The sequence below is a fragment of the Cololabis saira genome, chromosome 24 (genome assembly GCF_033807715.1).
Source record: "Cololabis saira isolate AMF1-May2022 chromosome 24, fColSai1.1, whole genome shotgun sequence".
Classification (NCBI taxonomy): domain Eukaryota; kingdom Metazoa; phylum Chordata; class Actinopteri; order Beloniformes; family Belonidae; genus Cololabis; species Cololabis saira.
In genome coordinates, this window is record NC_084610.1 from 8,409,458 (window position 1) to 8,480,214 (window position 70,757).

The 70,757-nt window shown below is 39.9% G+C and overlaps 5 protein-coding genes and 2 long non-coding RNA genes across 7 annotated transcripts in view; 5 read left to right on the forward strand and 2 right to left on the reverse strand.

The window, feature by feature from the left end:
- Positions 1-904: 904 nt before the first annotated feature.
- Positions 905-4,023, forward strand: LOC133425023 (C-X-C chemokine receptor type 1-like). Its single transcript, XM_061715673.1, has 2 exons — positions 905-939; positions 2,653-4,023. The coding sequence occupies exon 2, from the start codon at positions 2,655-2,657 to the stop codon at positions 3,714-3,716; it is 1,062 nt and encodes a 353-aa protein (XP_061571657.1). The 5' UTR covers positions 905-939; positions 2,653-2,654; the 3' UTR covers positions 3,717-4,023.
- A 2,164-nt stretch (positions 4,024-6,187) lies between these two features.
- On the forward strand, positions 6,188-21,134 carry slc19a1 (solute carrier family 19 member 1). Its single transcript, XM_061715674.1, is given in 8 exon segments — positions 6,188-6,254; positions 8,509-9,163; positions 13,037-13,132; positions 13,134-13,380; positions 13,383-13,802; positions 15,639-15,831; positions 16,834-16,975; positions 19,970-21,134. Coding segments are annotated over 7 exon segments (1,584 nt in total). The 5' UTR covers positions 6,188-6,254; positions 8,509-8,860; the 3' UTR covers positions 20,153-21,134.
- A 2,239-nt stretch (positions 21,135-23,373) lies between these two features.
- Positions 23,374-33,682, reverse strand: LOC133424875 (CD48 antigen-like). Its single transcript, XM_061715440.1, has 11 exons — positions 33,412-33,682; positions 29,768-29,923; positions 29,557-29,682; positions 29,278-29,441; positions 26,964-27,054; positions 25,957-26,067; positions 25,820-25,840; positions 25,578-25,598; positions 25,467-25,493; positions 25,312-25,380; positions 23,374-25,200 (listed from the first exon to the last, which is right to left on the reverse strand). The coding sequence occupies exons 1-11, from the start codon at positions 33,464-33,466 to the stop codon at positions 25,166-25,168; spliced, it is 876 nt and encodes a 291-aa protein (XP_061571424.1). The 5' UTR covers positions 33,467-33,682; the 3' UTR covers positions 23,374-25,165.
- A 1,623-nt stretch (positions 33,683-35,305) lies between these two features.
- LOC133424955 (cytochrome P450 4F3) lies at positions 35,306-43,970 on the reverse strand. Its single transcript, XM_061715558.1, has 13 exons — positions 43,740-43,970; positions 42,407-42,551; positions 42,223-42,276; positions 41,445-41,572; positions 40,199-40,320; positions 39,970-40,116; positions 37,826-37,955; positions 37,627-37,693; positions 36,515-36,644; positions 36,276-36,409; positions 35,940-36,004; positions 35,770-35,852; positions 35,306-35,688 (listed from the first exon to the last, which is right to left on the reverse strand). The coding sequence occupies exons 1-13, from the start codon at positions 43,941-43,943 to the stop codon at positions 35,478-35,480; spliced, it is 1,620 nt and encodes a 539-aa protein (XP_061571542.1). The 5' UTR covers positions 43,944-43,970; the 3' UTR covers positions 35,306-35,477.
- Positions 43,971-44,856: 886 nt separating this feature from the next.
- Positions 44,857-51,565, forward strand: LOC133425210 (insulin receptor substrate 2-A-like). Its single transcript, XM_061715924.1, has 6 exons — positions 44,857-44,958; positions 47,120-47,597; positions 48,570-48,816; positions 49,365-49,614; positions 49,688-50,231; positions 50,868-51,565. Exons 2-6 carry the CDS (start codon positions 47,143-47,145, stop codon positions 51,229-51,231), a joined length of 1,860 nt encoding a protein of 619 aa, XP_061571908.1. The 5' UTR covers positions 44,857-44,958; positions 47,120-47,142; the 3' UTR covers positions 51,232-51,565.
- Positions 51,566-55,233: 3,668 nt separating this feature from the next.
- On the forward strand, positions 55,234-57,057 carry LOC133425066 (uncharacterized). Its single transcript, XR_009770933.1, has 3 exons — positions 55,234-55,305; positions 55,384-55,474; positions 56,353-57,057. It is a non-coding gene; the product is annotated as an uncharacterized LOC133425066 (long non-coding RNA).
- Positions 57,058-67,377: 10,320 nt separating this feature from the next.
- LOC133425047 (uncharacterized) overlaps positions 67,378-70,757 on the forward strand; it is a 3,578-nt gene continuing 198 nt past the window's right edge. The window contains exons 1-3 of the long non-coding RNA XR_009770930.1: positions 67,378-67,448; positions 67,527-67,617; positions 69,599-70,757. The exon at positions 69,599-70,757 is cut by the window's right edge and continues 198 nt beyond it. This is a non-coding gene — a long non-coding RNA (uncharacterized LOC133425047). The remainder of the gene's footprint in view (positions 67,449-67,526; positions 67,618-69,598) is intronic.

A 70,757-nucleotide genomic window follows, 5' to 3' on the forward strand; every position in this document is an offset into this window, starting at 1 on the left:
TGTACTTCATGTCATATATTTTGAGCCACTATCAATCAGACACAAGTGGCACCACCACAAAACCTGCACACAAACCCATTTAGGTCACATGGGGCCCACATATAAACACGGTCTGAGCTATGTCTATGAGCTCTATTTTGAAAGCAAGCTGATTTTTTTCCCTGCTTTATTTGAACATATACTGTTTATAGTCAGTATAAATGAAATGATCCGTTCACTTTCAAAATAATTTACAGGTGTCTCATGTATACAGTTGGACCAAAACACAAAAAGATCCACCCAAAGAATCCAGTGCACAAACAATATTTACAGGAAATGTTGTCAAATTTAATGAACGTCTGAAAAAACTGCAGTTAAGAAGACCAGAACGTGACTGTTCATTTCAAAATAAAAGCCTCTCTTTGTTGGAGCTGTTGTTTTGTTACATTTGCCTAATAATTTTAATGTGCTTTGCTTTCTTAACTTATATTGTTGCATCATAGTTTTGGGAAATTCAATTTAATTTGTTGTATAATTAACAAACATAAATAAATTGCAAATGCGGGTAATCACATCTTTATGTTTCTTGAAGATGGGTGTCTTCTGGGATTACTTTTTTTTTGTTGGAAATGAAATGATCTGGTTGCCATTATTTAACACGTCTTCCATTAAAATAAAAAATAAATAAAAAAAACGTTTTGACCTTTTGAACTGTAAAAAACTGAGGCATTTAGAAACCTATAGATATTCATTTAAAGCGTTGTCTCTAAGAGAGAGATTTCAGCAAGGACCCTGTGATGACACCGCCGTGCGTATAATGGGTACAGAAACAGGACATTGGGTCAACTATCCAGGAAGAAAAATGAAATCAAATTGTGTCATTTGTAGAGACGCTCACGGAAACAGCCTCATTTGGTTGTGTCGTCGTTTCTGAAGGTTTCGGTCGAGCCAGTGCAGAAGGTGAGTTAATCTGGTGTGATTTCTTTTCTGTCACTTTTTATTACAAGATTACATTACAAATTATTGATGATGATCTTGTCAACACTTCACTGCTATATGTATCATATTTGATACATGAATTTCGGAGACCTTTGTGGCACCTGCTTAATCAAAAAAGGGAAAAAGATATTTTCATACAAACTGAAAAATTCGAGAAAAAATAAAATGACTTGATAAAAAATAATTCAATTTACTTGATATTCATAATGATAATAAAAATAATTATTTTGAAATTATTTCAATACAAAATTTGAAGTGTTTTTGATTAGAATATATAATTACTTCAAATATAAAAGAAATCAGGGATTTTTTTACGTTATATCTATAAATGTCTCAGTTGCCAATGGTGGCTAAGGTAGGATGATGTTAGTAAATAAACAATTATGTGTAAATAAAGTCTCTATAAGAGCTAATTTGTAAGAAAGTAAAAAAAAGTCTGTTTCAAGAAAAGTAGAGTTTAGTTTAGACCAATTTGCTGGTTTTAAGAATTCTAGTCGAAAAAAATGTTCTTACCCCATTGGCGAAGATGTTTTTGCTTAAAATAAGACATTTTTGATGAGATTTATAAGGCTTATTTCTGTTTTTGCAGTGATTTACGGGCTTTTCCCTCCTTGTGGAGTTTCACTGCAGGTTAACAGACATCTATATTTGTTGTATGTCAATTTGGCTCATTTATAGCATCTTGATTGTATTTCGGAGGTCTATTAGAATAGTTTTACATAGATTTTGTGTTCAGCGGACACATTGTTTCCACTTTTTGGCCTAATTGCAGCAGTTCTTGTCACCTTTTGTCTGAAATACAGTTTGAATTGCCAAAAACCCGTCTGCTGTGATTGGTCAGCAGCTCATTTTAGGAACCTTACATAATGCTGTCATGCAGGCACATCTGGTTTTCAGCTCAACCAGATTGTATATCTGGATGGAGTTTTCAACAGTTTGAACAGGAAAAACTGCATTAAATTTGATTTTTCAAAACTGGATTCAACTGTGCTGCAAGCGTTGCAAAGCCGGTTCATCAGCCTCCAATTTAGTTTGTTTACATCCATTCTTTGTGTGTACATTACCATAACAACCATGTGGATTAGAGAACACCAGCAAGGACGCAGAGCTCAGATCTGATACTTGTAATATGCAATGTTTGATTTTATTGGATATGCTGAAAACCAGATTTAGGCAGCCAGAGAGAACGTAGCGACAGTGTACTCCATCTGTACTGGGAAGTTGGAAATTTCAACTAGAATGCCCTCTGAAGTCGGAGAAATCCTCAACATTAACATGACCTCTAGTTGCATCAACAAAATAAACACTCAGATATTTTTTTTGTTACATTTCCAACTTACTTTATTTACATTAAGTCAAACATGCACATAATGCTGTTTGCTTTTATCCGTTTGTACACACAATTAAAATGTATTTTGTGTGTATTTTTTTTCTCCCTAGAACACAGAAAGCTTGTGAGATCACAAGGAAACTAAATCCATGCTCAATCCAATTTTTGGGTCCAACCTTTATTAAGAGACTCTAATTTTAGCTCCAACGAGCTCTTTTATTATCATTTAAATTGTGCCTATTACATTTTTCATTTTCAGATCCTTTTTTCCCTTTTATTTGGTGTATATTTTTTTATTTATTGCTGTGTTATTGTACTAATAACAGCCTGTTTTGTGTCCATAGCCATGTCTTACACCTACATCTTTGACGACCTCTTTGAGAATGACACATCCTCTCCATACGTTGTTGATCCAAAGCTGCAACCATGTCCGCAAGAACCGCTGGTTCATACAAGAGGTCTGATCCTGTGTGTCATCCTCATAGCCATCTTTCTACTGGCAGTCCCAGGAAATGTGCTGGTGGGATGGGTCATCAGCACCAGCAAACAGGCTTTGACTCCCTCTGACATCTACTTGTTTCACCTGACAGTGGCGGATGGACTGCTGGCTCTTACACTCCCCTTCTTTGCAGTAGCAATGGTCAAGGGATGGATCTTTGGAGACTTCATGTGTAAATTCCTCAGCGTCGTCATGGAAGCAAACTTCTACACAAGCATTGTCTTTTTGGCCTGTATTAGCATCGATCGTTATCTTGTGATTGTGCATTCCAAAGAGGCTCTCAGGAATCGCCATAGGATGTGCAGCAGGGTCCTTTGTGCAGCAGTGTGGGTCATTGGTTGGGCCCTGGCTCTGCCTGCACTTTTCAATGATGCCATGGAGCTCAGTCCTGGGTCAGGACTTTTCATTTGCCATGAGAAGTTTGACATTGGCAGCGCCACGGGTTGGAGGCTCGCCACTCGTGTATTTCGCCACATTTTTGGCTTTGTGGTGCCTTTAATTTTCATGATGACCTGCTACAGCATCATCATCGTGAGGCTCCTGCACACCCGTGGTTTCCAGAAGCACCGCGCCATGCGGGTGATCATAGCTGTGGTGGTTGCCTTTCTGCTGTGCTGGACACCGTATCATATAACCATGGTTGTTGACACGTTGCTGAGGGCTGATCTGATACTATTTGACTGCGCTGTGAGGAAATCAGTGGACGCAGCTCTGCTTGCAACCAACAGCCTGGGTCTGGTCCACAGCTGCATCAACCCCTTTCTCTACGCTTTTGTGGGACAGAAGTTCAGGATGAAAATGTTGCTTCTTTTTCAGAGGAAACTCAGACAGGAGAGATTGTCGGGGTCAAAGTTCAGCAGGTCAACATCTCACACTTCAGAAGGCTCTGGAAGCGGAACTGTTCTCTAAAGGGATGATGGACTTATTTTCAGCGAGTGGGAAAGCATTATTTCCTGTGTTTTTTTTACTGTGTATACTCGATATATACCTGTAAATGGTCTAGTTTTTAATTGAAGGCCACTGCTGCCATCTTTTGGTCTCACTCCTACTGTAACCTCAGTTTTCCTGTTTCTGATTACCTTAAGTCAATGTTCATTACTCCTTTTTCACTGAAGTGAACACTGCTGGAGTCTTGCTTTTGCTTTAAGCAGATTACCTTGTACATTTGTATGCCCTAAAGTTTGCCTACAGTTGTATTTTTATTGAAATGCCAAAATGTCCAAAAGTTTTACAAGTCATCGTTTGCTCAATAAACAGTACATTTCCCCAACTCTGTCACATCTGACTGTTTCTGTCCAAACTTTGTTAGTATACACAGGATCCACCCAATTAGTAAAGTAATCAATATCTCATCCTTTGCGTCTTTGATCATCACATTCAGTGATAATCAAATACAAAGAGGCAATTATAAATAAATTATTAATGAAAAAATAAAAGCACCTATCAGATGTCATTTATGACAACCTAATAGGTAACACAGATATCCAATAGAATATACTCAGTATTTTGAATTTGTTATATCTGGTTAGTCTTACGAAATCATAGTGGCATGAACATCTTCAGTACTACTGCAGATGTCTCTCTTTTATTTATTTTTATATATAACCTCATAGGTAATCTTTACTACATACATTGTATACGGCTTTGTAAAAGATATGAATTGATACCCAGACATGTTATTACAGGATTATTTGTAGTAGTTGTTGTAGGGGTAGAATATGTCCAGCAGATGGCGATCATTAACCACAATACCTGACATTTGTTAAAGACATAATGACAAAATGAATATAAAAACTAGAGTTAAGTTTTTATCTTTTTTGGTAAGGGTATTTCACTTTAGAGTTTTAAAATATAATTCCGTCCCTATCATGGTGTAAACACCATGATAGGGACTCAAGCTCGTACCTATAAAGTTTATTTAGAATGCCCAAGTGACCTCACAGGTAGGTTTTTTTTTGTCTGTGAGGGGAAAAACAAAACACTCTTAATCCCACGAAAGCACAGAGAGAACATTAAACGCCAAAAAGAAAGGCGCCGTTGAGAATTTCAACTTGAATTTTGACTAAGACAGAGTTTTATTGTCATTCAGTATGTATACAGAACAACATTTCATTTGCATAGGCCTATTTTTTTTTCTCCAGTTTCACGCAGTGCATTTAGTATGCACAGAAAATCTGCAGGCAGAGTGGAACTGATATTTTGGTATGTACAAAAATGTGCAGCAGGATTTATGTGCAGCGGCTAAGGCTGTTCACGTGACTTTATAATTACTGAGAAAACCCTTCGTGACATCCACCATAGGTTTCCTAAAGACTGCTTTTGAAACATCCTTTTCTATGTTCTGCATGTTGCAAATAGGCACAACAACAAAAAAGGCCTGGGAAGCTGGTTGGACCACGCCCACATTTTGTCAACCACAAAGCCATTTTAGCTTGGCTGATTTAGTTTATTCTAATCTATGATGTCAATTCATTTTTCATTTTTCAGCCTTTCTTATCAAATCTGTACAGACTTCATATTTCAAGTGTTGCTACCAAAACAACCTTAAAAACAAGTGCTCAAGGGCTGAAATGAGGATGACCTGTTGCTCAAAGTGCATCAGACCAGTCATGATGGTCAATATGAGTGGATATTCTCTGTTAGGTCTTTATTCACAGGTCATAAACCATGCTCAGAAGTCAGAAGGGGTGGTGTTAGTCTCAGTGGCCACAGAGGTGGGCTTGGGTCTGGAGAAACCAGGTTCAAGCCCCAGAATGTCAACCAAGATGAACCACCCTGGGCCCCTGAGCAAGGCCTTAACCCTAATTGCTCCATGGTGTCCGTCTCAGATGTAAATCACTTTGGATAAAAGCGTCTGCTAAATAAAGTCAAGATGGTAATAATCTCAAAGTGATGACAGCTATACCAAATGCCAATCAAAAGTCCACACCCCGAATTATTGAGAAATATTACTTTATAATAACAACAAGATGTGCAATATCTTTATACCTCATACACACCCTACCTGCTTTTTTTTGCACTACTTTTATTTTCATTCCAATACTGTTTATATTTGTAATTATATATTTTTTACTTTTTTTTACCCTTTGGCTGCATGTGTGTGTTGAGTGTAATGCTGCTACACGAAGAGAATTTCCCCATTGAGGGAGGAGTAAAGGACAATCTAATCTAATAATATCTAATAATATCACTTGACACAGTACACACAAATTCACGGATCCATAATTTTGCAGTGGAGACCATTTTTATAAAAACTTTTATTTCGGAAAATTAGATTGTTGATGTTGGCGCTTGGTGTATTCTGTCTGGTCTATTATATACAATTTCAAAACAAAGATGATGTCACCGAAAGGACGCAAGACTACAGTTCCCAGAATGCCCTGCGGTTAGAAGACTACTGTTCATCTGACTCGCGGAGCTTTTCTTCGATCACACGCGGTACAGCAGGTAATGTACAATGTATTTAATGTACTTACTGTTTACCATTTAATCAACCCGCTCTTAATGGAAAGCCAACTCCGTGTTGTGTAACGAATATTCAGTATCGTTACATAAATATGTTCGTGCCAACAAAAACTATTACAGGGCATTGTTTTTGTAAGTATTGTTAGCCAGACTGCTAACTTATGTCAGGTGTTGTTACACATCAACAACCTAACTTCAGGTTTTAGTGCACTAGCAGCTAGGGTGCCTGCTTGTTTTCGTTTTTCGTGTGTATTTACATATTTTCGTTATTTTTCAACGTCAACGTGTGAATAGGGATTAGGTCAAAGTTGGGGATAAACTGGTTAGGGCTAGAGCTTTGGTCAGAACCATGGAAATATTTATTCATATCACAAAAAATAGTCTAAAATGTTGATATTTTTTGCATCAGCAACGTCCATATGTTTGGACAGCACTGACAACCCTCTTCATCTATTAATATAACTATTATTATTTTTACTGTCACATAGTCTGATGGGGAAACACATTAATCAAATCTATCAGATGATAATAATTCATCCCATGATGGCAAATGTCATGTTACAAAGCAGATATCAAAATTCACTATGTCAAAATATAAAGTGTATAGAGCCTTATAGAGCTGATGGATCACAGCTGTTGGTGCGCTGAAATTTCTGCAGCAGGGGTGAACTTGTGTAGTCATTTTTTTTAATACTTTTTATTTTGTCTTTTTCAAGTTACACAAAAAGGAAAGAGAAAAAAAATTAATAATAATAAAAATAAAAAATGATAGTAACAATCATAACATAACTACCTGGGGGAGATGTAATATTTTGCCATTCTTTTCTTTCCCTTCTTTAAGGGCATGGCTGGGATTTGACCTTAAATGTAAACCATTTTTGCCACTTTTGAGCAAAATCCTTTCCTCTAATTCTCAAACAAAAAGTCTTGTGTAGTCATTTCACTCTGTGAAGCAATTGCTTTTTGTTTCTGTTGCAGTTTGATGGACTGATTTTAATCTTTGGGTTGCTTAGGTCAAAACACAACTGAAAATGGATTCATGAGCACCAAATTACTATATAACATATTCTACCTACTCCTATCTTAGTGCTATGACACATGCAGACATGCAAGTGGATGCCATTCAAATGTTATTTTGTTGTTAGTGTGTAAGGAGTGTGATTCAGGGTCAATAACAAAAACAGCTTCAGAAAAATATCCCCTACCCAACTTTTAAAGTGCCTGCAGCCTATCGTATTAGCGTCTATACAAATACTATTATTCGTAATCTGCTTTGCTGATTGTTGGAGAAAAGTTTATGGATTTTCGACACCATTAATCCACGTGTCATGTCAAAAAACATCCTGAGTGGCCCGACTGTCCACACTTCCTGAGAATGTACCAGTATCATTCATAGGGCTGGGCGATATGGACCAAAAGTCATATCTCGATATTTTCTAGCTGAATGGCGATACTCGATATATATCTCGATATTTTTTCTGTGCCTTAATTGGGGTTTCCCCCAAAGCATTATAGCATAGCATCTCTGTTAGCTTCATTTTTTTCTGAGGCAAACCCTTAAAAAAACAGTCAGTTTTAATACAAAGCCTCGTGCCAAATGTCACACAGGTACTTTTATTAACAGAGGTCTGCACAATATCAAAATGTATAAAACAAATGAAATAAAAATAAACTGCCTGCATATATAGAAAAAAAATGCTTCTTGAATAAAATAAAACAAATATCCCTTTCCTGCATAACAATTACATTCAAATACACTGTGCAATTAATACAATGTAGACAGTAACAGGCAGACTTTTCCACTGAGGTTGATAGTTGTGCAAATAACAAAACATTTGTGCAAATCTCAAATAAAACATTCAAGTCAATTTGTCACAAAATAAGCTATATCAAAAAAATTTTTTTTTTTAAATCGATATAAATGATATTGTCTCGTACCATATCGCGTTTGAAAATATATCGATATATATTAAAATCTCGATATATCGCCCAGCCCTATTCATAATGCATGCCTTTAATGGGACTCTTTTTCTTTTTCTTTAATATAGCCAGCATGAAATTGAAACACAAAGTTATTGAGTATTCTGTATCATGTGACAAATAAAAGGCAGTCTTAACTTTTGTATAACCAGACAAACACGTGATGAAAATCAAAGTTAACTCCAGCTCGTCCTTCTCTGTGTCTGCACATGACAACATCAGAGTAGCTTAACTAACAGCATTTTTATCATTTCAGGTTGACAATGACAGCAGACTCGGCAGCTGGGTAGCAGGCCGTTACACAAAGCCACTCGGTGGAATGGAGCAAGGGTCAACGTTTTCACTTACATATCATCAGCAGCATGTAGCATTTTAACTACTGTTTCATCACCCTGCAAAGATGGCTCTTTTTCTTAAGTTGAGTCTTCCATGACTCAGCGAGGAAGAAAGGTGTGAGTGGGTGAAGACTTTTTTTTTTTCCTTTCCTGTGGTCGTTCAGAGTTGAAACTCTGCAGGTTTGGGCTTCAGAAAAAAACCCCACATGGTGATCTAACGCTGCAGGAAAGTTACACTCTGCATCACAGAGGGACCACGAACCAGCTGCCACTATGACGGCAGATGACACAGTGGGGAGCGGGGACAGATCAGAGGGGGAAACGGAGGTCGCTCCCAATGTGCCTTCATCTGAAGACGCCGAGCGAAGCGAAGACCGGGACACGGAGATGGCCGCCTCTGCTTCCAACGGCCAGTCTCCCTGTGACGATCCCCCTGAGAACGCTGCAGACGACAGACAGTGGAAGTGGTCCGTCATATTCTTGTGTTTCTACGGGTTTATGACATCAATAAGGCCTGGCGAATCCTTCATTACACCCAACCTGCTGAGCTCCGAGAAGAATTTCACCAGGCAGCAGGTTAGTGCTGTCTGGAAATATGTCTGTTTTATCTGTATTAACACGTTTACAAGTGTGTACTTGTAACATCTTACAAGCACAACTGAAAGTGAAGAACGAGCTTCCTTTAAGGGTTACATTTCAGTCTTTTACAAGTAAAAGTACACTAAAAATTAATCTCTAAAGCTCCTTAACAAGCGTGCTTCCCTGCAGTGGAGTGGAATTAATGAGTGCCTGTGGGGGGTTAACTGGTCCATCTTACTGTGGTCAAAGTTCACACTCCTTCAAAGTAGGTCACTGTAAAGGTTTACCAAGACTAGTACAGATGTGGTCAGTGTTTCCTTTGTCCGTTTTCCTTATTGAACATGACCTTGTACCACAAGCTCTTAGCTGCCAAAGAGCAAAATCACTCCGTCTCAGTTTAGATCTTCATGTTACCATATTTAGTTTGCCTTTCCAGTAATTTCATTTAAATTGTCTTTTACGTAACTTGGGGAGATTTGCAGTGAATCCTGGGAAATTCTTCAGCATAGCTTTCAGTCCAAGACTGGATATTAGTATAGTTGAAATGAGTCAGAGAGATTTATAATTTAATTTGGTTGCTTATTAGCTGAGAATGTTTTAAATAAAGAAGACTAGGCAGTTTGTTGAGTTTACTGTTTTCCTCCATAGTTTGGCTATCACTTGTGTCATAAGCATATATATTCATGTCCACTCTGCCATGCAGTTCAGTTTAAAGAAAAACTCCCATATGGAAATTTTAAAGTGTCCTGCATTAAGAGCATTAAGTCAGCAGTCTGAGATGCAGCTATTAGTAGATTGAAAGATGGCTAAGTTTAGTTTAGTTGAGTTTATTTATTTAGCAATACTATAAGACAAATTGAACAAAAAATGAAAAACAATGAAACAATATGCAAGGAAAGGAAGAAGCCTGGTGGCTTATATAGAATCCTTTCCATATATGAATAAAAAATAAAACAAAAGCTACACAAGGGGGAGTAAAAAAAAACAAAAAAATACAAAAGAAAATGTAGCTCAGATCAAATAATGAACATTACAAAGATGAAACAATAAAAAAAGTTCTTTAAATGTTTGTTTTTTTAATAAACTAATAAACTTATATTATTATTATTATTATTATTACTTATATATTTATATTTTTATACTGTGCTTTTTATACTTATTTATTCCTCTTATTTCGATTGCTTCCTTTGCACTTTGGTGGGAACATCCCAACCAATCTCATTGTAACCTGAGCACAATGACAATAAAGTCTATTCTATTCATCACAAATAAACCATTTTTTGTATTTGTATTTGTATTTATTTAAAAAAAAACAACAGAAAAAAACAACTTTTTCACCATTTTAAAGCGCATAATAAGAAGTGGGCAAACCTCTGTGATTTCACACATGGGGTGGCTCGGCTAGCTGTTGCTTGGCTAAGCGGCTCCAGACCTCCAGACGTCTGGGCAGACGTAGCAACTCAACAATTACCTAGTTAGTCAATCTGGAAGGGTCCAAACCTGGACGATGGCTCTTAATTATCAAGATACAAGCAGAGAAAAGTTCTGTGTCATATCTTGGGAACTAGTAATCGGCAGACTTGGCGTGCTCACTCAAAAAGAGCAAAAGTGTGTCACCGGGTGCCAGTCCAAAAAAACATATCAAAAAATCAAAATCCGACAGCATTCACTTGAAGTACAAAACTTTAATATATGGTTAAATCACTGCACAGCAGCAGAAAATGAAATAGGCCTCTCGTTGGAGGAGTTTCCTATCTCTGTCCCCTCCCCTTAGAAGGGGCTCGACTACCTCAATCCCCATGAACCTCAGGCTGTAGACACCATGGCCAGCTGCATTAAGGCTGAAATATGCTTCTGCGTCAAACCAACGCAGAGCACACGCCGCAGCCGTGACGCCGTGCTGAACCCTTCGGACTTCTCCGTCTCTCCATTTGGTCGCGGTGCAGTACCCCCCGCGGCCACTAGTTAGCGATCTTTTTCTGAATGGTTTATCCGACTTTTTCCGGTCACAGTAAATCAAAGAAATAAGGACAACTATTGTGCAAAAAACAAAAACAAAAAAAATCACACATAAACGAAGAAAAGAGCCCTGGAAGTTCACTACTGCTTCAAACCGGAAACCGGAAATGCTTCGCTTTCAAACGAACCAATCACAGCCCTCTCGGTCTGCGTGTGGACGGCGTCTCCTTGACGCGTAGTTACAATTTTCAGGAGGGGCACGTCAGAGACGGCGCAGGTGACGGCGTGTCCTCTGCGTCGATCCAAACCACACGCCGTAGGCACGGCGTCATTTTGATGCAGAAGCATAACTGAGCCTTTAAAATGTCTGGCGATAGGTGACTTTTCATCCAGGTTTCTAATGTTACTTTTATGTTCTGAGATTCTGATTTTTAGTTCTCTCTTAGTTTTTCCTACATAACGTGTGTGGTTTTACATGTGATTAAGGTGTCACTGTCACCTTAATTTTCTTACCTGTGTGCAGGTGTGTAAAATGGTCCCCCTTTAATCATTGAATTACAATTCACACAGTTCAAACAAGTAAAGTTTCCCGGGGGCAAGGAACTCAAAAAGATCCCTCAGTCTAGTCAGAACTCTATGGTTTTATTTACCAATTTTTCTCCTGTTTCTCAGGTTATTAAAGACTGCGTCAAAAAGCACTGGCATATTCTGTCAAGCGACCCTGTCGTTGGACATGAGTTTGTTAACCCTCCTTTATTCGCCTACAAGCGATCGAGTAACTTGAGGGATAAACTAGTAAAGACAGATTTATATGTCAAACCCTCACATTTTTTGAGTTCCTTGCCCCCGGGAAACGTTACCTGTTTGAACTGTGTAAATTGTAATTCAATGATTAAAGGGGACCATTTTACTGTCAGATTTTGATTTTTTGATATCTTGGGAACTAGGAATGGCCGATATTTTACCGTTCACGATATACCGTCCAAAAATTCCCCACAATAAGAATTTGTCATCTCGCGGTAAAAATGATAAATTCCCATTGATGACGTTTTTGTGTAAAGTCGGATTTATGGTTCTGTGTTAAATCCACGCGGAGGAAGGAAGGAAGGAAGGAAGGAAGGAAGGAAGGAAGGAAGGAAGGAAGGAAGGAAGGAAGGAAGGAAGGAAGGAAGGAAGGAAGGAAGGAAGGAAGGAAGGAAGGAAGGAAGGAAGGAAGGAAGGAAGGAAGGAAGGAAGGAAGGAAGGAAATCAGCCAGAAAGAAAGAAAGAAATAAATGAGCCAGAAAAGAAAGAAAGAAAGAAAGAAATGAGCCAGAAAGAAAGAAAGAAAGAAAGAAATGAGCCAGAAAAGAAAGAAAGAAAGAAATGAGCCAGAAAAGAAAGAAAGAAAGAAAGAAAGAAAGAAATGAGCCAGAAAAGAAAGAAAGAAAGAAAGAAAGAAAGAAATGAGCCAGAAAAGAAAGAAAGAAAGAAAAGAAAGAAAGAAAGAAAGAAAGAAAGAAAGAAAGAAAGAAGAAAGAAATGAGCCAGAAAAGAAAGAAAGAAAGAAATGAGCCAGAAAAGAAAGAAAGAAAGAAAGAAAGAAAGAAAGAAAGAAAGAAAGAAAGAAAGAAAGAAAGAAAGGAAAGAAAGAAAGAAAGAAAGAAAGAAAGAAAGAAGAAAGAAAGAAAGAAAGAAAGAAAGAAAGAGATAATTCCTGTTGATGACGTTTTTGTGTAAACAAACATGGCAGATCTGAGAGCGAGATAGATTTATAGTTAAAAAGATGGAGTTGAATTGGTATTTTTTTATCGTCATTTTTATCGTTATCGGATAAATGCCAGAAATTATCGTGATACATTTTTTAGTCCATACCGCCCATCCCTATTGGGAACTAAACCTGAAGCTTGAATCCATGACACTGTTTTCCAGGTGACCAACGAGATCACTCCGGTGCTGACGTACTCCTACATGGTCGTGCTGGTGCCGGCCTTCCTGCTGACGGATTTCCTGCGCTACAAGCCGGTCCCTGGTCGTCCAGGGCATCAGTCAGGTGGTGATCTGGATCATTCTGCTCCTGGGCACCACCCTCTTCCAGATGCAGCTCATGGAGTTCTTCTACGGCATCACCATGGCCTGCCGCGTGGCCTACTCCTCCTACATCTTCTCCCTGGTCAGCCCGGTGCTCTACCAGCGCGTGGCCAGCTACTCGCGCTCCTCGGTCCTCTTTGGGGTCTTCACCAGCTCCGTGCTGGGCCAGCTGTGCATGTCTCTCGGAACATTACCTACTACACCCTCAGCACCATCTCGTTGGGTTTTGTCGGCTTCGGCCTGCTCCTCTCCTTCTGCCTGCCCTGGCCGAAGCGCTCCTTGTATTTCAATCGGACGAAGAACCAGGAGCAGAAGGAGCCGGCGCCAGCAGCCAACAAGTCGGAACTGGACCAAATGAACCCGAAAGACGGCGGTCCGCCTGCCGCGTCGCGCTGGAAGGATTCCCTTTTTGTGCAGATGCTGCTGGAGGTGAAAAACGTGTTGAGGAGGCCCAACCTGAGGCTGTGGTGCCTGTGGTGGGTGTTCAACTCCACCGGCTACTACCTGGTGCTGTTCTACGTTCACATCCTGTGGAGCAAAATCAGCAGCGCTACTGGCAACAAAAACGTTTACAACGGGGGAGTGGAGGCAGCTTCAACACTACTGAGTGAGGCATTCAAGTCACACATACTTGTCCTGAAAGTTATTTCCCCTGACACACAACCCCAGCTTAGAAATAATATATGAACTACTCTGTGTTAGGAATGAAAGAAAGAAAGAAAGAAAGAAAGAAAGAAAGAAAGAAAGAAAGAAAGAAAGAAAGAAAGAAAGAAAGAAAGAAAGAAAGAAAGAAAGAAAGAAAGAAAGAAAGAAAGAAAGAAAGAAAGAAAGAAAGAAAGAAAGAAATGAGCCAAAAAGAAAGAAAGAAATGAGCCAGAAAGAAAGAAAGAAATTAGCCAGAAAGAAAGAAAGAAAGAAAATGAGCCAGAAAGAAAGAAAGAAGGAAGGATAAATTCCCGTTGATGACGTTTTTGTGTAAAGCTGATTTATGGTTCTGCGTTAAAACGACGCACAACGTACGTGAAGGAAGGAAGGAAGGAAGGAAGGAAGGAAGGAAGGAAGGAAGGAAGGAAGGAAGGAAGGAAGGAAGGAAGGAAGGAAGGAAGGAAGGAAGGAAGGAAGGAAGGAAGGAAGGAAGGAAGGAAGGAAGGAAGGAAGGAAGGAAGGATAGATATGAGCCAGAAAGCAAGAAAGAAAGTAAGAAAGAAAGAAATGAGCCAGAAAGAAAGAAAGAAATGAGCCAAAAAGAAAGAAAGAAAGAAAATGAGCCAGAAAGAAAGAAAGAAAGAAATGAGCAAGAAAGAAAGAAAGAAAGAAAATGAGCCAGAAAGAAAGAAAGAAATGAGCCAGAAAGAAAGAAAGAAAGAAAGAAAGAAAGAAAGAAAGAAAGAAAATGAGCCAGAAAGAAAGAAAGAAAGAAAGAAAGAAAGAAAGAAAATGAGCCAGAAAGAGAAAGAAAGAAAGAAAGAAAATGAGCCAGAAAGAGAAAGAAAGAAAGAAAGAAAGAAAGAAAGAAAATGAGCCAGAAAAAGAAAGAAAGAAAGAAAGAAAGAAAGAAAGAAAGAAAGAAAATGAGCCAGAAAAAGAAAGAAAGAAAGAAAGAAAGAAAGAAAGAAAGAAAGAAAGAAAGAAAGAAAGAAAGAAAGAAAGAAGGATAAATTCCCGTTGATACGTGTTTGTGTAACAAACATGGCGGATCTGAGTCATTACAGGTGTGACTCATTTAATTGGTTTTTATCAATTCAATTTAATTGGTGTAGTTTAGTAGCATTTAGTATCTTTTAGAGCCGTGTTTTGGGGGCTCCAAAGACTGAATGTGGTGATAGATTTATAGTTACAAAGGTGGAGTTGAATTGTTTGTTTTTTTTTATCGTCATTTTTATCGTTATCGGGATAAATGCCAGAAATGATCGTGATACATTTCTTGTCCATACCGCCCATCCCTACTCTGTGTATGAAAAGCCTCAAAAACCTGCCCAGATGGTTCACAAGTTTCCGGTTTTCTTGGTCCTGTGAGCCTGTTATGTGGTGAACAACACAAGCCTGGAGTAGCAACTGTCAGTGCAGGATAAGGACGTCTGTCTGAACACGTGCTAAGCTGTGATTTAAAAAGTTGCTACACTTGAACGGGTTGAAAGGGTTGTCTGCAATAAAACTGCTCCGTCATCCGCTTTTAAAAGATTACGTCAGTTATTGAGGTTGAAACAGCTGTAAAGCACAAAGGTAACAGATTGTTTAAATAACCGGGATGTCATGTGGGGGCCATAAAGCCCTTAATTGCAAAAGAAAGTATGACAGTAGCGATAATGAGGCAGACGTTCCCAGCAGTAGTGAGAATCTACTGTGAAAGTAGATTTAAAGTGGTATTAGTGGATGTAAACATGTGACAGTAGAAAATAACAATGATTAACTGGAGAGGGAACGATGTTTTCTTTATCTGCAGGTGCGATAATATCCTTCATAGCCGGCTTTGTGAAGATCCGCTGGAACCTGTGGTCGGAGCTGGTCATCGGAGTTATCACCGGGGCCCAGGCGGGTCTGCTGCTCCTCATGGTCAGCACAGAAAACATCTGGGTCTGCTACGTCTCCTACGTGCTCTTCAGAGGTGTCTACCAGTTCCTGGTGCCCGTCGCCACGTGAGTGCAGAGGAAAACACGCCTCTTAGGGATCAGCTAGGCCTGTGTTGAAAAAATCGATTTCCCAATTCTAAATGGATTCTCATATTAATTCCTAAAAATCGATTCATATGTCTAAAGATCGATTTTTTATTTTTTAGGGTTTTTTTAAATTTTTTTTATTTTTATTTTTTTACTTTATTTATGTTTTTTTTTTTTTTCATCATTACATTACAACTTTTGGTTATTTTTTTGTTTATCCCCAAAAAAGGAATGTTTTGTTGGACACGAGAATAACTGGTGCCATGTTTTTGCCTTTAAATATGTTTAAAGGTATGAAAACATTAAAGTGTTAGGTTATAATTGCATAAATTGTGTATATTTCATTACTTTATATACTGTCTTGGGGTTACATTTGCAAAAAATGCTAAAAACCAAATGCTCAAGAATTAAAAACCAAAATAGACCGAAAATGGAACAAATAAAAACGGAATGTGGGAAAAAATAAAACCGATTCCATCCGTCTCTGTTTCCTCCCTGGATCTGTTTGATAATTCTGACCCACGATGTTTCTGAAAGCAGTTCTATCAGCATTCTGGGAGCTGATTGGTCCTTACAGCATCATTAGCTGCCAATACTTGCTGTTTAATCTCAATATAATACTAGTAGTAATATTTTGCATAACTACAGTCATATAATTCATGCAACAGCTCAAAAAACAGTTTTAATAACACTAACCCAAATCAATATCGGAATCGAATTGGATCAGATCGAATCAAATCTTGATAATCGATTCTGAATCTTAAGAATCGGAATCGAATCGATTCTTGACATTTGAATCGATCCCCAGCCCTAGGTTCAGCCTTAAAGTGGGGTGTGATCGTTTTGGTCTGAAATGACCATTTTTGCTGGAATCTCTGCTGGAATTTAGACAAACAAACTGGAAATCTCTTCAAAGTGTTTTTGAGAGTCAGCGACAGGGATGGTGACCGATGTGCATCTCATGAATTTCTGTCTCCTCAGCTTCCAGATCGCATCGTCGCTCACTAAGGAGCTGTGCGCCCTGGTGTTTGGCATCAACACCTTCTTGGGAACACTACTGAAGAGCATCATCAGTCTCATCATCTCAGACAAGAGGGGGCTGGGCCTCGATGTGCAGGCACAGGTGATATTTCACTACTTTTAACAGCGTTAAGCTTCATGTGTCACTATTGCAGCTTAAACTCGGCGCTTAAAATCTATCAGTCAGTACGGTTACATGCACATCTAAATCGAGCCATTAACTGCAGTTTCTGGGAAATATGAGTATACATGCGCAAGGAGAGACCTTTCTCTTAGTGCGTATAGACGTACTGAGCGTGTCCAACAACTGGGAGGAAAAGATAATGTGAAGATCTTGTCTCAGCGGAAAAGAAAGGCAAGGCACAGTTGAGTTTAAGGAGAATAAAAAGTTAAGCTGCTGGGGCAAAGTTCAACTTCTGTTTATCATTTTCATAAGTGAATCTCAGCAGGAGTCACATTCTTTTGCCTTCAAGTCATGTCTTTTTGTTACTTTCTTCCTTTTTTAATAATAAAAGGGAGGCTGAGCAACGACATTTGTTCAAACAGAAAGTAAAAAAAAAACGCTTCCCACAAAAGGCGCCTAATGATTCGTTTTCAGCATTTACGTTTTGATTCCAGCTTTCAGTCTGCTACGAGTAAAACTAGTCCAGGAAGTACAAACAGTTCAGCTCACAAACAGAGTCCTGGGGCCTCATGTACTAAGAGTGCGGCGCACAAAAAACGTGCGTACGCCACTTTCAACGCTCACGGTCGGATGTACAAAGAATGACGTGAACTAGAAAGCTGCGGTCCTTCACTCACACACCAAGGCTGTTGTACGCACTTTTCTGAGGTTTTGTCCGTTGGCGACACTCACTGGTGATGCAGTGAAGTGCAGAATATGAGGAAACATGACGTCAACAATAAATTCACGACCACGTGAAGGACATGACAGTCCCCACATCACCAGATAAATTACACAAGAGTGGAGCTGCAACAATCTCACAATCAACCACATGATCTGAACAAACCACTAAAGGAGCTCAACGATGGAACCTGCAAATCCCGATGGAGCTTTGGCTCCGTTAGAGGAACCTGCTGATGGCAGGATCAGGAGCGAGTCTTCAGGGACCAGACTGATCTGCTGGTCCAGGATGAAGACTGGACCATCAGCTGGTTTAGTCTGGACCTGCTGGTCCAGGACTAAGACTGGACCATCAGCTGGTTCAGGTACCAAGAGGATCTTCTGGATCTCTGCTCTGAACTGGACCAGCTGCTCCGGTTCAGACCAACATGATGCTTCAGCTGGAGCTGCAGGTCGGACATCTGTCTGTCGTCATGACGACCGTATGGGAGGACTACTGATAAAAGCCAGATCCTAAACATCCCATAACTGTGTCTGGACAGAAATACATTAAAATTAATTTTGAAGCAAAAACCGCGTTGTGCCAAAAAGTGATTGTCTGCCAGAATCTGATTTCTTCTGATTTGTGGCCGCGGGAGCGCGCACAGCAGCCCGTTGAGCGAGAGCGCTAAACAGTCAGATTTCAGATTATGAAGCTCAAGAATGAGATCAAGTCATATTTAGGCAGAAACAACCTTTCATTAACTGTATTTGGCCTTCAATCACTTTTTGGCACGACACCTGTCTCTCCTCCTGCGGATGCAACACTCCGAGTTACAGCAATTTTGCTCTTTATTTCTCACGTTTGCACCTCGATAATCCCGTCGGCACAAATTGTCTTTATTTCTGCAGCGGAGGAATCAGATCGTAATGCTTCATGTTTTAAATATAAATGTATTTTGTTCACATTGTTATACTTATGAGAGGGGTGATCGCGGACATCCATAATGTGTAAGACTATTTAAAAGTGTACAACCGTTAGTATATAATATGCATGACAATAAACAACGAGGAGCCGTTTTTCATCCACCAAAAATTCTGGTGTCGGTTCTTAAAATACAAACAAGAAAAGCAGAGTGTAATGATGCACTAACGCTGCCCATAAACATTAACAAACCCGTACGATCATAATAAAACCACAACTCTTCACCGAACGCAACGCAAAGCAAAGAACACCATAATTTAGGTGTCAAACTGAATCCCAGAAGGGCCGGTGTCCTGCATGTTTTAGATGTTTCCCTGCTTTAACACACCTGATTCTAATTAATCATCATCACCAACTTGTCATCAAAGTCTGGATAGTTCTGTTGATGACACAGTCACTTGTATCATGGTGCAATGAAGCAGGGAAACATCTAAAACATGCAGGGACACCGGCCCTTGAGGACTGGAGTCCGACACCCCTAAATGCCCCAAAATGAATTATTTATTCCAGCTCAGATCATTTTCTTGTTAGGATGAGCGGTTTTTAATGGATAATTATCTTCATATCATATTCAAACATATATTTGAGGGAGGAGACAAGGCGGAGTGTTGTGCTCCCGCATGTGCGCTCAAATCCACGCTGATTGGGATGTACAGAGAAACCTGCGTGGATTTGGGCGTACGCACAGCTTTGTACATATGAATTTTTGCGGTCTTGTTAATTCCACGCACGGATTCACGTTGAAATCCACGCACTCTTAGTACATGAGGCCCCTGGACTTGGCCAGCCAGTTGAAAATGGGCTGTTTTGGGGGGAGGTCCTTAAAGGGATCGCAGCTGAACTCTTGTTTCAGACGAGAGGATGTGTGAGGGGCTGTTTAAAGGTTTAGGATAAGTGAGGATTTCGCTGCAACTCCAGCAAAGCTTCTCCAGAATTCTAATAAGGAGTTTTCCTCTAAACTTGGGCAAAACAGTAAGGAAACTGAATCCTTTGTATGCTTTGCTGATGAAGGAAAGTAGAAGTGGTGATAAGAAATAAAATGTGATGAATTGCAACGGCAGACTGACACCAGTCCTGCATGTGTTGAGGGAGGTTTCATTTATAAGATCTTGTATAATCATTTGTTAGCTCCACATTGCAGATATGCAACACCCCACGGGTCAATATCCAGTTTTTACTCAGTCGAGGTGGAAGAAGGGAATGTTGCAGTTCATCAAATGACCAGCAGGGGCTCCGGGATGGTTCAACCTGGAAGGGTGACAGAGTTGTGTTTGCGTTTTCTCTTCCAGTTCATGGTCTACTCCGTCTACCATGCCATCTCCAGTGTTGTTTACTTAGCCTGCGCCGCCGTCGTGATCGTCCGCCACTTCAGAAACCAGCGGCAGGGAGGAGGCGGGGCCACGGAGCTCAGCCCCGTGGCCGGAAACTCGGAGGCAGAACCTTTGTCTAACGGGAAAAGTGCCAAGGCTTAAAGACTGTGAGCGTCTCATCAACGTCTACCGGCGTCACAACGCCAGTTTATGCCAATAATTCACAGCTTGACGTGCGTGTGGCGGCATCTTTGAGCCTAATAATCATAGAAGTGCCTCATTTGCTGTGTGAAGCTCCTACACTTTATAAGCCTGCAGAAACATTTAGGAACAAATGTCTTTTTTTTATTTTATCATATCATTTATCATGACTAGAGGAGTTAGTTTCTGTTCTTCATTAATCCACACACAAAGTGTTTGGAGGTTCCTTCTCATCTGTCTTCACAGTTATGATTATTTTTAGCACTCCAATTGTCCGTAATGTTACAATAATTCTGTGCACTAACACCTTTGGATAAAATAAATTTTACTGTGATAAATACAGATCATTCATGATAAATACATGAATATAAACGACAGGTTTTTAAACAGTGTTCTTGGTTATTCAGTTTTAGTTTCCACTTTGCTGCAATTTTTGTAAAGACGGAGGACAAACGAGACACTTTTATTAATCTGTATTTGATACATTGGAATAAGCTTTAGATCGTTTTGCAGGAGATCATTTCTATATTTTCAAACTTTTTGAGAAAATTCCAAGTTTTCAACTTTAGTACCTCAGTTATTAGCCGTGGAGCGTCTGCTTTAACTGTGACAGGCCCGGTCCTGTGCAGAACATAGGAATGCAGTGTTACTTGATTCAACAGCTGGATCCACAGCAGACTTGATCAATAAAAGATTCCGGTCACAAGCGTGAAGCTTGTTCTTGCAGCAGACGTGAGAGCGGTTGGAGTAGGATTTTACTTGTCTTCTGAACGCACACTGTATTTTATGTTTTTATCTTGATAAAAGTAATTCCTGGAAACTGAATGTGAGCATGTGTGAATGCTGTATAAAAAGAAATCAATCGTTGTCTTTTTTGTTCACAAATAAATGACATTTTGTGGATAAGAAGCTTTTCGTTTCTTTTTCTTTCATACCGCAAATTCTTTTTATGATTAGATGTTTTTGACCTTGGTTCATTTTTAAATTTGAATGAAACAATAATTTTGTATTTTTTTTCTAAATTGCTGTTATTTGTTCTATTTTTTTAATGGGAAATTATTTGTCCATTCCTGTTTTAGTTTTAAATCTGACTGTAGCAGAAATAAATAAATAAATAAATTAACCATGAATATTACCATTTAAAGTAGAGAATTACATTTTTATTTGTTTATAGGGCAATTTTTATGTAGATAAAGTAGTCAAAGAGCCACACACTGAACATTTAGTTAAAATATGTCTCTCTTTTGTCTCTTTTATGCAGCCTTATAATGTTAAGTGAGGGTCCGCCATAAAAAAACAAGTTAAATAGTATAAAGTGTGGACTCTTGTCAGCTGAAAAATCTTCACCAGAATGTTTGATGTTTTAATTATAGATGTTTTTTGGATGGTTTTTATTTAAGTGCTGGACTGAGCTGATCCAGGTCTGCATCACATTGATGCCCGGTGTATTTTGCCCACGTGACCTTTAACCTTTCATTGCTATGCTGATAATACGCAGCTGTATTTGTCTATGAAGCCATATGAAACAGAACCGTAAGCTAAACTTCAGGAATGTCTTAGGGACATCAAGGACTGGATGTCCACTCATATTTTGCTTCTTATTTCTGATAAAACAGAGGTCATTATTTTTGGTCCCAAATGCCTCAGGAAGTGATAAGATGGTCTTGCGATGGTGAGAAACCTTAAAGATTAAGAGCATCCTCGAGTGATAAGGAAAAACTAAAGGAATAAACTGATCCAAAATGCAGCAGCGTGAGTGCTGACAGGAATCAGCAGGAGAGACCACGTCTCTCCAGTGTTAGAGTCGCTCCATTGTCTCCCTATAAAACTCAGAATCCAATTCAAAATGTTATTAGTTGCGCATAAAAGCCCAAAATGGCCCAGCTCTGTGATATTTGCAAGATTTAATATGTTTCTAACAGAGCTCTCCATTCTCAAAGTGCAGGTTTACTCGTAGTTCTTAGAGGATCCAAACGTAGATCTGGAGAACGGGCCTTCTGCTATCAGGAACCATCGCTATGGAAACCAATTTATAATCTGGGTTAAGGAGGCTGACACCACCTCCACCTTTAAAACCAAACTTAAAACCTTTCTGTTTAGTAACTCCTATAGTTAGTGTTTAGTAAACCTCTAGTTAGTGTAAACTCTAGTGTGTTAGGGTTAGTAGTCATAGCTGCAGCTACAGGACAAGATTATAATAACAGAGCTTCATCCTAGATATGCTGTTGCTGTAGAGTTACGCTGCAGGGGGCACCAACTGAGCGGTGCCCATCACCCCTCCTTTTTTTTAATTGCATATATGTTAATAAGTGCCACATTTGTTTATTTACTGTTTGCTATTTTTAAATCTGGGTACAGTGAGCGAAATAACCAGAGTCAAATTCCTTGTTGGACAATGTTCAAACTTGGCCAATAAAGCTGATTCTGATTCTGATTCCTTCTCTTTCCTTATTATAATTATTATATTATTATGTTATTAATCAGAAGTATCTCATAACCATCATTGTTCTCCATTGTTCTTGGGGTTTTTGTGCTGGTCTGGAAAGATCCTAGAGACAACTAGTGTGGTAATAAACGCTATATAAATAACATTGAATGGAATCCTATGAATTAGGTCTAGTTTAAATGTAGACAGCGACCCCTGCTGTTATAAAGTAAAGTGGCAGTTAAAGTCGACTTGGTTCACTGCAGGATTATTGATAAGGGAAACACTTTTATTTCCTGAGTTATTTTATCAATGTTGTCCTCGCTTTTTTCTTTTATGGAAAGTGTCTCCCAGATTGCGGAGGTCAAAGCTCTCAGGCCGTATTTTGGTCACGTATGGTTTAATGGAAAATCACAAAAGCAGGGTTGTGTATATGTGCATGTAGAAAACATCACTTTTACTAAAATGCTAGATTTTTGTGTCCTTTTGTTTAGTCAGCTGCTGTTTCTGATCACAGCATGAAAAATTCCTGCTTCCTGTTTAGCATTTCTCAGCAGGTGGTCTTTTAGTTAAGACTGTTTGTGCAGCTAGATATACAAGAATTTAATAAAATCCCAGAGAGGACTAAAGACCTAGTTTCAACCTTGTAAAAATCTTCAGAGGTATTATTCCTCACTGTAAATGCCATTTCAATTGAAGTTATAAGAAAGCCGCATTAAAATGATTCAAGGGACAATGAATTTATTTCATCTGAGGCTTCAAGAGGATTTGTGATTTAATAGTGAGACAAAAAGGTGCATACGTGACAGTAATTTCCCTTTCAAGACACAACATCTTGGAAAGAAACCCACAAAAATGCCTTTGCAACCTTTCCACACATGAACAAGTCACCACTCATTTGAAATACGGCAGAAAACAAGTTCATCGCGTTGTGAGGATTTGCTGCCCTCAAGCGGTTCAAGTCTTGGATTATTATGCAGAAAAAGATTATATGGACAGGACAAGACAGAGTGTGATATTTTCTTGCTTTTATCAAACATGCTGTAGCTTTTATAAAAACACAAAACAAAAAAAAACATTTAATTCTTCACTAATGTGTAACAAATAGAGCAAACATCTTCAGAGTGTGGTGTGTTTGGTACGGAGTGTAAACGTTCATATGACAGGAACTGAAGCTGTTTTGAGATAGAATAGAGTAAAACTACATCAATATAACTATTCTGAACCTCTGTCAACTCAAAAACGTCACTCCAGTCAAATTAAAGGGTAGTTAAGATCCCAGCTTAGACTTAAGAGTATGAGACGTGAATAAAAATGACTAAATGCCTTCCCGTGTGAAACCACAGTTCCACAAACTACTGAGCCAGGGGCTGTGAGCCGTTCATATTTGTTGATACCGAGTGTTAGAAGCTTCACTGAAGTCGTGCTTCAACCGAGTTTCGGTGGGCGTGACACCTCCAGAGGAGCTTTCTACAACATCTTAACCCAAATGTCAGACAACAATGTTCTTAAGTTTCGTCAGAAGCTAAAAATTGCACTTTATTTTAATCCGACGTTATTACCTCAAATACTACAACGTATTCCTTTTCTAACTCAAAACGGCTCCAATCCACATAACCTTCAAGCCCAAATTGAAGTTTGGACTCGGTACCATCTAACACTAGATCTGGGCTTGTTTTGATCCCTTTGTGCAGAGTTTCTGGCACAAAAGGTGAAAAGATCCAACAGTAAGTCTCTTGAGGTAAAACCATCAGTTTCAGAGACGACTGCATGTACAGACGCAGGAGGGAAAGGCACAAAAGTAACACTCGTTGCTAAAAAGACTGACCTATGTGAGATTAGTGGACGTAGACACGTGACATTCAATGAGAAAATATTAAAAAAAGTCCACTCTGATTTTTTTTTCAAGGTTGAGATTCATCGTTTGAACCCCCGCACACACACACACACCCACACACACACACACACACACACGTGTAACGTGACTGCCGCTGAGGAGTCAGCAACGCAGTACAAAGCTGCGATTGTTAGTTGCTCTGGCAGCTCGGACCGCACAAAGGCCTCGCTTCTTCCTCTCCTGTCAGTTGAGTTCCTGCGACTCCGTGAGGTCACGAGAAAGCCGCTTCACATCGCAAATAATCAGCAGCCGCTGCTTTAACGAGTTCTGAGATACCAGTCGGTGTCAGGTATGCAGTCCCGCACAGGAAAGTCCATTTTGATGAGCTTCCTGGAATTGTTTAAGATGTATTTTTCTGCTTCTACTCCGGTAGCTTCTCCCTGCCACACAGCTCCTATTAACTATGACTTCTTTCCCCCTTATCAGCATCAGATCCCTTCAAAGAATATTTTTTTCCATGTTTGGTCTCAGTTGGTAAAAGCTGCACGGGCAGGTTTTTCCTGTTATCCAACATCAGAAAGCAGAGACTCACACACGCTGACACTCGCACTTGAATTCGTTGTTTTCAGTCCCATCAGAAAAAGACAAAAAAGCGTTGTATTTTTCTCTCATAACTTCTTTGTAGCATTCAGAAGAGACCGTCTCAGTCTGGCTAATATCCAGCCGGCTGCTTCATTGCTGTTTCCTCTGCAAAATGACAGAGAAGAATTAGAGTTACAAGCTGCTGCTGGAAACTCCTGCGTGGCTGTAACAGTACAGGACATCTAAGATATATGAAGTTATGTCTTTTCATCTCACCACTTGGTTCTTCACTTTGCTGGTTGGCAGCGCTGCCGTTGGATTCAGCCGTGTTGCTCGCTGGTTGTGCTATAAAGACACGTGACAGTCTCCTCTTTTATGTCAAATAAAAGAAGCAGTAAGAGAAGTATTGAAAATCGATATATGAAACTTACGTGGTCTCTCATTCCTCCTCCAAAAATCTGAAAGACAGGAGAACTTTGTCATGATGGGAAAATAGTTTTAGGGCATAAAAAGGTTAGATATGAGTAATGTTAGTTACTTGCCTGCTTCCCAGGGCATGGATGCTGCAGAGAGACAACCAGAGCAGAGAAAAGACTTCATTTCAATATATGGCAATACAATTATTTCATATTTTCAATTCAGCGATTGTAGTACTCGTAGTTTTACTTGTAATGCAAGTTGTATCATGCATTTTCTGAGTTGTTAGTAGTACTTGTAGTAAATACAACATACAGCAGCAATAGTGGAAAGGTTTAATCTTGTAATAATAGCTAATCACAGTTACCTTTGTCAAAGAACCACATTCCTGGAAGAAGAAAATCAACACAGAGTTTATTATTTAAGACTTTCAAATTAAATACAAATGCAGATAAATTAAACATGAGGAGATTTTTAACCGCGTAGTAATTACAGAATCATCACCTGTTTTCCACCTGTGAAAGGAAGCCACCAGCAGCACAAGGACCAGCATGATGATGAAGACTGTGACCGCCATGGAAATATTCAGCTGCTTCCCACCTCCCTCCGAAGGTGCTGGACAGAACAGGTTTGTAGCAACGTTATGGCCATGATTCAAACTGAATATATACAGACTTTACCTCACATTAAACGTAATGTAATTACTTTATTTTGGCATAAAAGAAAACTTTGCTGCAGCCCAGATTTACTTCTGACATCGTCTGGGTAAGGCTGGGCGATTTTGGACAAAAATAAAATCCCGATTTCTTTCTCTGAAAACCTGATTTTCGATTTCGATTTCGATTTTTTTGGTAAAACTACAAAAGACAATGGAATAAATTGTTTCAAATATTTTATCTTTATTTTTAAAGAAAAATAGCAAACAAATGTCCCTATTGGGAATGAAGTGCAATTGAAAGATACTGTAAATCCTCCTTGAGTTTAGTAAAGGGACAACATTTACAATTTTCTTGACCAAACAAAGATGACTAGACGAGCTCTGTCTGTAATGCAGCCAGCTGCACAAAAGGAACATTTATTTTCCGATTTTCCTTTTTTTAACATCGTCTTGATTAATAAATCCGATTTAGATTTAAAATCGATTAATCGCACAGCCCTACGTCTGGGTCAAAACCAGCCCCAATCACATATGTACAGCATGATCACTTGTGTCTTTGTACATCACAGATTTAATCTTTTATGAATAAAAAATAATGGCAGTCATGAATGTATCTAATTTTAAAGCAAAGCAACTGATATTTTAGGAGAAAAAAAACTTCTTTGTGTGGCTTAAAAAAATAATACAGCACCACAATATTTGCATTTCTGTTTTATTTTAGCCGGATTATGGTTTATATGATTGTTCACTCTATTTTATTTATTAAAAGAATGTTGATCTTTGTACTTGTGCTCATGTCGAGTAGATGTATAAAAACAGCAAGGATAAGAGAGGTTTCATGGTGTTCACTCACGAGGGGAAGAAGGGTGAAAAGCTTGGCTGATCTTCTTGCTGACTGGATTCGACAGCTCACAGGTGAACGATTTTACACCTGAACTGTCCTCCTGGGAACACAGTGAAACAGTCAACATCACCGACGTGTAACAGGATATACTTTGGAGTAAATGAAAAAAGAAAAAAGGCATCCAGGCAGGAATCTCTTCATCGTGGCAGATTTTTCATTGGAAGGCTGACTTGTCGGTGCTTGTATGACGGGATAAATAAATCATGAAGACACAGTTCAGCAACGAAGCAATTTAAGGTGCTTTACTTAGTAAAACATGAAACGTAAAGAGAAAAAAAAAGTTACAGTGCAGTGGCATTATAAAGAAAATTTAGACTCAAGCTAGAGTTACAGTGTAGGACTGAAATTAACAATGTTTAACTTTAAAAGTAGAATAGTTTCAAAAATTCAGTCAAAGGCATCTATACGTTTTTAACCTTAATTTAATGGTACTGAGGGTTTCAGCTTCCTGCAGGTTTCTGGATGTTTGTTCCAGATCTGTGGAGCATAGAAACTGAATGCTGCTTCTACAAGTTTGGTTGTGATTCTGGGGACACAGAGCAGACCTGAACCAGAAGACCTGAGAGGTCTGGATGGTTGCTATGGCAACAAGTCTCTGATGTATTTTGGGCCTAAACCATTCAGTGATTTATAAACTAGCAGAAGTATGTTAAAGTTCTTTCTCTGAGGTCCAGGGAGCCGGTGTAAAGACCTCAGACCTGGAGTTATGTGATCCACTTTCTGAGTTCTAGTGAGAACCCGGGCAGCAGCATCCTGGATCAGCTGCAGATGTCGGATTGACTTTTTAGGCTGACCGGTCAACTTAAAGGGGACCTATTATGGCATGTAATACCTATTTTAAACAGGCCTTGAATGTCTTAAAAACAAGCTTTTGATTGTTTTTGCTAAATAAATGAGAAATTCAGCCTCTGAGCCATGTCTTTATCATCCAATTGTCTAACCTCATTATCTATGCAGGATTCTGAGTGGGCGGGGCTATGATAATGAGGCTCTGTGCTGATTGGCTGCCTGAATGACGTGATACACCGCTACGAAAAAATGGCAGAAGCTCCGGCCGGCGGAGTTAGTTGTGGGCTTGGTTTCACGCATCGGAGGCCAACCGATGTAAATCACATTTTGGTTACGTAACGACGGGAGCAGAATCTGAACGGCTCGTAGATCCACATCAGACTGGACGGCTCATCCGGGCGGCTGTACAGACACTGCAGAATTTGGTTGCTTTCCTCCTTCTCTGAGTTGGCAGGCTGAGGGGAGACCACTTTATATATGTTAAAGCAAGAAAAAACGTGTTTTTCATAATAGGTCCCCTTTAAGATGAACACATGGATGAGCTTTTTTTAAGGTCCTCCTAACCAATTAGTCCTTTGATCCTGGAGATGTTGTTCAGGTGATAGGAGGTCGACTTTGTATCTGTTAATGTGTTTCTGAAGGTCCAGGTCCAGTCCATAACTCCACCCAGATTTCAGGTCTTATTAGTGGCTTGCAGCTGTAATAATTGAAGCTGTGCCGACTCTTGTGTTTGGTTTTTGTTTTGTTTTGTTTGTTTTTTTTTGTTGAAGATAATTACGGCTCATCCACTCAATGATTTGTTCCCTGCATCTACTCAACACTTGTGTGGGCTTTGTCTCCTGGTGACATTAAAAATGTAGAGTTGTGTGTCATCTGCATAGTTAACTTGTTTACTATTATATTCATGATTTCTGCAGACACACGAACATTTGAGCAACATGGAGCTGCATTAAACTTCAAGGTTGAGAAGCTGAACCCTTTTTAGTTTAAACCATCAGAAAAAAACTTTTTTGGCTCAGCAGGTATGCCTGGATGTGAACTTGACACTATGACACTGTCCAAGATTTACTCTTGTTGTCTCTTCTCTCATTACTTTCCTGATGCCCTCAACCTTAATTTATGCTTCTCCGTCGACAGTAATGTCTGTAAAAATGACCGATGGTGAACATTTATCAGCTCCAACTCGTGTAAAATATACTTTATTTGTTCCATAGCCTTGTCTCTAAGCTACATTCAGAAAAGGGATATTTTAGTTTTGTCCTTTATTTGGGATTTTTACAGGGACCGGATCTGAGTAAGATTTTCCGACACGATGTTGCAATAAAATCAGTGTTAAATGGACAAACAGACTGTGTTGCAAAATATGCATTCTGAAACAAAGAAAATGCAATATCAGAGTAAACAGCAGTCTAGTACAAAACTGATGCAGTGTAAAAACGCTAATGGTAAGTACTTCACAAGATATGGACAATACCTTGATGACATAATTCTTGTTGGAGGAACCTGGCACCACTTGATCATCCGACCTCCACGTGTAGCTGACCGGTGCAGCTCCTGTTGTGTTTCCATCACAGATCAGTTCACATGTGTCTGTCTCCTCATTGCAGCGTTTAAGAACACTGGGCTCAGGCACAGCAGCTGTGGTTATTGGAAAAAATGTAAAATATGAGAAAAATTCATGAATTCCTTAAAGTGCGGGTTTTTCAGTCTGAAAAGTTCACACTGCCAAACTGTGTTTGATATTTCTGCTTACAGATCACTATGAGGCGGATTGGACTGCCCTTTTTGTCGTTGATCTCTGGCATGTAGAGCCCACTGTCGTTCCGAATCAATTTCCTGATTGTCATGGCTCCAGTCGACGTGTTTAAGTCGCCGCGCTCTTCAGAAAGAAAAAAGGATGGTGTCAACCTTAAAGTATCAAATAAATCAAGACCTCTACAAAGATTTACAAAAGCCAAGAATACCTTTAAAATGGCGGTAAAGATCAATTTCCTGTCCTTCCCAGCTCATGGCGTAGTTACCGTCATCCTTCCATCCAATGTTGGTGATCGGGGCAGTAACAGAACCGGCCTCGGGTTCCAGGGTGACGTCAGTGCCCTCCTCCCCGTACACAGTTTTCTCTGCAAAATCAAAAAGGAAGCAGAGTCTCATAGTTCTTCTGCAAATGATCATTGAAGGGTCTTGAACTGACTTGACTCTGGTCAATTTCTGAAGAAGGTTGTTAATCAGTGACATTTTGAAACTGGTGGTGAATATTTAGTAAGGTTATTCACTTATAATCTCTTCCTGGAGACTTTATCCTTATTGTTTTTGGCTTTTAGACAAAGTCACCAAGCACCTGGACACATACCAGGATTTTATTCAGGGGCTTTTCTTCAGGTTTTAACACTTTTACATCACCTCTCTGATTTTCAGGTTCACCCAACACACTGGACTCCCCCAAGGTTGTGTTTTACCCCTAATCCTCTTCTCTGCTTACACCAACAACATCCCGTGTAACAGTGAAGGCATGGTACTTCTTAAATATGCTGATGACCAGTACTCGAGTTGTAAGAAAAAATCAGGGGGGATGGTGGATTTTATCATATGGGGACAGATAATTTGTGCTGATTACAAATAATATAATATATTACTAATAATAGCACTGACCAAAACACCTGCAGAAATACTGCAGGAATGACATAGCAGCAGTTAAATGCAGCCTTCTGTAAGCTTTAAATATCCACTGGGCTTACATCAAATACATCAAAACACAACAATAAAAAACACTTTTCTGAACTTATCAATATGATTCTGTCCTTCACAGGATAATAAAATGGATCACTGCAAAAACTCAAAATCTTAACAAGAATATTTGTCTTATTTCTAGTTAAAATGTCTCATTTTAGTAAAAAAAATCTCATTAAACCTGGAAAAAAAAACAATTTTCACCTGTTTCAAGTAGATTTTCACTTGAAATAAATAGAAATAGAAAAATAGAAATAGAAATAAATAAATAATTTTTTTTTGCTTGTAATAAGAAGATAAATCTTGTCCCACTGGCAGATTTTCCTACTTATTTCAAGTGAAAATTTACTTGAAACAGGTGAAAATTGTCAAATAAGTTATTTTTCTGGTGTTATTTTTCTGGTGATGACTCTAAATGTTGAAATAGCAGTAAAACCACATTCATTGATGAAATGACATAAGGGATGCAAGGCATGATGGCAGTTTTACAGGGGGGATGATTTTAACCGTTTTTATTTCAGGGGGGATGCCATCCCCCCTCACCCCCCCTCAACTCCAGTACTGCTGCTGACATTGTTTCAGTTACACACGTCCATTATTGACGCCCTAAATTGCTACCAGCAGGTAGTAAATAACCTTTCCCAAACTTTTGCTGAGCTCTCTTTGAAGCTCAACATCGTAAAAACTAAGGAGGTATGTAGTGGGGGCAGAGACGAGGCCTCGCCTCTGTTTCAGCCACTTAGCATCCACGGTCAGCCGGTGGAACAAGTGCAAGTATTCAGGTACTCGGGCACAGAAATACACACTTCCCTGTCCTTCTCACAACATATAAAAAAGCCCAACAACGTCTTCACCTCCACAGAAAACTTAAAACTTTCCAGGTCAGCAAGGATGTGTTCAACGTGGTTCACCGCTTCCTCGATGAATCACTTCTCACTTCCAATATCTCTTCCTGGTAAAACCAACTCACAATCAAACACAAAGCAAGACGTATGATTCACGTATAGTGAATCATGCTGCCAAAATAACAGGCTTCCCCACCTCCACCTATGGGAGCTGTACAGCAGCTTAGTGATCAGGAAAGCCAACCTGATCACAGATCTCTCCTCTACTACCATCCAGCAGGCGTTTAATGTACCACTGGCCCAAAATCCTTTACAAGAAATCCTTCATCTCCTCTGCAATAGCCACACTGCACAGCACAAAATGAACCCCCAGTCAGCTGATACCTCAACACCCCATGTCTCGTTTGTATGTGTCTGTGTGAAGGTTTCTTTGTGACTGGAGCCTTGTCAAAGACAATTTTATTGTGTAACAGTCAATAAAGTATTATCTTATCTTACTGGTGACTTCGAGGTGATGTATGGTGATATCTAAATCATTTAGAGCTGTGGACGGGACACTACTGAAGACCACAGAGCAGTGAAGTGGAATCACATTTAACTTTATATCCTGTACATTGACAACTGTACAATGGATTGAACATTTATTACATTTCATATGACATATCAATAATGCATTAGTCAGTCAGATACTGGAAGACCTTTTTTTGCAAAGCATTGCAAATATTGGTTTATATAACAGCAGCCATATTTATTTTTTTTATTTTTTTTAGTTTTGTACATGTAAAAAAAAAGAAACAACACTTCATGAGAAGTTTAAGGAAAACAACAACAAAACAAAACAAAGAATTTCATCCTTTAAAACTTGCTAACTTGATTTACATGTGCCAAAAAAGGAGTAAGAAGAAGTGTAAACTTATTATTCTTACTCCTATTTTGGCACATGTTTTTTGGCATATTGCAATTTTCAACTATGATAATTCATCTTACATTTTTTCATATTGTGAAGCCCTTCTGGCAACTGGATTTAAAATAAAGAAAATAGCCACAAATAATTCAGTCACCTCCCTATCCCTAGTCATTACCACTCTGTTAATAGTTATAGCACAAGTATGCAACTGAAAATGATTAAATTTAAAAAGAATTTCAAATGCTTTAATGGTTTTGAGCTAGAAAACACTTCTCTGGTGTGTCGTTTACATCAATATAACATCCCACATCCTTTTTCACGGTTATTTTACTTGTAACTTTCCATAATAGTACCTGTACGTGTATTTTGACGTTTAAATCGATAATATTTAAGATGGTGTTGTCTTCCTCTTGTCAGTTTTGTGTATCATCACAGCAGGATCTGGAACAGAAGTAGCTTTGATTTCTTTTACTGGTGTTCATGTGTCTGTGAAAGATGAAACTTTTGACATCTGTATAGCGTTTAATCAAGGAGCTGAATGTGTGACACAAACATAAACTGGTCTTTAGTACGATAGTAATCCTACAAGTAATCTGTTCTTGCTGTAGTTCCTTCTGTACTCTTTCATTTCATTGCAGTTCAGCTGTTCAATAGTGCACTTCTTAAATCTGTCCTCTTTTAATAACAAACCTATTTAAACCGCATTATATTCAATTTGATTCTGATGATTTTTATGTTATAAAATTATCTGCCTTTTTTCTCCAATGACTCTGGTTATGTATATATAACAACTGCTTTCAGTTTCATTGGGTAGTTTCACAATAAAATGTGCAATTCCCTGTCAATAATTGACGTTCCTTATTATTATTATTATTATTATTATTACATTTTATTATTATTATTATTTAGGTTTTTTCCCCCTGCTGTTAATGTATTAGTATTATTTCCATCTTAATTTGAAGGATCTCTTGTTTTTCCGCCAAGGGTGGGACCATTACACGGGGTGAAATAAATATATAAAATATAGAGTTCAATAATGCGCCACAATTTACACAGAGAGGCGCAGTTGCAGTCAATAAGTTATACTTGTAAATGTATAAAAGTATGTTAGAAGAGAGTAGAAACTCACCGGTTTGTGCGGACACAGCAGCCACAAGGACAATAAACACGCAACCGGTGAACATGTTGCTGGAAACCGACACACTCTTCAGTGAAATGAGGGTAAATCTGGGCTGCTTTTGTTGCTGACCCACATAAACATGTTAAATAACGTTATTTGCACAATAACAGCATATTAGTCCGAGATTAAAGGTAAAGTATAGTGTTAATAATAAAGAAAAAGCGACTTCGCCGTACAGTCGGATGACACAAAACTGAGAGGAGCCATCAGCTGGGGTGAAGTTAGGTTTCGGTTGGAGAAACTGACGCTCGGAGTTTTCCCCGCCTACTCCCGTAAGCCACGCCCCCTCAGACCAAACGAGCCAATCGCTGTTGAGCATCAGTCGCATCAATTTCAGCGCCGTAAAAAAACAAAACAAGAATAAAATAAAATCCTTTTTAAATGTCTTTTTAGAGGTCTGCTCAAACTGTCAGCTCCTTTAAATCAGGGCTAAAGACATTACTGTTTACTGAAGCGTACTCTTAAATTAAATACGTACCTGCTGTAGCCTACTCTACTGCCCTTACTTTTTAAAAACTTGTTTTTTATTATTTTACCTCTTTTCTTATGATTTTATTTCATTTTATTCGTCATTTACTGTTTAATTATGTCTTACTGCTTATAATATTTATGTAAAGCACTTTGAATTACCTTGTGTTGAATTGTGCCATATAAATAAACTTGCCATGCCTTAAATTAAATCATTTTTGGATGCATACTGTGCTAGAACTGTTATATGTATAAGAATAGGGATAGGCAGGGAACTCCTTTAAAAAGATCAGTTTTTTTCAGAGTTCATACCCAAAAAATAGCAAAATGATCTGTCTTGGAAACCAATTCAAAGAAATCCCAAGTAAAGTGGGTGAGCCCACTACTCATCCACTTGGGATTTCTTTGAATAGCTGTCTTGTTTGTATACTGTTAAAGAACAGTATACAAATAAGACAGCTAATTGTTTAATTTGGATTGAATTGCCAGTTTAGCATAAAATCAACAAAGATAATTGCATTTTTTCAAAGGCAAATCAAGGCAACAATACTTTTAAATCTGCTACTGTTGACAAAAATGGTTTATTATAATATTATAAAGCAATACAGCCATTACCTCATTGTTGATATTGGCTAAAGCTAATTGCCATTGTGAGTTTACGAAAGCGCTTCCCAGCACCATGGTCCAAAGATATAACATTATATCTACTGTCAGGACTATCATAATGTTCATAACTTTAGGTTTAGTGAAAGCTTTTCCACATCAAACCACTTAAAAGTAAATTTTCCCTTTGGTAAATTTCCCTCCGGCGCATAAAGAGCGTGGTTTCATGAATTTCATATTATAGCTATATTTTTTTATGAATTTCATTTTTATTTTTCATTGATTTTCAAAACAAACAATTTTAATACAATTCTTGATTTTTTTGGTCAGATTGTTCCAAAACCTCAAAATAGAACATCCAACCTTAAACTAACTTCACTAAGGAGCACATTCCGTCTCCGCCTCCGCTTTTTACAGCCGGGAAAGTAATCAAGAAAAAATGTACCATAGAAATGTTATCATGTCGTATAATACCCCCAAGAGGGGGCCAATAAAAGCTAATTAACGTTAATAAAAATGTAATTACTTCTTGAAAACTCAAATCAGAATTCAAGACTTATGGGGATGCCCAGAGTCAGGGATGACAAAACAATCAAACATTAACAGTAACATTCACTACAAGGTTTTAATTAAAGGTTTTGGCATATATGCACTTATTTAATGCAAACAAACTTTTTTTTTTGTTTTTTTTTTTAATGTAGACACTCCATTCAGATTTTACAAAAAGCAGGTCTCATTTCTTTTTCATTTCTTGATTTAGTTTTTTGTGGTTTATAGAAAAAACTTTGAATGTCAACATTCAAATTTTAAAGAAAAATGCAGTTTATTGCTGAATCACAATCTGAAGTTTTATGTATATAAAATGACAACACAAACACCCAGCTGTGTTTTAAATGTTGTACATTGTGACACAGACATAGATTGAAGACATCTTGTGGGACCAGTTATTCAGCCGTCACGTTTGGTGTGTCGACAGGCTCCACCTGCAGCCAAAGACCTCCTTCAGCGCGGAGCACGAGCTGAGGAAGACGGCGAACTCCCCCAGAGTAGCTCCTGTCCTCAGGGTTCACCCCGGGGCTGAGACGAAACCTCAGCAGGGTCAAGGCCACAACAACTCGAAGCTCAGCTAAGGCGAATTTCTGCCCGATACAATTCCTGCGAGAGGATGCATGTGGATATTTTGTTAAATAACATTGTGTTATGTTAATCTTATTTGCGTTGATGGCAAAACCTGACCTGGGGCCTGAAGAGAAGGGGATGAAGGCATGGGAAGAGCGGCCCTGGATGTTGGTCGGATCAAAACGTCGAGGATTAAACTCCTGGTTGAAGAGTACGTCACACGGGTTACAAACAGAGATTTGACTCAAAGTGAAAGTATAAGTGAAACATTTTCTTGAAGCTCTTACATTTGGGTTTGTCCAGACTGTGGGATTGTGGTGTGTGCCATAAATGCTGACCAAACAGATGGCACCTGAGAAGATTTATACAAATTCCCATCACATACCATTCTACCAATCAGATCAAGTGTTTCACTTCCTACAGAAAACTGGCACACAGGAAAGTTCCCATTAATGGAAATGCCCTGATACACACCAATATGGCAGAATTATAGGGGGTACAAAGTGGGTTGCTCAGGAAGAAATGTGCTTAGAGACAAAAAAAACAAACCAAACCTACTGGCCATAACAAGACATAGTTCCGATCATCTGTTTAAAAGGCTGACAAACAGCCAAAGCTCTCACCCTCTGGCACGGTGAGGTCCCCTGGCAGTGGCATGTCCTGGGTGTACTTTCTTGTTACAGCCTGCACAGGTGAGTGCAGCCTGAGACTCTCTCTGATGCACATGGTGGTGAAGGGAAGGCTGGACAGATCTTCCCTTTACATTAAGATATGCGTCAGTGCACATGTACTCTGCAGACTCAGCTCTGTGAGCTGAAGTCTGAATTTATTATTTGTTAAAATATGTAAATGTTTTCCTGACCACTCTATGTCATGCCCGTCTCGTCCCTGCATCAAGTCCATCACCTCTTGTCTGCATTCTTCCTGATGTTGTGCATGTTGGGCTAAATTATACAATGTCCAGCAAATTGCACTTGCTGTTGTGTCATGACCTGTGCAAAAAGAAAAAAAGAAGAAAAGAAACAACTTAAATCAAAAACTTTAATTTTCAGGCCTATGTGTTTATAAAAGTTCAGAATAATTTTTGATTGGATACAATTACTTGTATACCTTTTATAAAGCTTTTCAATACATTCAGCCTGAAAGAAGCCATTTAAGTTCCTGTCTCTTTAAGAACACTTTCTACTGATTGGCCAACTCAAGGAAGACTACCGGTGTTCTGCCAATTTCTGCTGCTGTTCCAAAAAATGCTCCTTAATGGTTTTCTACCTTTGTAGAGCTACAATTTTACTGTGTTTTACTCCCTAAACCACTTCCTTTTCCCCCAAGTGGTCCTTGTCTTTTGCCAGGCCGTCATTGTAAATAAGAATGTTCTTAATGACCTGCCTGGTTAAATAAAGGCGAATGACTGAATGAATATCAAATAAAGCGATAGAATTGTTTTTCTCTTTATCGTATAATGTTCACAAAGTGTAATGCAATTCATGTCATAATACACCGGTACTTAAAACAGCACTAAATGCTTATTAACTGGACATTGTACACTTTGTGGATGTGCGGTGCCTGCATCAGATACCCATATAAAGGACTCTATTAACAGTTTGGAGTTGGAGCAGTTTGATAACGGATGTTCACATCCGAAACTACAAACATTATTTGAAAATTTGCTAAATTTCAACAGGAAAATCCAACATTGTCAAATTCAGACAGAAAACTACAAAACTAAATAAATAGGTAAAATAAAATAATAATGCAAATGTATATATATATAAAATATTAATATAATATATAAATATAAAATAGGGCCTCTTTCAAGATCACAGGTGTTTAAGGAAAATAAAATTCATGTTTTTTGATAGAATTAAAAATAAACATTTTATAGATGAAAAGCAAAACAGTAAGCAGTGAAATGCTCAAGAGCAGGCAAGGCGTTACTATGACCTGACGCGCTGTTTACTCATGTTTCCCTCTTACCTGCAAACATAAAGGTGTTTGCTTCAGCATGAATCTCCTCATCAGACAAGCCTTGTCCGTCTTCATCCTGTGACACATAGTTTAAAATTGTTTATCAGTAAATAATAATTATCTGACACTTCTGGATATGGTAAATTAATTTTAATATGAACTTTTATGACATTCCCTATGATCAACGGTCCCATTTCTTCTGTTTTACCTTTGACTGCAGTATTATGTCCACAAAATCTTTCTTCCTTTTGTGTGCTGTGCTGAGATTGGCTTGGGTTTCTGTCTCCCCCTGCTGGTTAATAAGGGCACGGCGTTTCTGGACAACATCCCTGGTGAACCTGAAAACCAGGGATACAGTATAAAACACTTCAATAAAATAAACACTAATTTCACTTTCTATGCATAACTGAAACCTGTGAATTTCTCATGTGATTTCGTATGTCTTTAATTAAAATATTACAGAATTATACATTATTGCAATCTAAATGAGAGTACAATAAAGTTAATGTAAATGTTGCAACCCAGTAAATAACTGTCCAATTTAAAAGGATGGGATACAAAAAGTCTAGTTTTGTGCAGACAGGGGTCAGCACGCCAAAGCCCATGCCTTCAGTTGCTGGCCGAACCAGAGTAGTGATGAGACCACAAGAGGCTGAACCCAGGATCCAGTAGGTAAAGCTCTGGCCTCTAGGAGGCTGGTGAGGCTCTCAACCATGCTAATCCACGGGCCAGACCAGATATTATCAGCACCACTCAAGGTGACAAAACTTACTTATGATTTTTGAAAAGATCCATGTCTGTAGATGATATTTTGGTATGATAACCCTTCCTAAGTGGCAGCTGTATCATAGTTATCAGCTCATGAAGTTACCCACCCCCTTCAGAAAATTACATTTTAGATGCTGGTGCATATCCTGGTTTAGACTCATGTACAGGATATCTGTCAACGTTTCACAATATTGTCTTTGGTATCATTTTAAAGGGGATCTTTTAAGCATTCATTGAAGCAAAGATGTGAATCTCTCTGACCAACATAGAGGTCACTGCAGCTCTTTAAACTATTAACAACACACATTTTTACACAATTTTCGCCTAAATTATCAGAATCAGAATCAGAATCAGAAAAGCTTTATTGCCAGGTCAGACATAAATCAGACGAGAGAACTTGACTCCGGTTTACACCGATGGCACCATTGATACGGACGCCATTTATATACTATCTTTTAGCCCTGTGTCATCTAGGAACAACAGAGACACAAAATACAAAAACTGGAATACTCACAGGACCATAAGGATTCAGGAAATGTATAATATACCCCATAATATATCATTGTTACAGGTCATTGTGAGCCTTAAACTAGAAGAGCATCATTAGGGTCCCATGAAACTATAACAGACACTAGGCTAATGTCACAAACTGGTCTTTATCATGCAAATACACGACATAAAGAACACCAAAATGAGACAAGGAACCAGCTTAGGTTTATAAACAACATTATAAACATAACAATATTGTAAACAAAATTAACATTGTTATTAATGGGAATATGTCAAGATCTGATTATAGTTGGGCTATCAAGTTCTGTGTGTACTTAAAGGTATTGTGACATAATTTTTAACATGCTTTTAACACTATTAAAAGTCTTGGCCAATCTCCCTCAAATGTGTCTAAAAGGGTGTAACAAGAAAAACTTCACTCCAGTACTCCATGCCTGGCTTCTTTTATGACGGTGTTTTTTGCGCAGTGAAAAACGCGTCCTTTTCCCCCTTTCCTGTCAATCATTGCCCCGCTGACAAGTGAAATTTTGGGCTCTGGCCCCTGGACCATGCTTGGCTCCAGAGAGGGGCTCCCTTAACCTTAGTCCATAGACATAGTCCCCTGGACTATGTCTGCCCTGACCCCAGGACCAATTTGGCATGGGAGACTGTACCAGGGGGCAGTTAGCCCCGACATGTAGCTCCAGGGATCATTTGGGTATTCAAACTCCTCCACTATGTATAAAGTGGTAGTTAGAGGAGGGGTCTGGTTAGGACGCCTCCTGGTTGCTGCCCTGGGGAGGTGATTTGGGTATGTCTAACTGGGACAAGACTCTGAGGCAGACACACAACACTGGAGAGATTATATGCGTTTAGTGGCCTTGGGATTAACATCTTCCCTGAGGAGTTAGAAGAAATGGTTGCGGAAAGAGACCTCTGGACCTCTCTGCTTTATACGGTAACTAAGGCCTAAATAGTAAGAATAAGCCAGATTAGGCCAAAATATGTCACAGGTAATAAAGGAGAGGGTTATTACTGACAATTTCAAAGCTGAGTTGTGTTAAAGCTACATAAATATCATACAATTGCATGCACCTGTGTACGACACTCAAAGCCTGTTTGAACCGTTTCCCTGATTGAGTTTTCCAGTAAATCCAGTCCCAGTGGTGTAAAATCCTGAATCGACGATCAATTACCAGGTCGCCGAGCTCTAAGATGGCTGACACATATTCACTGCAAGATCTGCAAAAAGGAGACTTTATTGAAAGCACAGAACGACACTAGGGACATAGTTAGTAAAATATCAAAATTGTTGAGTTCTTACTCCTGACAGTTGCTGTTGTGACTGAAGGCACATTTCAGTAAGCTGTCCAGAGTCATCAGAGTGACGTGCTCAAACATTTCTAAGTTGGTTGTCCCTTCTGCCACCAGGCGGCGCCATTTATCCTGAAAATCAGATGAAAGACAACATTGAAGAAGAAGAAGTGAGAAAAGTTGCAATTCATCGACTGACCACTAGGGGCAGGCTCCAAAAGTGAGTCAATGTCCACACATCCTCATGTTAAAATGTAAACTTTGAAGTAGAAATAACCATATTTTTCAAGAGTTTTGATTTCCAAAGTTATATTTCACAACCATGACATCTGTACAGAGGGTACATTTTCATTCATTTTTTCCAAGCACATCAGATAAAAATGGTATAATTTAATAAATTGATTGGCAGCCGGCACAGCCAATGACTAGCTGTCTTCACCTCTGCTACTTAGCAATGTATTGGCTTCTGAGCTTCTGAATAAAGACCCACCAGAGCACAGTCATTCATGTTTTAAAGAGCATAATGTTTTAATGTGGAGTTAGTCATAATAGGGTCTTGCCCTAGTGGGAGGCAAAATAACTGGGTTCCCAACGGGGCTGCTGGTCTTTGTTTCAGCTATGACAGCAGTTGTAATTTTGGAAATGACGCTTAGAAAGGGCATGTTTGGACAGATATGATGAGAATGATTGTAAAATGATATTCATTAGCATCGTAGGCTAACATAAGCTAAGTGATTGAAATAAGGCGGGTGTGTTCCAGCCATCTGCAAAATGGTATCCTGCAGGACAGGAAGAAAAGATGCTTGAAAAGCACCTTTTGATAAAAAAATCCTAAGGGTGATGGGCGATTTACTATTTCATTAACGTGCACATCACGAAACCGACACAAATAACACACAAAACTCAGCATTGTTTCAGGAAATATATTAATATATTAGAGAAGATTTAAACCACAGTATTTCAGAAAAGACAAGACGAAAGACTGCAAACATGCACAGAATGAGTTTCAACCACCATAAGTTGTTTGCAGATTTTAATAAAAATATAAATCCTGACAAATTTAAATATATATGTTTTTTGACATTATAACAACAAGAGACAATCCAAAAAACATAAAGGGTTTGCTGAAGACCCTAAATGTCTTTGCTGTCCTATATGTGCACGTGAGTGTGCACGCGTGTGTGTGTGTGTGTGTGTGTGTGTGTGTGTGTGTGTGTGTGTGTGTGTGTGTGTGTGTGTGTGTGTGTGAGGCTTACATGCATGGTGTTAGTTGAAGAGTTAAATGTAGCAACGTAGTTCTTCAGAATTTCGAAATGAAAAGCCGGGGTCAACAGCCGCCTCTTGCGCGACCATTCTTCACCGTTGCTTAGCAACAGGCTTTGCCCTGAGACGAAAGCAACAGGTGATTTCAATGGGAAGTTAAGACTTGGAAGTTGTGAGGATCCTCATTCGACCTTAGATTGTAAAACATTATCAGTTGTCTTGTTAGGAAATAAAAAGGTTGCAGCCACTGAGGAAATTATTTTCTCATCCTCTTGAAAATCAATGTATGTAGCAATCCCACCCCCAGCATATCATAAGAAACTTCATGGGTCACATCCTGTTGTAAAATGTGATTCAAGGTCAAATTGATTCAACTTTACACACATATTATGCAAAGGATTGTGCACTCTTGCCTATTATGCCAGTCCGTTGTTCATTGTGTCACTCTGTAATTACGCCACCAAGGGCTAGGTAGCAGTGTGGGCACCTTTCTGCATCCACATATTGCTGAACTTCCTTTTGAATCTTTATTGACATTGCTGCAATTCATCTTTCTACCCAGCTTGAAAATGTCAAAGAAGAAGTAATAGTGGAACATAGATAGTAAGGAGATACCAGTCTGTTAATTGGAGCATTTACAGTCCACATTGACCTGACCTGGAGGTGGATGTATAGGACTAAAGGTGGTGCCGTCTCCACTCATTAACACTGCAGATCTATATTCCCCCATCTAGTGGTAAGTGGAGGTGATTACACGTTATTTTAACTCACCCAGCCAAGGACGCAGGTGGCCATAGATAAGCTCATCCTTCATCGTGATGTTGGCTTGAACAAGTAAAGTGAGGACGGCATGATGGAAAGAGAAAATAACGTCAAATATTCACTTAATTTCCGGGAAAGGTGGTTTTCATAAGCAGGTGCCAGTTTCTCTACTCTGAGAGCTGTTGTGCCTTACCAGATGCCATCAGCAAGGGCTTGACGTAGTCAGGATGGAAGAGCCTGACCAGGTGGTAGAAAGGGCCGAGGAACCAGCTGCAGGAGTGTTTGTAGGTCTGCACCAATTCCTCCACATGCAGGAGACCTTCTTCTGTGCTCTGCATCTGGAATATACATATATCTATATATTAAAGCAGCACTATGTAACTTTTCCACCTTAATATCATATTTCCAGAGTCATTATGATGGTACATCAACTTCCAACAGGTTTAATGAACCTCTGTCATGTTCTGAGGGGTCTGTATCACCTTCACTGGCACTATGTCACTTTGAGGAGCATGGTAGGAACCCTGCCACACTAAAAAACTACAATTTTTTACGGCTTTGACTGCTTTACGGCATACGTCACTTCCCCTTCCTTCCCGATTCGTAGTCGAGAGCTCTCTGCGGTGCGATTAACCCCAATCTTCAGATAAAACTAGTTTGTTGACGAAAAAATATTAACTCTATTTGTAGCTGCAGAGGAAAAAAATGATCTCTGGAAAGGAAAACAAAAATATTGCTCACGCCTCGGAGCCTCTTCAGCATAATATAGCAGTCAAAAAAAAGAAAAGAGAAGTGAGTAATACAAAACATGTACTGTATGTTGCACTATTATACAAATTTATTGAAACACATGCTGAGTCAAACATCTACCAAAGCAGCTGCCAAACACGCCTAAACAAGGTAGTAAGATGTGGGTTGTGCAGTAAATCCCTACTAAAGAGTGGCGCTCCGACGAGGAGCTCCATTCTTTAGTAGGGATTTCATATGGATCCAGACCGTTAATAATCATTATTTTCTCCATATACCGCTCCCTGGCTTCCTTGTTTAAGGTATCCCGGTAAATTCTAGTTCCTTTCCAGCAGTTTAACATCTTTTTTTTGCGTTCCGTCTGTTCACTTGGTGAAACAGAAAAGTAGTTTTGAAAGTCCGTCCCGTCTTCATTCGCCATCAAAACAAATGCACGTGACGGGAGATCAGGATCTTTCCGTCAGTACGCGCTGGTGCTCATGGGAAATGTAGTGTTCTTTCTGGTAAAGCACTACCGCTTTTGTCCAAAGGAGCCACCAAACTCAACAAAAGCTGAAAGTTTCATTGTGCTGCTTTAATAGGTCAAATTACCAAAGACACACTCAACATGTCTGTTATATGTCCCTTTTAGATACATGCAATGATAAGTGGAGAACCACTGGAGACCTACATGATGGGTAATATTTAGCAACATAGAGTTTATTCTGTATTATAAAGAGTCTTGGAGTTAAAAGTTGTTCCTTACTATGCTTAGATGATAAATCACATTGCTGACGTACCTGGCCCAGGTGTCCTATCAGCCATGAATGGGTTGGTGGCTTTTTGAAGCTGGACAGCCTGTGAGTGTACCAGGCGTGACGCACCAGTAGCCTCACAGTCCAACCCACAACCACAGCCAGCAGCCCCGTGAGAGCCATCTTCACCAGCAGGCTGGGGTCAGCCAAGCTGCGTATCAGGGAGAAGAACCCGTGGAGGACAGCCATCCTGACACAGAGGTTAGGGCCGAGACGTCCAGGGTTGTTGATGCTGCTTCTGCTCTGACTGGAGAAGTTGCTGATGTCGAAACATGCAGAAACCCTTTGTTCCACCCATCATGGCAAATATTTCAACAACAACTGTTAAAAAGCAATGTGATACCACTTCCCTTATCTGTTAAAAATTACACAGTCACTTTCTACGATGTAATTTTACAATCAACGGAGAAGAAAAAGCTTTCAACGTCGTGTTGAAGCCATAATTACAGGACTGTCTCAGAAAATTCGAATATTGTGATAAAGTTCTTTATTTTCTGTAATGCAATTAAAAAAACTAAAATGTCATACATTCTGGATTCATTACAAATCTACTGAAATATTGCAAGCCTTTTATTATTTTAATATTGCTGATTATGGTTTACGGTTTAAGATTAAGATTCCCAGAATATTCAAATTTTATGAGATAGGATATTTGAGTTTTCTTAAACTGTAAGCCATGATCAGCAATATTAAAATAATAAAAGGCTTGCAATATTTCAGTTGATTTGTAATGAATCCAGAATGTAGGACATTTTTGTTTTTGTAATTGCATTACAGAAAATCACAATATTCTAATTTTCTGAGACAGTCCTGTATATTAAACTTTGGCTTAAAATTAAATCACACTTATAAATCCATGCCACATATTAAACATTAATTATTGCAGACATTATTTTCCTACCATTGCTGTAACTGTCGCATGTATTTAATAATTCAATACGCCATTATTACTTTTTTTTCTTCTTCTTTTAAGAACCTGAATGACAGCCCTCCACTGCTTCCTTATTGGAGTTTTTGTTTTTACAAGCTGTCCCTGAAGGCCACACTGATTGGGACCAGGTGTGCACCTGCAGGCCGGACTGGAGAGTTCAGGCAAACCATTTTGGAAACTCCTGTTTGACTGAACCGAACAACTGCAGAGGATTAACTAAGATCTTTGACGCAGTGGATGTTTTCAGGTGTAATGGAACGCTGTAACTTCCAGGTAACTTCTGTCTTCATAATGTCGGAAATGTAACCTTGTTACTCAATGTTTTGGCCAAATAACTTCATTTAGAGTAACTTCCTACAGAAGTGCTCTGGAGGAGACCACTGACTGTCTTCAGGTTGTTGAGCGTCACTTTGAAAACTTTTTTGTAAGAATAAAGTAGGAATTGTGAGTTTTTATAGTTTTATACCCTATAAAATACATCTAATTCAATTGATTATGTTCATAAATAGTGTTATATGTTACCCACTTACCTTATATTACCAACATATCAGTTTGAAGTTTGCACAATCCCTCACTCAGCAGGTTTTGACTGTGAAATCAGTTAAAGTGCAGCTGGGAGATTTTTTATTTATTTAACCTTTATTTAACCAGGCAAGTAAATCAGAGATCAGAGGCTTTCAGGGCAAGAAGTCAGCTTGATGTCATCGGCTCTAAGCTTCTGAGGTGGAGGAAAAACCTGTTTCAACCACCTGACAACTGGGCTCAAATCTGACTAAAACATAGCTGCACAACTACGCTAAAAAGGACTCGCTGTAAATGATAAAGCCGTTCATGATAAAAACTACTACCAAGACTTAGTTTGTTTATTTTGGTTATACGGCTTGGTATAGTCATAAAAATAACAATGAAAGCAAAAATACTGATTAAAAATGTGCAGGCTGAAGGACAAGGTTATTTTACCTGCCCTTATTACTTAGTAAATGACATCACACCAAGCAAACATTCGTGGGTTGATACCCCCACTTTCTTGTTTCGACGTATAAAAATGTGATTATAGTGAGCCTTAGAATTAGGGAATTACAACCTCAGACTAACCCTTTTCGCCTCATCACTGTGCCCTTTTTGATTTTCAAACAAATACAAGTGCAAACACAAAAATTAAGAATAAATTAATTAATTAAAGATTAAAAAAAGAAATGTTCAAATGGGGGGGGGGGGGGATCCTGGAGGTAATACCAATCGCATGTATTACTCTATAGCTTGAAATTTAGTTTCAATTCAAAATTGCTTTACTAATGCCCAAAGGGAAATTAACTATGAATTTCTCAAATGCTTGAAATGGGGAAACTGGACTTTTTTTCTTAATTTTTTTTTAAATGAAATGTTTTACCTTCTATCCTGAGGACTTCATCAGGTCAGAGATTTACAAGGGACGAAATCTTCTGACAGAAGGTGATGCGTCTTCAAGAGCAAAAGAAAAAAGGTCCAGTCGCCTTGTTTCAAGCATTTGAGAGTTACAATGACCTGGATGACAAACCTACATTTACTATATGACTATAAGTCTCATATAGCTTTGGAGCATTTTCAGTCATTGCTTAAATCTTCAGTTCCTTTTTATATATTATTTTTTAGTCATTCTGATGTATATTTTAAGGTGTGGCTTAAAGATGCAGCTTTGCAAACCCCAGTAATGCTTATTGTTAGACAGGTGTTAGTTTTCGTGTTGATTTTAAAGTTCTTTTATTAGTTTATAAAGCGCTACATGGGCTTGCGCCAGAGTATATTTCAGAAATGTTTTTATTCTATGAACCAGGAAGGCCCCTCAGATCCTCTGGCTCTTCTTTTTTAGCTGTTCCACAGAGTAGAACTAAAAGATTTGGTGATGCTGCTTTTAACCACTATGCTCCAAAACTGTGGAACAGCCTGCCGGAGGATCTGAGAGGAGCTGGAAATGTGGACATTTTTAAACGTAGACTAAAAACTCATCTCTTTGGTCTGGCTTTTATGTAGCATCACATTTTATAGTTTTAGTTTTATTCCGTTTAAATTTTTTTAAAGGTATCCGTTTTATTTATTTATCTATCTCTTATAATGTTTTTATTATTTTTATTGTTGTGGACTGATTTTTTTTTTTTAGCCTTAATCCTTGAACCTTTATCTTTTTATAAATTTTATATATTTTATATTGTATGTCAGGGTGCATTGGTCTCCCAGTTTTTATCTTTTTGGTCTCCCAGTTTTTATTTGTTTATTATGCTTATTTTTCAATCAAAATGTCAAAGCACCTTGTATTTCATGTACCTGGACGAAAGGTGCTATATAAATAAAATTTGATTGATTGATTGAGGTGAGGCTTTCTCTTGGCATCCCTCCAAACAAACTTGAGTCCTCTCAGTATTTCCTGCTTGACGCTCTTCTTGTGTTGGTGTTGCAGGTTTTCAGCCTCGTGTGAATGAAATGGCCGAGGGTCATGACATCTGTGACAACCAAACAGAAGCTCCAGGGGCCTCCGGCTCTCCTCTCCTGCCTCGCAGGTGCAGCTCCTCCCAAACGTTGCTGCCAGTTGAATCTCCTCTGCGACCGCCCTGGCCCGATCCTCACTCAGAGCAGGATGACTTCCCCACCAGGATGCCTTCATCTCGTCTGTATGAGGAACTCTTCTGTGCCGGCCAGACTTCCATACCACTGGCCCCGCTGGTTGGCGCCTTCATGGCCGCCTCTGCGCCGCGGAGTGACGTGGTGAAGCAGGGTTATCTGGGGAGGCTGGAGCAGAACCACAAAAGATATTTTGTCTTGAGAACAGGGAGTCACATTGGGCCGAGCCGACTTGAGTGGTACAAGAGCCAGGAGAAGTTCACAGCGATGGAGAAATCTGCTGGAAAAGCTTCTCTGTTTGGGTCGAACAAACAAGGGTCGGTTAAAGTAATAACAGCTGCAGTGGGGATAAATACATGCCTTCAGTGTAAAGTTTATTTTTTTAAATCAAGCTTTACTTGACCAACAATGACCATTTTGTGGCAAATTACCAGAGGTGTCAAAAGTATTCACATTCATTACTCAGAGGTAGAAGTATAGATACTAGAGCTTAAAAATACTCCTGTAGAAGTTGAAGTATCAACTCAAGTTTTTTATTCGAGTAAAAGTATGAAAGTACTGGTTTCAAAACTACTTAAATTATAAAAGTAAAAGTCATGTAAGGGGGAAAAAAGCCATTAAGGACAAAAGCCATTGAAAATGAATGCATCTTAGTATAATGTAAATATATTAAAGAACCATATATGTGTACTATTGAACATTAACATGTGTTTCAGAGAGCAGGAGATATGATGACTAGTTGCCTATAAGTATTGTAATGGTGCAAAAAGTCAAACTTCAGAGGCATGTTATCATTTATCCTAACCTTTATTGGAATGTACATCCAAGTTTAGTTGCAGGAATCTGAGGGAACGGATGTAAGAACAAAACTGGACAAGAACATCTGAAACAACCACAACCAAATTCACTCTATCCGGATGGAGCAATTTAACTGGATAGTTTTTTTTTAAAGGCCGATATGAAATAGAGTAACGAGGCTGTTTTTAAAATGTAAGGAGTAAAAAGTACAGATAATTGTGTAAAAATGTAAGGAGTAAAAGTAAAAAGTTGTCTGAAAAATAATTACTCCAGTGAAGTATAGATAACCAAAATTTCTACTTAAGTAAGTATTTGTACTTCGTTACTTGACACCTCTGCAAATTACTCAATGATTTGTTTCATTATCCATAATGAAAAGGGAATGTACCATTTCCATTAGTACTTTCATCATGAAACCTGGTCTTATTTTCAGGCTGCAAGTCAATAAACGCATTAATTTAAAATTAAATTCAATGAAATGCTTCTTTCAGGGTGATTTACCTGCGCTGCTGCCTCGGTGTGAGCCGCATCGGTAATTCCCGTAAAGGCCACACGGTGGCCCTGTACGCCAAAGATCAGACGATGGTCCTGGTGATGGAGGACCAGCAGCAAAATGAAGACTGGTATGTGGCCATCAAGATGCTGATGGAGGAGGAGCAGAAGGATGAGGAGCATGACGGGCTCAACGAAGAGGATGATGGCTATTGCACTCTGCCCTCTGTAGCTTTCTTCAAAGAGGTTGGATCAGATATAAATATATTTATTATTATAATTTTAGTTGTGTCAAGTACAGTACCTGTCTTCTGTATTATCCACTTGGTAACACTGTTTGATTATATCTTTATAGACAATTTCTAATTTCAACTTTTTCAACTAAACTAGGATTAAAAATAGAAGCAAGAAGCGATATTTAGAAATTAAATATTCTTGTATTAAAAATGTTTTAAGAATAGTAAAAAAAGAAAAGGTTGCTTATGAATAATAAAAAAGTCAGAGAAGATTGAAATAGTTTAATGAGCTTTTAAAGTTACTTAGCAGTTCAGTTTGTGTGAAATCAGATGCAAACACAGGTACTTCTAATGCGTTATACCCCGGAGCCCCCGGTACGGGGGCCAATGCCATATAAGAACATAAGCCTTAGATCAGGCAGGGTGTAAAAGGTTACTAAAAGCTATTTTGTAATCAAAACCTGCGTAAAGCAATTTTTCATTAAATAAGTCATTTTAAAACGAGTTTCTTTATCGGCTGTATAAATGTTGGTGCCTGCTTGGTCATCTTTGTTGAAGGTTTGGCCCGTCACGGTGAAGCCCAGAGGTCTGGGCAGTTCCAAACCCCTGACAGGGGAGAACCGCCTCTGCCTCACAGCCACGTCTCTGGTCTTGGTGCGACTGGGGGCCAGTAATGACTTGCCATCGGTCACAATACCTTTACTAAGCGTCCGCCGCTTTGGCCACCTGGATGGCTCCTTCTTCCTGGAGCTTGGCAGGTCGGCACCAAACGGTCCTGGAGAAATCTGGATGGAGGCAAGGCAACAAGGTCAGTTTGATTCAGATATACTGTTCATTTCCTCAACATAGAGATGTGACCTGTCTCTCTCTACTCCGTACAGGAAACCCAGCGATGGCCCAGAACATTCATGAAGCGGTTCGTGAGGCAGTGCGAGCGCTACGAGCTCTGCCAGACTACAGCAGATCACCAAACTCCAGTCACAATCACCCATCGGGTCTTATGGCCTCAAAACGCTGCCGACCCAAAAGCAGAGAGAAGTTAATGAATGCCAGACCCCTCGGTCCTCTAGTTCTGCACCGCAGGAACTCTGAGAGCCAGACGAGTCCAGAAACCAGGCTTGAATCCTCCCCGATGTTCTCCTCTCATCTCAGCCCCTCCAGACCCCAGCAGAGCTCTGAACCCGAGACCGGCAGCAGCGTGGGAACGGGAAGGAACACCTGCAGAGCTGCAGGGGGAAGGATGCAGAGCTGGGAGTCGACTGAGGACGAGGAAGGCCAGGGGTACATGATCATGTCCCCTAATGTCAGCCACAATTCATCTGGAATATCTCAGGACGACTACGTTGTCATGGAGAGTCCACAAAAATACAACCGAGAGGCGTACTCTTCCTCCTCCTCGTCTTCCCTTCAGACGTCCTTCAGCAGGTTCGTCCTTCATTCAATCTGTCTAGGTCAGGGGTCGGCAACCCGCGGCTCTAGAGCCGCAAGCGGCTCTTTAGCGCCGCCCTAGTGGCTCCTGGAGCTTTTTCAAAAATGTTTGACCTTTTTTTTCCTTTCTTCTTTTTTTTCTTTTTTTCTTCTTTTTTTCTTCTTTTTTTCCTTTTTTCATCTTTTTTTCTTCCTTTTTCCTTTCCTTTTTTAATCTTGACATTTTGACTTTTTTTCTCGACATTTTGACTTTTTTTCTCGACATTTTGACTTTTTTTCTCGACATTTTGACTTTTTTTCTCGACATTTTGACTTTTTTTCTCGACATTTTGACTTTTTTTCTCGACATTTCGACTTTTTTTCTCGACATTTCGACTATTTCCCCGACATTTCGACTTTTTTCTCGACATTTCGACTTTTTTCTCAAGATTGTACTTCAACATTAATCTCGACATTTCGACTTTTTTCTCGACATTTCGACTTTTTTCTCGAAGTGCATAAAAAAAAAATCTCCCCTCAGTTATAACTAATATAGATTCATGCAGCATGTGTTGCAAATTCAGTTTTCAACCTTCTATTTTGGCCATCGCTTGTATGTTAAACATTCTGAACGCACCTTTTTTGTTGTTTTAGTTTCGCCTGCGACAGCTTCTCGTCTCTGCATCACTTGCAGTATCTGAGGACCTCAGTCCAGCAATCAGAAACAGAAGATGGCCAATCACAGACGAGCACCAGCTGCTCGGCTCAACCACAGGATGATCCCCAGCAGGAAGAGAAATCTGCTGGGACCAGGACCGCTCCTCCTTTTGAATGGTCCGTCCTGGTGGCTCCTTTTGCCTTAAGTGGGTCAGGTGGCAGGAGGCCACCGGAGTCGCGTCAGGACTTGGACACAGGTCAGTCCGGCCGGCTGGAAGCGGTGCCAGACCAGCCTGCTATTAGAAGATACTGGCTGTCGGGGTGTCTCTTTTCTTGCCTACAAGGTGAAAACAAAAACTGAGTACTTGAGTATATATCTGTCTTGTTTACATGTGAATGATGTGAACTTGAACTACTATTTATTTAATTGTGGTCAAGGATTTCATGTGAATCCAAAGGCTCGTGGGCGCCGAAAAGGCTGTTTTTGTCTTACCACCTGATACTTGAGCTGCCCATTATCCTTGAATAAAATATAGATGCCAAGAAAAAAGGAGAAAAAAAAACTATTGAGTATTTCAGTGTGACTGTCTGCTGCTCTTGTTTTGTTGTACTGTATCACACGTTTTGTAGTTCTCATGCGCAAATGCTGTAAGACTCAAGGTCTTAACACTGTACTATTTTTCAGTACTATATGTGAGAGAAAAAAAAATAAAGTTGCCTTAATTTAAGTGGCTCAAGATGCACTTTATTTTTTCTGGGGGGGGGGGGGTTTCTTGCGCTGTTCTGTCTAAACATTCAATGATTAAAAATCTAATCAGTGCATACTTTTAGGGCCTCAATCCCATCAGTTAAAATACCTGGTGATCATTAAGATTTCAGCTGCCATCTCCAGGTAAACTCATAAAGTTTGAGGGAAAAGTTGATCTGCAAAATAAACTTCTTAAAAAAATTAAAGGACACTTCTAAATCAGAGGGACAGGAAATTTTGGTCTTCACTTTTTTTTTTTTTTAGGTATCTATATATATATATATATATATATATATACCTGTGTGTGTGTGTGTGTGTGTTAAAGTATCCTAAAAAAAGTAAGTATACTAATTGCACTAATTGATCTTTGATCATTTGCATTGGAGCATCCAGAACCACCATGACATTGTTGATTATAATCAACAATCTAATAATGCCGCTGGAATCAATGATCACATCAAGATAAAAAACATTATTGAAACATCTTTACTTTTTCAGATACACAGTCCCAATCACCACTGCCGAGTAAAAACAGTGGAAAAAGGGATGTTTAAAAATGGTTCTATGAACTTTGAGGAAGTATATAATGATTTTCTTTTGCATTTTTATCATTACAGTTGTGAAACATTAACCAAACAGATGTTTGTCAGTATTTCACAAGCGTGAGACCATGAGACTACCAAGAAATGTCTTCTGTGGAACGCTGTTTCATTCAAAATTAAATAAATACTTAGATGATCAAATATTCAATTAGATAAATAAATATGACAATGAAATTAATTCAAAATAAATCTTAAATTAATTGAGGCACATCCAGTCTCTAATAACGTCAAAATATTCCTGTTCTCTATGTTTTGGACCGGTTTAGCACAGTTCTGAGAGACCTGCCCAGTTCAGTCATTTGAATAATATATTGCGGTCAACTATTCAAATAAGGAAACGAGGAAAGACTAATAAACTAAAGTAAACTAAATGCTCCTCTGCTCTACTGCGCTCTCATTTAACCAGTACCACCAGTTCTTAAGGCAACACATCTATTTGAGGGGGGAACCTGACGACTGCACTAGTATGATGGTTAATGTCTACGCCAACAGCATCCACCAATGCAAAGGAAGAACGTTTCTTCCTTTGTAGAGATAAAAAAATATATTTATTTTAAACTGAAAATTTACAAAACAAACTGGATTCTTGAACTGTTGCTTGTAGATAATCTTTATCACTGCATTGAGCTTCTTGTAATGTTTCTTTGAAGAAACACAGAACATGAAGATGATGCTGACTGATGGGTTTAAACGTCTGCTTTTATTTGTTACATTTAATTTGAAATAAGTCACTAATATAAAGTTATTTCAACTGTAATCTGCATTTGCATAGAAATAGTTGCTTTTCTTTTATTGTGTAGCACTTTCCAAAATACTGTTAGAAGAGTTCAGTTTCAGTAAACTTGATTTATGTTTTAGGCAAGTCCTGTTGATTCGATATTCAGACACCAGCAGACACTTTTCCCATAAATGATCTTCCAGCTCTGCAGCTTCTTTTAGTTTAAATGCTTCATATACATAAAAGTTAAAAATGTGATCCTCATTTGATTTCAATTATGTTCACATTGGAGCTCCCTTCAGTAAGCTGCCTAGTGTAATGATGTTTTACACTTCTATATAACAGACATGGATCTAGTACACTTTTATTGTCAAACATCTGATAGAAAAACTACACAACAATTCATAAAATCATGAAATGTATCTTCAGCAAGTTTAGTGGAGAAAACTAATCGGATTCAAAAAGTGACGAGTGCAACCAGGTTATTGAGAGGGGTGTGTGGTTCATTCTTAGTGTTGTTTATTATGAAAAGGGATCCAAAATGAAAGAAATTTAAAGATATTTTGGCAAAGTTTTTTAAAATATTCAGCCTTCTGCTTATTTGACCTTTGGGCTGACCTAATCTGAAGATAATGTTACTTGATTGTAAAGTTTTGTAGGACTGATGGACACTTGTTGAAAGGAACTTTATTTCTGCAGAAACACTTTCATGATGTGAAAGTGGCAAACGTAATTGTTTTATGAACTTTGGGGAAGTGCAAAATGATCCGTCCGCCTTTTCACCTTCCTTAAAGTTGTTAATAAATTAAAAAGTGGACGTTTTGTGAACTTTTGACATCTTGTGAGACCTTGAGAATCCCACAGGAATTCATTTATGCATCTGCAGATGGTGTTTCAATGAAAACTGATGGAAAGAAGATCAGACTGCAGACTTGGTCACTTTTTAGCTGCGGTGTGGGGGGGTATCAACTCAATTGTTGTCTACGTTTATGCTTTAAACCTCTATACCCCAAAAAGAAATAAAAAGCATTTATGAGTGCATTAACAACAGAGCTCATTCGCTCCAGTGATCAACCTATCAGATTTACTTCTCTCACAACAAACCAGTCTCTGATTTAACATTTAATAATGCCATAATAATGCAAAGGTTGTTACTGAAGAAGTGGTGAATGATCAGATAGTTTTTAAAGCAGCCTGGAGTGAGTCGGTGGTGTTTTTACCTTCTAACATGAAATATGAAACAGCAGAAACGGAGGGCCAATTCCACACTGGTAAAAAAGAAAAGACAGTGTCGGAACGCTGAGCGCAGATGGAGAAAAATAAATCTCCAGGTTCATTATAACATCTATAAAGAGAGACTTCACCCTTATAATTTACAAATGAAGGATGCAAGGAAGTCCTACTTCTCTGAAATCATCACAAAAAACAGTCACAAATATTAGACAAGCAGCTGGTACATCAGCAGCAGGTTCACCGTATACCGTGTCTACTGAAAACTGGTTTAAACACCATGATACAGTTTCAAACCATTAACAGCAAAGACCTGGAGGACATCTAATGTCACTTGAATTCCTACTCCTTTTTCCAAAAGGTCTTAAAGATTTTGGAATCAGACCGGTTACTGATTGCTAACTTGTCCTTAATCTCAGCTGTGTTAGCATTTTTAGTTGTCGTCTGTAGACATGTCAGAAACACTTGGTACCCGGTATTTGTATAAGATGTACATATTAGTGGGAAAAACTGAAGGAAAAATGTAGAAATGGAGAGCCTTTGCGCTTGCTTTGCACCTTTCACTGTCTCAACGTTATGTAACAGTTTCAACCAGATCTGGGTTTCATTTTACAATTCCTGCGAGAAATTTCTCTTTTTCTGGTTTCTGTGAAACAGCCAACTCTTTAACCTTAATATGCATATACTGCATATTAAAATAAACAACAGCAATCTTGTAGTTTGTGGTCAAGACTTTGCTAATTCCTGCTTTAATGTGTGAGTGTTTCTTGACAGTATGAAAATGTATTTTATTTTATCTTGCATTTTTCTGAGAAGAGATGTCATTTTTTTCAGAACCATCGTGTATTTGTGACATTTATTACACATTGTGATTATTGATCATTATTGCTTCAAGCATTTGTTTTTAAGCCAAGTAGGATGATTAGTCTTTCTGTGCAGGATTAGAGTTATTTCCTAATTTGGTTATGTGTTGAAAGTGTAATGTGTGGATAGGTTACTTAGAAAACTCCTCCTTCATCAGTTTGTGTATTAAAGGATGAGAAAACTGAGATCAAACACACTCTGGAGGACTTTGGATGAAAAGGCAGAACGTTTGTCTCCTCATCTGATAAAAGACTCTTCTCTCTTTTGAATCAGGTAAAAGGCTGATCAGAACAACTTTTGTTCATATTTTTGGACACTATATTATAAACTCATTTATGCTTGTTTTTACAGTGAGAGGATTCTCATCACTGAAGATCTTCAAAACAGCCAAGTCCTGCCTGGACCACTGCTCAACTAACTAACCAGTAATTCATCAGCTGAGGTAAAACACAAGTGACTTTATATGAAGAGAAAATATTGGTGAAATATCCCAAAACCTTTAGATTTTACATTTCATTTCTAAAGACATGGTTGCAGTGTCTCCACTGAATGAATAGCAGTCATGTTCCTACTGACTTTAACTGCTGTACCTATGATAGTTGCATCATCCCCAGCATCAATGAAACGATTGTTTTAAGAGCAAATGAGGAGGAACAATTACCCAAACAAAGGAGAGAAAGACATAAACGAGTTACACTTGTCACAGCTGCAGGGGATTCTCATCATTGGAGATCTTCAACATCTTCAGACAGTCAGGCCCAAAGAATACTATTGGTCATATTTTGTATACATTCATTTTAAACCAATGCTTATATGGATTTTTTATTTCATGGATTATTTTTACTCAAACTTTAACCAGGATACATGCTTCTTAATCTTAACAATGTACTTTGTTTTCAGATCTTAACTAGATCCGAAAGAACCTGAAGAAAAGTTTATGAAAATATGAAAAAAGGTCAACAGAACTTGGAAAGAAAGAAGGATTATCAAAGTTAAAACAAGAGGAGCAGTTTTCAGCAGGACTCTAACTCAGCCTACCCAGTTCAGGTGTCGGCACCTTCCACCTCCATCTGGCTGCATTTCTGTGTTGTTAGATGAAGCTGACGGTTGGGGTTGAGATTCCTTCTTCTACAGACAAACTATTACTGCATGTTATAATCATTACACGTGCTAATGGGCAGATGAAACTTCTCACTTGGAGAAAGTTCTGCTTTTTTAAAATACATGAAACGTGAATACATTTATGAGACCGCACATGTTCCTGCATATGTGTTACTGTAAGTCCTTAGTAATATTGTTTTTTTTGTATATTTCCAACAGTGAACCATGAAGATCACGGTAGCTGCCCTGCTGCTGCTCTCTGCTCTTGGACTCTCTCAAGCGCTGAGCTTCCGTCAGAAACATGTCATCCCTCGATTGGATACTAATGAGTGTGATAATAGAATGGTACGGATCAATAATGACTGTCAAAAGTGCAAGCCTGTAAATACCTTCATCCTTGAAGAAAATAATAATATAGCAATCGTCTGCCGGGGCATAAGATGGGGCGTTGGTTATCTTCAAAACCCTCATGGCATTGTTTATAGATATCGTTGGGGAACTTTCCCCAACTGTCAATACACCCATTATTCTCAATTACCACACAGCCTTGTGGTAAAATGTGAAAATGGTGTGCCTGTGCACTTGTTTGGTGGAAACAAAGACTGTTAAGATGAACATAGATCACATGTTTGATTTTCGGTCTGTTTAAGTTTGGTAAACAATGCAGAAAATAATCAAGCACAGCTGAGATGCATCACTTTCTCACATTTATGGATCTTTTTTTTTTACCACTTTCCATTGTCTCCATGATTTTGCTGTTTCAACCTGATCTGTGTTTTATTTTATGTACGGATAATGGATTAAAAATCCATTATTTGTTGTTTTGTGTTGATTATAAAAGTGTCAATGACAAGTTTGGGGACGAACAACAATTTAAAAAGAAGCTAATCAACATTGTTCATTCATTTAGTTATATACATTAAAGTGTTATTGTAAGAAATCACATATTGGCTCCATTTCCATGTCTCAGCTTTAACGATAATTTTCAGGTACAAATATTCAATTCAATTCAATTTTATTTATATAGCGTCTAATACAACAGATGTTGTCTCTAGACGCTTTCCAGAGATCCAGAACATGAACATAAACATAAACATAAACATGAGGCTCCGGCCTGCAAACATACACAAAAGAGAAAAAAGGGGGGCCGGCACAAGAAACTACAGGAACGATGGACAAAAATGATAGCTATGAGATATTTATAATAAATAAAAATGGTAATGGAGAAGAGAGGCAGGGAAAAGGAGAGGAGAAGAAGGGTGAGAGGCACCGCCCAGCGGATCATGTCGGTGCCCCCCTGCAGCATAAGCCTATAGCAGCATATCTACCGCAAAGCTATATTTGAGACTAACTATTATAGTTTTGTTCTATAGCTGCGACTATGACTACTGACTCTAACACACTAAAGTTTACACTACCTAGAGATTAACCAACACCAGCTAGAGGTTTACTAAACACTAACTATAGGCTTTACTAAACAGAAATGTTTTAAGTTTAGTTTTAAAGGTGGAGGTGGTGTCAGCCTCCTTAACCCAGATTGGAAGTTGGTTCCATAGTAGTGGTGCCTGATAGCAGAACGCCCGCCCTCCAAATCTACATTTAGATACTCTAGGAACTACGAGTAAACCTGCACCCTGGGAGCGGAGAGCTCGGCCAGGAACATAAGGCACTATCAAATCTTGTAAATACTGCGGAGCTAAGCCGTTTTGGGCTTTATATGCAAGTAATAAAATTTTAAATTGAATTCTGAATTTTACAGGTAGCCAATGGAGCGACGCTAACACTGGAGAGACGTGGTCTCTCCTGCTGATTCCTGTCAGCACTCGTGCTGCTGCATTCTGGATCAGCTGGAGCCTATTCAGCAAATTACTTGGACATCCTGCTAACAACACATTACAGTAATCTAGTCTAGAAGATACAAACGCATGAACTAGTTTTTCTGCATCCCTCTGCGAGAGGATTTTCCTAATTTTTGCAATATTACGGAGATGGAAAAACGCTATTTTACAAACCTGATTAACATATGGTTTAAACGACAAATCCTGATCGAAAACAACACCAAGGTTTCTCACAGTTGCACTGGAAGCCATCGCAACACCATCTAATCCCTTCCTAAGATGCTCTGGACCAAGAATGATAACCTCTGTTTTATCTGAATTTAGAAGCAAGAAATTTCTGGACATCCAGTGCTTGACATCCCTAAGACATGCCTGAAGTTTAACTAACGGTTCTGTTTCATCCGGCTTCATAGACAAGTAGAGCTGCGTATCATCAGCATAACAATGAAAGTGTATGCCGTGATTCTGGATTATACTTCCCAACGGCTGCATGTATAAACTAAACAAGATTGGCCCTAGCACTGAACCCTGCGGAACACCAGAACAGACCCTCGACTGTTCTGAAGAAACCTCATGTACATGAACAAACTGGAACCTGTCAGATAGATATGATTTAAACCAACGTAGAGCTGTCCCTTTAATCCCAACAACATGCTCTAACCTGTGCAGTAAAATGCCATGATCTACAACAGTGTCAAAAGCAGCACTGAGGTCCAGTAAAACCAATATGGACACTAATCCCTTATCTGAGGCCATAAGAAGGTCATTCGTAACTCGAACCAGTGCTGTCTCTGTGCTATGATGCATTCTGAACCCTGACTGAAAGACTTCAAACAGATCATTTCTATACAAATAGTCACATAACTGGCTTGAAACTGCCTTTTCCAGAATTTTAGATACAAATGGAAGGTTAGAAATTGGCCTATAATTAGCTAAGGTGTCTGGGTCAAGGGAAGGTTTTTTAAGTAAAGGTTTAATTACTGCCACTTTGAAAACCTGTGGTACATATCCTAAGCTTAGGGATAGGTTGATTTGGTCCAGTATTGTTGTACCAATAAGAGAAAAAACATTTTTGAATAGTCGAGTCGGGATGGGGTCTAACATACATGTGGTTGACTTAGCTCTATTAACGAGTGAAGTCAGCTCAGGGAGGTCTATAGGATCATAAATAGCATCAATAAATAGAAATACATTAGTTTAGGAGGCTTCTGCTGTTTCCCTTTGTCATGGGGATTTTGGAAGACCTGAATCCATGGGAGTGAAAGGCATCAGGCTGTTTTTGATACGACCAAGAAAATAACTTGATGGATCAGACCTAGAAACATGTAGGGTCTCAGAAAGAAGCATTGAGCCTCCCCGTCCAAGAGGCGACACCAATGGCTGCTTATCAAACTGTCTTTGCACGCGATGACCAATCAGAGCAACAACAAGGTGACGTATTCAGAGTGTGTTGTGTGGAGGAGTACATTAAAAGTTTTCCGTAGCATGTCTGCAAAATGGTCAAATAAATCTACTTGCAAAAGAGTGATTTGAGTGCCGTGTTCTGTTCAGTTTGCGATTAATAAGTCTGAACCTTTAATTGTCCATGTCAAAGCCGATTCAAATGGCTGCTGTTCCTCAACGGCAGCCATCTGTACTGTTTACCATCCACATTATGTTGCTGCTGTTGTCATCGTGTTAAACCCAACCAGAGACTCTCTACAAGGATAAACTGTCTTTTGAGCATGCAATTCTGCAGGCAACACCACCTGACATACAGAGATTAATGAATGTAATAATGAGTGATGAACAAATAATGAGTGTCAATAATGAATGGAATGATAAAAACATGTTCACAAATGGATGATAACTTGCTAAACTACAGAAAGGTACGCTGCTATGTTTAGAGATCACAAAATACAAGATGCAAAAAAACTGCACAGTTTACCTCTTCGGCCACCAGAAAACAAACATCAAGCCCCAAAAATCGAGGAACCAGTAAAAGACTAAATGGAACTAACGGCACTTATAATCAGGTAAAAAAAAAACAAAAAAAAACAGAACCACTAACTATAAAAAAAAAAGAAAATAAGGAAGTGAAACACATCACAGCTCTGTTTCTGTTTCAGAACCGGAGTCAGAAGAATATTAAGGCAGTTGACTTCAGGGCAGAAGGTCATATTCAGGCCAGAATGAAACATCAGCAGCACCACTATCATCTTATGACAACAAGGAATCACACAGCAACACAAAAATGACAACCACACACAAAATAATCAGAACTGCTTCAGTGACACCTCCATAACCTTTAAGTAATATTCTTTCAATGACACAACATCCCTGGAGCCAGAGTCAACATAAGTACAGTATGTTTCTCTAATATATGACAACCAACAAATACCACCTTGAGGTGTCTGTGTGGTTTTATAGGACAACATTATAGTTGCAGTATAAACCCACTAATGGTGAGAAATCGACTGGGATCAGAGGTCTAACGACTTGGTTTTCTTTTTTTATTGCTATTATATCTTTACATAATATCAATTTCCTTCACAGTGAGGATCAGTGAAACACGTTCAGGGCTGCCCCCCTAGTGGTTGTTTGGTGGAACTTCACTTCCACACTGATTTAAAACTTCAAATTGTCACCCGAGTCCATTGTGTAACTTCAGGACATGTATAAACCTTTCCAGTAGGTTCACATGTCATTATATTCTTTAATGTTTAATATAAATTCATGATACTTATCACATTTATGATCATAGACTTAGAAAAGAAAATATTAATGACTTGTGATGTTCTAAATAATCTGTATCTAGATCTGTATCTGTATCTTATCTACTCCTCCTTTAGGTTTGGCCTTGTTGTATGTTCGTCTTCCTGCTTTTATTTTGAAAGTCTGGTTCCCAGTGTATTTGGTTCTCTTTTGACTTGCTTTGTCCAATCTTCCCTGATTGTTTGCACCTGAGTCTTATCAGTGTGAGTATATATTATCTTGGGCTTCACCAGTCCTGGCAGCACCTCTCGTGGCTCCCGATCCAGCAGCAGCAACAGCAGCACCAGTTCCAGCAGCACCAGCTGTGGCAGCATTCCCGGTGGCTCCCGATCCTGCAGCAGCAGCACCGGCGGCCATGCCACCTGCACCAGTGACACCAGTGACCTGGTCCAGGGCTGTGATCCCCAGGTTTGAGGAGGGGGATGATATTGAACAATACCTTACCACCTTTGAGAGGTTGGCTACGGCATACCGCTGGCCAAGACAGGAGTGGGCGGTGTTACTGGTGCCCTATCTGTCTGGCAGAGCGCGTAGTGCTTATGTAGCTATGGACCCAAATGATGCAATGGACTATGATCGTGTGAAAGAGGCAATCCTGAAGAAATTCGCGATCAATGAGGAGGTGTACCGGAGGAGGTTCCGGGAGCCAGACGTCAGGCCTGGAGAGACGCCCCGGGAGCTGTACACACGCCTCAAGGATCTCCTCAACAAGTGGATCCGGCCAGCAACCAAGACGGTCGGCGAGATCTCCGAGATCCTCATCATGGAGCAGTTTCTTCGTACTCTGACCCCCGACATCAGAGTCTGGGTGAAGGAGCACGATCCCCAGGAGCCTTTCGATGGTCATTGGCCAAGATATTCTGGTCCTACCCGAGCTGGTACAAACAAGCCAGCCGGTCAGCATGGTCGTGACTAGGTCCCAGAACCGAGCACAGGTCCCTGAAGCAGTCACTGGTGAGCCTGAGTCCAATGACCTAGCCGAGTTGCCATTTGCTAGCCCGAGGGCTAGGAAGTCCCGCATGCAGTGCAGGCGGGAAAAGCTTGTGGGGACGGAAGAGTTACCACTCACGCAGTCAGATATGTGGGGGGAAGTTCCCCACAATTTGGCGCAGCTGCAGAAGGAAGACCCCACTCTTCAGAAAGCTTTTGCAAGGGTTACCCACATTGATGGTGTCCAGACAGGAGTCTCTCCTACTCTGTCTGGGGAAAGCTACAGTTTGAGAGATGGACTGTTATATCATGAGCCAGGAGAGGGCAGGGCCGAGCAGTTAGTGGTGCCCAAACACCTCAGGGAACAGGTTCTAGCGATGGGTCACAAAATACCGTGGGCGGGACACCTAAGCAACACCAAGAGCCATGAGAGAGTTGCAGCCAGGTTCTATTGGCCAGGCCTCTATGGTGATGTCCTGAACTACTGTAAATCATGGCCAGAATGTCAGCTAACGAGTAAAAGGAAGACAAGCCCTTACCCTCTTCAGCCACTTCCGGTCATTGAGGTGCCCTTTTCTCGCATAGCCATGGACATTGTGGGCCCCCTGGAGAGAATGCAAACTGGTTACCGGTACATCTTGGTAATATGTGACTATGCAACTCGCTACCCAGAGGCCTTTCCTCTGCGCAAAGTATCTGCGCGTCCCATTGCGCAGGCGTTGTTACAGTTGTTCTCCAGGGTGGGAATCCCACAGGAGGTCCTCACAGACCAGGGCACTGCGTTCCTCTCCAAGACTATGCAGCAGGTATGTGGTTTGTTGGGCATAAAGGGCATTAGGACCACCCTCAGACCGATGGCCTGGTAGAATGGTACAATCAGACTTTGAAGGGCATGTTGAGAAAGTTTGTGGCAAGCAACGGGAAGGACTGGGATCGCTGGTTGCCCTTTTTGCTTTTTGCCTACCGTGAGGTCCCCCAGGCCTCTACGGGCTTTTCACCCTTTGAGCTTCTCTATGGCAGACAGGTTCGAGGTCCTGAGAGAAACCTGGGAGGGACCCGGGACACCCAAGACCCGCAGCATTCTGGCCCACGTCCTGAAGATGAGGGACAAGATGGAGGAGATGGCGGAGATGGTGCGGACGAACCTGGAGCTGGCCCAGACACAACAGAGGTCATGGTACGACAAGGCGGCCCGGCAGAGGACCCTTCACCCAGGTCAGAAGGTTCTCCTTCTTCTTCCCACCACAGAGAACAAGTTCCTCGCCAGGTGGCAGGGGCCCTACGAGGTGGTGCGGAAGATGGATCCAGCAACCTACGAGATCGACCTTCCTGGGAGGAGAAAGCCGAGGCAGACCTTCCATGTCAACCTTTTAAAAGAGTGGCATGAGAGGCGGCCAGAGTTGCAGCTCAGGGTGCAGGCTGTGGCAGAGGAGGAGGACTGTCCCGAGCAGTTCTTCCCCACCGGCCAGCAGTCAGGCACCCTTGACCTGTCTCATCTGTCCTACACCCAGCAGGGGGAGCTGGAAGCCATTATCCCTGCTGGCCTATTCCAAGAGAGGCCAGGCTTCACCACGGTGGTGGAGCATTCCATCCCTCTCAAAGACACTACCCCGGTAAGGCAGCGGATGTACCGGGTGCCGGAACGTCTCCTTTCATCCCTCAGGACCGAGGTGGAGGAGATGTTGGCCTTGGGGGTGATTGAAAGGTCCTCCAGTGAGTGGAGCAACCCTGTGGTGCTGGTGCCCAAGAAGGACGGCACCATGCGCTTCTGTATTGACTTTCGGCGGGTGAATGCCCAGTCGCATTTTGATGCTTACCCCATGCCCAGGCTGGAGGACTTGATCGAGCGCCTTGGGAAAGCATCATATATTACTACACTGGACTTGTTTAAGGGGTACTGGCAGGTGTTGAGGTGCATCCAGCGGGCGGGACTGACCGTCCACCCGCAGAAGTGCGCCCTGGCAAAGGAGGAGGTGCAGTACCTTGGCCATGTGCTGGGCCGGGGTGTAATCCGACCACAAAAGGACAAGGTGCAGGCTATGCTGGACTGCCCAAGGCCCCGGACCAAGAAGGACATCCGGTCATTCCTGGGACTGGTGGGCTGGTACCGCCGGTTTGTGCCGAACTTCGCCCGTCGAGCAACCCCATTGTCAGACTTGACCAGGAAGTCAGGCTCTTCCCAGGTTCAGTGGGAGAGGAGCAGGAACGGGTGTTCCTGGACCTGAAGGGGACGCTCTGCAAAGACCCGGTCCTCCAGAGCCCTGATTTTGGACAGCACTTCACAGTCCAGACTGATGCGTCTGGTGTTGGTCTTGGGGCTGTGCTGCTCCAGAGTGAGGGAGAGGACCAGAAGCCGGTGGCTTATATAAGCCGCAAACTGTTTCCCCGGGAGACCAGGTACGCAGCGGTTGAGCTGGAGTGCCTGGCTGTGAAGTGGGCACTGGACACTTTAAAATATTACCTGCTTGGGAGAGACTTTTCTTTGGAGACCGACCACCGCGCCTTGCAGTGGTTGGGCCGCATGAAAGACTCCAACGCTCGTGTCACCCGCTGGTTCTTGGCACTGCAGCCGTACCGCTTTACGGTGCAGTACCGGGCAGGCACGCAGAACACTGTGGCAGACTTCTTGTCTCGCCACCCTGTTGGCGAGACTCCAGAGGGGGAGGGAAATGTGAGAACGTGAGCAATCCCTCCCCTTCTCACTGGACTGTAAATATGTGTGTGGCACGTGCCGGCGTCGGGAGCGCGGAGCGCTCCGATTCACTTTCACCACACCTACAACTCACATGAAAAAGTTCTCTCCACACTTTCATCCTGGCGGGTAGTGAGGTACCCACTACTCGTCTCATTTTCACCCATCCACAGCTGACAATGCTAATATAGCATACGGACTCTCAAACATTCAGATACTCGCATACACGCACACACTCACACACTCACCTACACGTCTCCCCCTGCTCCGCAGCGGAAGCGCGCGCCGCTGCAGGGGCGGGCTTTATTGAGACGGGGCCCGGGTGGGCATAGCCCATGGTTGCCCAGGGGTGATTATTTTTTGGTATATTTATGTTTGTACTAATAATTATATTAAATTGTATTAGATATGTAGACATTATATAAAGTGTTTAAAGTATATTTATTATTGATGATTATATTATATTTTCGGTGAGGTTTTACAGCAGTTGGGGACAGTTATGTGGTTGGTGTCCCCCCTCAAGTAATGGTTTGCCCCAATTAAGTTTGGCACCTGTGCAGTATTTAAAGAAGCCGCATTCAGCCCTTGGGGCGCTGAGTGAGGTGTGCCATATTTTGTCATTCTGATTTCGCCTCAGCCTGTATGTCTTTGTGCTTTTTGCAAACAATAAAAAGCCTTTTTCTTTTGGCATTCCACGCTCTGCGGGGTCTCCTTTACTCCTCATCATCCGGGTCCAGTTTGCCGCTCTGGTTCCTCACAGTCACTAATATAAAGTTATTTCAGCTTTAATTTGCATTTGCATAGAAATAGTTGGTTTTCTTTTATTGTGTAGCACTTTCCAAAATACTGTAAGAAGAGTTCAGTTTCAGTGAACATGATTTATGTTTTAGCAAGTCCTGTTGATTCGAACTTCAGACACCAGCAGACACTTTTCCCATAAATGATCTTCCAGCTCTGCTCTGCATATTCTTTTGGTTAAAATGCTTCATATACATAAAAGTTAAAAATGCTCATCCTCATTGGATTTCAATTATGTTCACATTGGGGCTCCCTTCAGTAAGCTCCCTAGTGTAATGATGTTTTATACTTCTACATAACAGACATGGATATAGTGCACTTTTATTGTCAAACATCTGATAGATATCTGATAGATATACACAACAATTCATAACATCATGAAATGTATCTTCAGCAAGTTTAGTGGAGAAAACTAATCGGATTCAAAAAGTGACGGGTGCAACCAGGTTATTGAGAGGGGTGTGTGGTTCATTCTTAGTGGAGTGTTGTTTATTATGAAAAAGGATCCAAAATGAAAGAATTTTAAAGATATTTTGGCAACGTTTTTTAAAATATTCAGCCTTCTGCTTATTTGACCTTTGGGCTGACCTAATCTGAAGATAATGTTACTTGATTGTAAAGTTTTGTAGGACTGATGGACACTTGTTGAAAGGAACATTATTTCTGCAGAAACACTTTCATGATGTGAAAGTGACAAACGTATTTGTTTTATGAACTTTGGGGAAGTGCAAAATGATCCGTCCGCTTTTTCACCTTCCTTAAAGTTGTTAATAAATTAAAGAGTGGACGTTTTGAGAACTTTTGACATCTTGTGAGACCTCGAGAATCCCACAGGAATTCATTTATGCATCTGCAGATGGTGTTTCAATGAAAACTGATGGAAAGAAGATCAGACTGCAGTTACTTAAATGGTCACTTGTTAGCTGCGGTGTGGGGGGGTTTCAACTCAATTGTTGTCTACGTTTATGCTTTAAACCTCTATACCCCAAAAAGAAATAAGAAGCATTTATGAGTGCATTAACAACAGAGCTCATTCGCTCCAGTGATCAACCTATCAGAGTTACTTCTCTCACAACAAACCAGTCTCTGATTTAACATTTAATAATGCCATAATAATGCAAAGGTTGTTACTGAAGGTTGTTTTAAAGCAGCTTGGAGCAAGTCAGTGGTGTTTTTACCTTCTAACATGAAATATGAAACAGCAGAAACGGAGGGCCAATTCCACACTGGTAAAAAAGAAAAGACAGTGTCGGAACGCTGAGTGCAGATGGAGAAAAATAAATCTCCAGGTTCATTATAACATCTATAAAGAGAAACTTCACCCTTATAATTTACAAATGAAGGATGCAAGGAAGTCCTACTTGAAATCATCACAAAAAACAGTCGCAAATATTAGACAAGCAGCTGGTACATCAGCAGCAGGTTCAGCGTATACCGTGTCTACTGAAAACCGGTTTAAACACCATGATACAGTTTCAAGCCATTAACAGCAAAGACCTGGAGGACATCTAATGTCACTTTAATTCCTACTCCTTTTTCAAAAAGGTCTTAAAGATTTTGGAATCAGACCGGTTACTGATTGCTAACTTGTCCTTAATATCAGCTGTGTTAGCATTTTTAGTTGTCGTCTGTAGACATGTCAGAAACACTTGGTACCCGGTATTTGTATAAGATGTACATATTAGTGGGAAAAACTGAAGGAAAAATGTAGAAATGGAGAGCCTTTGCGCTTGCTTTGCACCTTTCACTGTCTCAACATTATGTAACAGTTTCAACCAGATCTGGGTTTCATTTTACAATTCCTGCGAGAAATTTCTTTTTTTCTGGTTTCTGTTAAAAAGCCAACTATTTAATCTTAAGATGCATATACTGCATCTTAAAATAAACAACAGCCATCTTGTAGTTTGTGGTCAAGACTAATTCCTGCTTTAATGTGTGAGTGTTTCTTGACGGTATGAAAATGTATTTTATTTTATCTTGCATTTTTCTAAGAAGAGATGTCATTTTTTATATTTGTGACATTTATTAAACATTGTGATTATTGATCATTATTGCTTCAAGCATTTGTTTTTAAGCCAAGTAGGATGATTAGTCTTTCTGTGCAGGATTAGAGTTATTTCCTCATTTGGTTATGCTTTGAAAGTGTAATGTGTGGATAGGTTACTTAGAAAACTCCTCCTTCATCAGTTTGTGTATTAAAGGACGAGAAAACTGAGAACAAACACACTCTGGAAGACTTTGGATGAAAAGGCAGAACGTTTGTCTCCTCATCTTATAAAAGAATCTTCTCTCTTTTGAATCAGGTAAAAGGCTGATCAGAACAACTTTTGTTCATATTTTTGGACACTATATTATAAACTCATTTATGCTTGTTTTTACAGTGAGAGGATTTTAATCACTGAAGATCTTCAAAACAGCCAAGTCCTGCCTGGACCACTGCTCAACTAACTAACCAGTAATTCATCAGCTGAGGTAAAACACGAGTGACTTTATAGCAAGAGAAAATATTGGTGAAATATCCCAAACTTTTAGATTTTACATTTCATTTTTAAAGAGATGCTTGCAGTGTCTCCACTGAATGAATAGCAGTCATGTTGCTACTGACTTTAACTGCTGTACCTATGATAGTTGCATCATCCCCAGCATCAATGAAATAATTGTTTTAAGAGCAAATGAGGAGGAACAATTACCCAAACAAAGGAGAGAAAGACATAAACGAGTTACACTTGTTACAGCTGCAGGGGATTCTCATCATTGGAGATCTTTTTTTTTTTTTTTTTTTTTTTTTCCCTTGTCTGCACACATATTAATGATTGATACCATGACGGTAGAAACCAAAAGTATATATATGTGCATTATTACTATATTTAATATATATACATATATATACGCACACATATGCGTACACATACATAAATATACACATACAAACCCAGTGTTTTTTTGTTTTTTTTGGGGGGCGGGGGGGGGTGACGACATCCACTGCCAATCCAGGAAGCAGGAACACACGGGGACACACGTCACGCACTGGAAATCTGCAACAAAAAACCACAAACAAAGCACGAAACCGGCACGGAGCCAACCAAAACAATAACAGCAATCGACCTAAATCTTGAGATCTGATCGCAGTCTGAGCTAAGCTATCGCTACCGCTACCTAAACCCAAAAACTAGAGAGCCAGCATGCAGGTGAACAAGCCAGTGTGTATGTCTATGTGTGTGTGTGTGTATGTATATGATCATGCGTGTGTGTTTGTGTGTGTGTGTGTGTGTGTGTGTGTGTGTGTGTGTGTGTGTGTGTGTGTGTGTGTGTGTGTGTGTGTGTGTGTGTGTGTGTGCGTGTGACTAAGTGACTATATGTGTGTGTGTGTGTGTGTGTGTGTGTGTGTGTGTGTGTGTGTGTGTGTGTGTGTGTGTGTGTGTGTGTGTGTGTGTGTAATAAACCAAACAAAGCTCCACCTGAAGTGTATCTATAGTGGGGGAGGGGGGGGAGCAACCCCGCCACCCGACACGGAAGAGCCCGGAACCCAGGCCACCGGCAACCCCACAGAGGGGAGAAGTAGGAGGGAGGCAACCCACCGCCTGCGAGGCCCCCACGGCGCGGGAAGAAGCAGCCAGGGATCCCGCAGCGGCGGACCGCGACCCAGGCAATCCCCGGCCACCCGGTCCGGGCCGGACACGCGGCCAGGAGGCCCTCACCCTTCAGGCCAACGACCCCCACCCGGCAGGGGGCCAGCCTGCCCGGAGAGACAGAGCCGCCCCGGCCGCCGACGCGGGCAGGCGCACCCGCCCCCCACGAAAGTGGCCCTCCAAGACCAGAGGGGCGCCCCGCCGCCTCTGCGGCGGGGCGCTCATTGGAGATCTTCAACATCTTCAGACAGCCAGACCCAAAGAACACTATTGGTCATATTTTGTATATATTAAGTTTAAACCAATGCTTATATGGATTTTTTTATTTAATGGATTATTTTTACTTAAACTTTAACCAGGAATCATGTTTCTTAATCTTAACAATGTAGCCTACTTTGTTTTCAGATCTTAACTAGATCCGAAAGAACCTGAAGAAAAGCTTATGAAAATATGAAAAAGGTCAACAGAACTTGGAAAGAAAGAGGGATTATCAAAGTTAAAACAAGAGGAGCAGTTTTCAGCAGGACTCTAACTCAGCCTACCCAGTTCAGGTGTCGGCACCTTCCACCTCCATCTGGCTGCATTTCTTTGTTGTTAGATGAAGCTGACGGGTGGGGCTGAGATTCCTTCATCTACAGACAAACTATTACTGCATGTTATAATCATTACACGTACTAATGGGCAGATGAAACTTCTCACTTGGAGAAAGTTCTGCTTTTTTAAAATACATGAAATGTGAATACATTTATGAGACCGCACATGTTCCTGCATATGTGTTACTGTAAGTCCTTAGTAATATTGTTTTTTTTGTATATTTCCAACAGTGAACCATGAAGATCACGGTAGCTGCCCTGCTGCTGCTCTCTGCTCTTGGACTCTCTCAAGCGCTGAGCTTCCGTCAGAAACACGTCATCCGTCGATTGGATACTAATGAGTGTGATAATAGAATGGTACGGATCAATAATGACTGTCAAAAGTGCAAGCCTGTAAATACCTTTATCCTTGAAGAAAATAATAATATAGCAAACGTCTGCCGGTGCATAAGATGGGGCGTTGGTTATCTTCAAAACCCTCATGGTTTTGTTTATAGATATAGTGGAGGAACCTTCCCCAACTGTCAATACACCCACAATTCTCCATTTCCAGACAGCCTTAAAGTAAAATGTGAAAATGGTGTGCCTGTGCACTTGTTTGGTCGAAAGCAAGAATGTTAAGATGAACATTGATCACATGTTTGATTTTCGGTCTGTTTAAGTTTGGTAAACAATGCAGAAAATAATCAAGCACAGCTGAAATGCATCACTTTCTCACATTTATGGATCTTTTTTTTACCACTTTCCATTGTCTCCATGATTTTGCTGTTTCAACCTGATCTGTGTTTTATTTTATGTACGGATCTAATGTTAGAGTTTCTTTCTTTTTTTTTGTCTCATCTGATTTCTTCTTAAAAATCCATTATTTGTTGTTTTGTGTTGATTATAAAAGTGTCAATGACAAGTTTGGGGACAAACAACAATTTAAAAAGAAGTTAATCAACATTGTTCATTCATTTAGTTATATACATTAAAGGTATTGTGACATAATTTTTAACATGCTTTTAACACTATTAAAAGTCTTGGCCAATATCCCTCAAATGTGTCTAAAAGGGTGTAACAAGAAAAACTTCACTGCAGTACTCCATGCCTGGCTTTATTATGACGGTGTTTTTTGCGCAGTGAAAAACGCGTCCTTTTCCCCCTTTCCTGTCAATCATTGCCCCCATCATAACTTGATGGATCAGACCTAGAAACATGTAGGGTCTCAGAAAGAAGCATTGAGCCTCCCCGTCCAAGAGGCGACACCAATGGCTGCTTATCAAACTGTCTTTGCACGCGAGGACCAATCAGAGCAACAACAAGGTGACGTATTCAGAGTGTGTTGTGTGGAGGAGTACATTAAAAGTTTTCCGTAGCCTTGGGCCGCTCGGTGGTGCAGTGGGTTAAG

What these genes read in the sequence shown, in the direction of transcription:
- LOC133425023 (XM_061715673.1), top strand. Translation starts at nt 2,655, where the DNA reads ATGTCTTACACCTACATCTTTGACGACCTCTTTGAGAATGACACATCC.
- LOC133424875 (XM_061715440.1), bottom strand. Translation starts at nt 33,466, where the DNA reads ATGTTCACCGGTTGCGTGTTTATTGTCCTTGTGGCTGCTGTGTCCGCA. An exon ending in AATGTGGTTCTTTGACAAAG is followed by an intron (nt 25,599 to 25,819) that starts GTAACTGTGATT and finishes GTCTCTCTGCAG; the next exon opens with CATCCATGCCCTGGGAAGCA. An exon ending in GCAAAGTGAAGAACCAAGTG is followed by an intron (nt 25,201 to 25,311) that starts GTGAGATGAAAA and finishes GTCATTTTGCAG; the next exon opens with AGGAAACAGCAATGAAGCAG.
- LOC133424955 (XM_061715558.1), bottom strand. Translation starts at nt 43,943, where the DNA reads ATGGCTGTCCTCCACGGGTTCTTCTCCCTGATACGCAGCTTGGCTGAC. An exon ending in CCACCTGCGTCCTTGGCTGG is followed by an intron (nt 41,573 to 42,222) that starts GTGAGTTAAAAT and finishes CTTTCGTCTCAG; the next exon opens with GGCAAAGCCTGTTGCTAAGC. An exon ending in CACAACAGCAACTGTCAGGA is followed by an intron (nt 40,117 to 40,198) that starts GTAAGAACTCAA and finishes TCCTTTTTGCAG; the next exon opens with ATCTTGCAGTGAATATGTGT.
- LOC133425210 (XM_061715924.1), top strand. Translation starts at nt 47,143, where the DNA reads ATGGCCGAGGGTCATGACATCTGTGACAACCAAACAGAAGCTCCAGGG. An exon ending in TTTGGGTCGAACAAACAAGG is followed by an intron (nt 47,598 to 48,569) that starts GTCGGTTAAAGT and finishes TGCTTCTTTCAG; the next exon opens with GGTGATTTACCTGCGCTGCT. An exon ending in CTTCAGACGTCCTTCAGCAG is followed by an intron (nt 50,232 to 50,867) that starts GTTCGTCCTTCA and finishes TTGTTGTTTTAG; the next exon opens with TTTCGCCTGCGACAGCTTCT.